Source organism: Neltuma alba, unplaced genomic scaffold (genome assembly GCF_004799145.2).
Source record: "Neltuma alba isolate B1F8T4 unplaced genomic scaffold, ASM479914v2 tig00011219_pilon, whole genome shotgun sequence".
Taxonomy (NCBI): domain Eukaryota; kingdom Viridiplantae; phylum Streptophyta; class Magnoliopsida; order Fabales; family Fabaceae; genus Neltuma; species Neltuma alba.
This window is the reverse complement of record NW_021635942.1, coordinates 1-56,858: the sequence shown is the minus strand read 5'-3', so window position 1 is coordinate 56,858 and position 56,858 is coordinate 1. Positions and strand designations below refer to the sequence as shown.

Here is a 56,858-nt window from a genome sequence, read left to right as displayed (position 1 = left end):
ATGCCTGCTTACTCCTGGAGTCATGTTGTGTTATTTCATTAACACTGTTAACTGAAAGTAAGCAACATCTCTGACCAGAGATCCGTATTCAACATGAGTCATCAATATTTCAAGTTGTGTTATTACCCATGTTTTGTGGGTTTCCTCAAACTAACTTCCCGAATTTATGATGCAGATGGAAGCACAATGCGTAACTTATTTACTTTTTTAATCTGAAATCTAGTCCTGCTTCAGATAACTCAGCTGGTAATAAACATTCTCATAGTCCTCTAAATTAAATCCATCTTCCAGGTGCATTGACCTGAGACTCATTATAAAAGCTGTTAGCGGGAAACGAGAAAGAAGGACAAGTCAATGGCTTCAATTGCAAAATCATTCAAGGCAGGGTTGTACTTTGTTCCTAATATTGTGTCATATAAATGGTGTTTTTTCCGCTGTATTTTAATGTTTCAGTTGTTATGGATTATCATTTTGATTCTTATGTCAGTCCAAAAACACTTCGCAGTCCTTTTCCAGTGTGTTGATACAGATTAATGTTTGCTTTGGCCGTCATCCTAGCGATGGACAGAAGCAACGTGGTGTGATTCAAATGGAATACCAGTCGTGCTTGCCATGTGCAAGCTTTTCACTTGCAAAGGAAAGGGCAATCTCAACAATCATATACCTTCACATCACAGGAGGTTGGTCATTGGCGGCTCAGAGTTGTTGATAATTATAGATCTACTACTTTTTTTATAAATATTATATATCTGCTAATTACTATAATAGAGAACCGGTTAAATAATCTAAACTACTTAAAATGAAGATAAATAAATAAAAAATATACAATTTTATTTTCTTTTGGGCTATTACTATTTTCATTATTTGAAATAGAGCAGCACAGTCCATAGAAATGGCAGGTGACTGTTTGCTTTTAAGTTTGCACTATGAAATATTTCAGGAGAATTTGACAGGTCCACCAACTGTTCATCAACATGTCAACGTTCCTTCATCTTAAAGGCAGGCATTTCTGTTGTTTCGTTTCTATGGGAAGGAACTTGAACTAAATTTCTCTGTTCATGGGCCACAGAGGTTTGATGAGCTATGAGCAGCAACTACATTTTGCTTCCAGAAAGATGAAATATGGTGATTAGTAACTTTCACAAGTTCACAAAATGAATCTGTGAGTTGGTGGTGCAGAGGCCAGGGTTCCTTTGAGACGACAGATATGCGAAGACTGAATACGAGGTTGATTAATGAGAATTATACCTGAAATTTATAAAACATAATTGAGGGGTCTTCGAAGTATTTATTTTTGAGTCTTGGAGGTATAATATTGTTAAGGACCTGTAAGATTTCGTGTGGCTAATTATATTTCCTGATACTATTCTTAGAGCATAAACAGGCACAGAGAATGTTGGGGGTATGAGCAACGAACCAGTCCTCGTGGCGGTATCTCACAATGCGTATATATAACCAAGTTTGAATATTCAATTCTCTCCCACTCTCATCGTCGTTCGTTCAAAGGCTGAGACTCTCGATCCGATCTCAACGTTATCAGTTTCCGAGAAAATCCTCACTTTCTCTCCCGACACATCTATAGGTCACTCAGAAAAGAGAGATTTTGAATTTCAGAAATGGCGTCCTTCGACTCATTTGGTAACGACGGAGACGATCACCCACATCAATCGCCGCCGGTGCAACCCTTCGACGATGATGGCTATTCGGGCCTCGACCCGGGCCTCTCTTCTCAGCGTTACGAATCCACATATGCTGCTTCTGACGTCTTCAGCGAACCCCCACCTGCGAGCGAGTATGGCCCTTCCTCCGACCTCCACGGCCACCTCAGCATGGATGATGTCAACTATGGTGAGAACGTACATTCTGCAGATGCAGGCGGATTCGGGATTTCGACGCCCAACCAGGATTATGCGTCGCCGTTTGAACCGTCCGGGCTTGAGACGAATGGTCGTGGAAATGCATACGAAAATGGCAGCGATAAAATCTTCACTTCCGATGGTCCTTTACTTCCAGACCCGAGCCAAATGCAGGACGAAGGTTTTGCAAGACGCGAATGGCGACGGTGGGATTTCATGGATCTTATCATTGATCTTGTTTACTTTCTTTTTCCTTCTTCGATTTCTTGTCATGCTGGATCATGATCAGATTTTCAATGCTCACCGAATATTTCACTGCCCTATGAACCTTTAGTCATATGTTTTTGTGTCTTTTCCACAACGAAAGCCATAAATGAAAATTGTTTTATCTCGTACTCTTGTCATTCATTTTACATTTGTTAATGAATGTTTTGTTTTGTTTTTAGCGAGATCTCTTGTTACGGTTTTCCTTCCCCATCAACAGGCTTCCAATCTTACGGGTTGATAAACAGAACCTAACCGATTTATGTGGTTTTGTTGGGATGGGATAAATGGAGGTGAAAGAGCTGACACAAATGTTGGTCTGTCTGTAGATTGTAAAATCAAGAACCCTGTACTCAGGATGGTGTCTTTGACTTTAGAGACAAGACAGTTTTCATTTAGAAAATCATTTGACAATTTAGAAATTTTTGTTTGTAGCATAAACATTTTGAAGATTTAGTGATATTTTTTGCAGCGTAGTTCTTGCTCCCAATGTGTGGTCCCTTGTACTATAGGAAACTAGATGTCCAAGTGCTTATAATTAAACTTGATCTTTGTGGTAATGAAGATGGTATAATTTTCATACAAACCCTTTTTCTCTTGACATTGTATCTTATTCAAGGGATTTGCTTTTCTGACTGTACAATCTTCCTGGCTTTGGTTCCAGACAAAATGCAATACATCTTGAGGAAAAGGAGAAAAGAGAAAAAGAAATGCGGAATCAGATTATTAAAGAAGCTGAGGAATATAAGCAATCTTTCTATGAGAAGAGGAGACTCAATTGTGAGACAAACAAAGCCAACAACAGGGAAAGAGAGAAGGTAGAATTAGTAAAGTTGATTCCCGATTCCCTCTTCTGCACTGCTTGTCTTTATTCTTTCCATTTCTTCTTCTCTAAAGCATTAATTCATTGTGCATTCCCTTGCTGTTGTGCAAAATAATAACAATGAGTATCTGTGCAGTTATACTTGGCTAACCAAGAGAAATTTCACAAAGAAGCTCACAAACATTACTGGAAAGCAATAGCAGAAATCATTCCTCGTGAGGTCCCCAATATCGAGAAGAGAAGAGGTAAAAAAGAATCTGAGAGCAATAAGCCTTCCGTTGTCGTGATTCAGGGTCCAAAGCCTGGGAAACCTACTGATCTTTCAAGAATGCGCCAAATGATTTCCAAGCTTAAACAGAACCCTCCTCCTCACATGATGCCACCCAAAGAAGGCAAGGATGGTAAAGATGCAAAAGATGCCAAAGAAGGTAAGGATGATAAAGCAGTCGAAGATGGGAATGATAAAAAAGAAGCAAAGCAAGGTAAAAGCTCTACGCCAACTGCATCTGGGGCTGCTGTAGAAACTAAACCTGCTTCTCCCGCCAAAGGTGGGGCTGCTAATGGTGCCACTAATGTGCTTAAACCAGATGTTGCTGCTGTAGTTGAGGGTGAGCAAACCATCGTGGGTTCTGAACCAGAAGCTGCTCAGTGACGAAGCAACTATATTTTTGTTAGTAATTCCTGTTTTTAACAAGCACATATATATATACTTTCTAATTTTCTAAATTCCGTGCTGATGTTAATGGAGAATAAGCAGATAGCCATTTGCATATTCTTCAGGCTTTGCAGCATGGCCTGCAAAGCTTAATTCCAATCTGTGGTCGGAGATTCATAGGCTTTAGACGCAATTTTGTTTTCGCTGTCTTTTTTCTTTGACATTTATAATCAAAGCGATCTTTCTCTTCACTTTCCCTTCTCTGCGTACAGCTTTTTCTTGTTTTTTTTCCCTTCTTGAATAAATTCTTTTCCCCTTTTAATTTGACGTGGTCTTGGTGCGTCTTACTTTTTTACATCACGACCCATGAAAAATATATTATAATTTATAACCAATTGGCAATTACTAGAAACTTATTTAAGATTTTCCGATTCAAACTGTGGGTTTAGATAATTCGAAGGTTATTTATGACTATTTTCTGCTTGCAGATTTAGGTCACTTGCTTGTAAGATTACAAGATGCCCAATGATGCGATCCTACATCAAGATTTTATAACAAACTAGAGAAACTATATTTAATTAGATTAAAGGTGGTAGAGGTGGTGCTCATCGCTGGTCCAAAAAAAAGAATATATTTACTCATCAGAAATTTTTTTTCTTGAGAAAATTGTAAAATAGATCATAAAAATTACAAAGTTGTAAATTAAGACCTGTTATAACAGTTTTATAAGTTTTGATGGACAATACATTTTAAAAAAATACCTGATTTGCAATGTTACAATTTTTTTAAAATTTTTTGTGATTTTCCCTTCTTTCTTCTCTCTTTTATGATTATTTTGGCATTGTTTTAGTTGGAATATTTTTTGAGTAGAAGCCTCTGAAAAGAAGTAGAAAATTTAAGCAGAAGGTGTCAAAGTGGTTCAACTGATGGAGTTTCTTTTCCTGACGCTCCACCTTTACTGCGAAACACCGCCTTATTAATCGCGAAGAGAAGGATTTAAGGATGTAAACTATTCTCAAGCAACAAAAATGGATTCCAAGAAGGATAAGAAGCGAAAAACAAAAAAAGAATTTTGTTCCGAAGGTCTACCTCTTTTCAAAATTCCCCCCCGCAGGACCTGAATATGTGTTTCATAAAATTATAGAGAAGTTTAGTGAATCTGAGTTCAGATTCATTAATCCTAAGAAAACATACGAGTAAGCTTGCGTTTTTGGTGACTGATTCGAGAGTCACACTTTGCTTTCCGCCTTAGGAAATCAGACTCCTGAATTTTCTATTGGTGAAACTGCTTTCCTTCAAACGTCTGTCCAAATTGCCAGTTTGCTGGGGCAACATTGTAAGATGTGAGTGTTCTTCCACCAATGATGGTCACCTCAAAGGACAGAGGTTGTCGTTGAAGATCGACACTGCAATGCCAGTTTTGTCCCCAGTTCCTGGCCATGGGTATCCACCCTGTTCTTGATCCCTTCACCTTCACAGCAACTACCTCACCATCCAACCCTACGTTGGTAATTAGGACTTGGTAGAAGTGGGAATTACCTGTCATTGTAAATTTCAGGCCACCACTTCTTTGACACTTCACTCTGCACACAGCATTTACAGAACAAGTCATCCCATAAGCCCAGCAGAATTCTCAAACAATAAGAAAGTTATTGTCACAAATCTTCATTACTGAATCACCTTTCTTTGGGTTTACCTTCTATACTGAATCGGCACTATATCAGCTTTTCTCTTGGCAATCTCAGCAAATGCTGCTTCTGACATCTCAAAATGCTCCTTCGGAAAATTGCACCAGCCACCATAATCTGCTGAAAGTCCATAGTTTGGAGGGCAGAAGTCTGTAGCAGTAAGAATCACAGACGGGCTTCCTATCAAGCACCACAAGATGTGGTTTACACATCGGATTTCATAGCAAGCCCCACAGCTACTCCCTCTGTTGAACAGGATAGTGCTCAACCCCGCACTATATCTCCCATAACTAGCCTTGTGAAGGTCCCCATAACCACAGGCTCCTTCTGCAACACAAGTACCAGTACATTTTCAAAACTGGGTTTTGTTTTTACTGATGGCAAGACTAGAAAGAACAAGAAAACTAGAAGAACCTGTAATGAGCGACCCATCTTTGTCTTTGGAGTATGTTGCCGTTGCAGACTCCCATTCTCCTTCCTTGTTAGCTGAAATCTTCCATGAATGTAGTAAAAACAAGTAGAATAGTGTGGACTGAAGAGTACCCATCTGAGACACTAAGCTATGAATCTGATTATTACTTTAAACTGGAAATACTCGAACTGTCATTGGGTTCTGCTTTTGTCTTGTGTGGGGCCGAAAGTGGCCCAAATAGTGAATAAAAGCCGTGTTTTTTTCTGGCTGCAAATTATGTTGATCCTCCTGCTAAAAGATAAAGATAGAAGCTTTGACATTTTTCATCTACGAAGTGATTAGTTTCAAACTGTGGGGACATTCAGCTAGGCCGAGATATAAGGTCATTTGGTGCATATTCCGAGGCCCGAGGCACTCGCAAGACGCGAGCTCCTTCATTTTGTTTCGTACTTTTTCTTCATTTTCTCTTCTTTTTAGGCGGGAAATGGATACTCCAAAAGGAGGTTTAGGGGGGCGCAATTGTTTGGATGTGTTCGAGAGAGAAGGGTTTAGGGCTGGCAGACACAGAAAGCGGAAAGCTGAACTTTATTAATCATTCTGTTTCATACGACATGCAGGATTTTAATGACTTGATTTTCTTTTTGTTAGTGTGCTTTTTGGATTTCTTGACACTTAAGATTAGTAGCCGGCATTTTAATTAAGCTTCAAGGAACATAAAATTAATTACAGGTGGCTAAAAAACAAAAAAAAAACAAACAGTTATTCACTGTAAACTGTAAAGCAAAGAAAGAAATAGCAGAAATCAAAGCCCACAAAACGGACGAACCGGCCACCCTCCCCTGATGCATGGTTGGAGACTGGAGAGTCTTGGTGGAAGTAGAACCAAGACCATTTTGTTTCCCAAAATAATTAATAATGACTGGGTCACTCAAAAACTGTAACATTATAATAATACAAAATATTACTAGCATACATTGGTAATAAAAAATCCTAATTATAAGACCCAATTAACTAATTTAGAGATATTAAGAAATTTAGTTAAGTTAGTTATTTATAATGATTATATGTTTTTTCCCCTAAAATATCCTTGCTAATTAAGTTTGTTATCTAGAACTATTATTATTAGAAGAATTATCTTGGAAAAAAATAAATAATTATGAGAGATAAAATAGATTGAGGTCGTATATTTAGGACCAAAATAAAAATCAAACAAGATCTTATATTAAGGACCGGAAGTAGTAATCAAAATAAAAATTTAGATATATGTAAATAACAACTTAATTAAATGTAAATAACCACTTGGGTTGGGCTAAATAACACAACTTAATTTTTTAAAATAAAAATTTAATTTAATGTAAATAACGACTTAATTTAATATAAAAGACCAACTTGCCTTGTGGTAAGTAAATAAAAATTTAGGTATAAGTAAATAAAAACCTGAAAATAAAAACAAACAATTCCGTGGACGACTTTTTGTATCAGAATGAACCCTTTTTTTTTATCACCCAAAAAAAAAAAAGAATTAACCATTTTAAGTTAATTGGCAACTAATTATAATATGGTAATTGTCAATTAAATGACTCTACTAGTATCCAACAAGACTTTAATGTAACAAATCTGTCAAAGCAACCAAAAATGGCTTGGGCTCATTTGGGCAAGATATCCCAAAGATCCTGAAGCTTTTCAAATCTAGTTGGGCTTCAACGCCGAAAGCACATGTTTAGCTGTTTTCATAATCCTAATTTGTCACCAATGATAAGGATTTAGTACTTAGGGGCAGTTGTTTCAAATTTACAATTTTTCACTTACAAAAAACTCATAAAGGCGACGCACGCAGGGCAAAGAAAATTCAAAGGGAGAAAATGGCGTAGTTAGATAAGTAGTATAGGAGTTTGGATACAAATGATGCAAGTTAGTGGGTGTTTGAATTAACTTTTTAAAAGTAATTTCACGACATATGTACTGAAATAAGTGAGTGAAAAATTTTTTGTCTCGATTTGTATGACAAGACTTTTTTTAAAATACTTTTTGGATAAACCAAACTCCCCTATCTTATTTCTTCTTATTCTTTCGTCTAAGATTCCCTTCATTTCTACTTTAAAAAAAGAGAGTCCAATAATCCAATTAAAGACATTATTCAATAAAATTCACTTATTTGTCTCCATCCTTGAAGTAACTTTTATAAAATATTTAAATAAAAATATTTTTAACTTTTTTTTACTAAAATGCTATATTAACTTACATATAAATTACTTTTTTAAAAAAGTGATATTTCTTTGTCAGTAAATCTATCATAATAATAATAATAATTAAAAGCATATTTAAATTAATGGCAAGCATTTTAACAAAAAATTAAAATAATATCAAACTGATAACTTTTAATTTCAAATTATGAAAAACATTCTGGGTTTTGGATTCTTTGTTGCGCCCGAATTTATAAAATGCCAGCTTAGGTGTATCAGGGAGGAATGAATCATCATAACCACAATAAAAGTGTAACAGTAACATAAATCTTTTAATTTTATAACTGCAGTTGACTCTTTATGGTTCAAAACTGCTTTAAATCTGAACAAGAAATTTATATAATGTTAATAATACTAAAAAAATATTTGGATAAATTGCTCCAAATTCAAACATATGATTTCATCATAGTCATTGGGCTAAACTGTTACTTAAGCAAGAGAGTAAATTCTATGAGAAGTAACATGATAGTCATTATGGGTTCTAACCCCTCTTCAACATGGTAGTTAGAAAATCAGTTACTCGCACCAGTGTAGATCCGTCCCACTATATACAACGAAAAGCAAAGTCTTAACATCCCAGAAAGAACTAGAGAAACTATTATTGGAAGTTTTACAAATCCCAATCTGAAAAATTGTCTCCTGCCAATCAAAATCTCTTGCGAGCAGCACCCTTTGCGAAGATGGGATTCTCCATGAAGGTACTTTTGTTATGAACACAAGTTTAAAGGGAAAGTTCAATCCCAAAAGTCTAGTTTATTAGACTGATAAATCATACTGCACTTGTGAGGCTTCTCCTACTCTTAACAAGAATCATCCACAGTATGATTCTAAACGAGGACCCTGTTTTTCCTTGTAATATGATAACTGAGCATCTTGAGAAGCATGACACGTGTGGTCGTCACTGGTTATCAGAGTCACAGCATTCCTGTGTCCACCAGTCACCATCCTCACCAGCCTTCTTGATGACGCTTCCAAGTTTCAACTGCTCTGAACCCCACAAGCATCATATGATTACCCCATACTTCATTAAATTGCATATATGATTAGAGTCTACCGCTTGAAACACTCAATTAACACTTCCTCTCTGTTGGCTTAGTTTCGTTGTTGAGAAGCCACCAGCTTACATAATTGCAGGATTAACTGTATATGATGGTTAGCTCAGCTGATTTGAAGCTCCTTTCTCAATACTCTTTGGTTAAAAAGAAGAGATTCCAGTTTAAGGAAAGCAATTAAAGCAAAGAATGATCAGTAAGCAAGGACCCACTATGCAGAGCTTGTCCCTTCATTAACACAGATAAAGTCCATGATACATATTAAAAGCTTCAAACTTCATTAATTATATAGGACCAGTAGTACAATTGCACGCACATTCACTACCATACGGCTCTCTCTCCTCTTTGGAGAGGGCTACTTCTACTACGAAAAAGGGTAGGTACACAAGCAGCAGAAGAGTAAAAGCGAAAAAAGAAAAAGGCAAATTAATACACCATTGGAAGCTACTCACTTATATGGACTTCCGCGGCAACTTTTCTGACAAAAACAGACAGAAGAAAAGAAACACTTGTCTTTACTTATTACGAGTATTTCCTTTTAGGAATTAAGATGTTTATTGAGTGCTAATGGTGGAAGAAGTTGAGACGAGATGTGTAAGTGGCTCTTGGAGTCCAGTTGCCAGGGATAACATCTCTGGCAGAAAGTGCTTTCCCAGTGGATGTGCTTACTTTCACAGAGAAGGGTCCCCTCAATGGTCCTCCAATAATGTTCCAATTTGCGCCCCAGAGATGATTCATCTGAAGCCACTCACTTGACCCTGCCTGTCCATACCAATATCGCAAATCAGTCTCATTATTTAATTTGTAACCAGCAAAACTGGGTTTTAGTCACGAGTGTATAAGACCATTATCCAGGACCTACCAAACAGAAATTATATGCGCACTGGCCCCATGATCACATGCTTTGACTTCATTAGATATGCAGGGAAAAACGGGGTGTGTTATTTCAAAAAGAGAATTTTTTACTTACTGCTTATAATGAGAAGACAAATAGACATGCTTTTTAGCAATATTAATTTACCCGTAATATATTTACTATCTTCTGTATTTGCCGAACTTTAATTTTTAAAATCTTTGAAAATATGGAATGAAAGTGGTGGGCAGTGGCATGTGATGAAAGGATACAAGTCCGCGATAGTTGGAATTGTTTAATGGCAACATGCATTATAAGATAACTAGGCATGCCCCTGTAGCCTTTTTAGTGGATAGAATAATATACGAGTGACCGTAATGCTTTAGTGCACGTTCAGGCAAGTTTCTTTGAGTCAAATATGCAAACACTTTCTAACAGTTTTGTGAAGATGGAATATTCTATCTGTTTCTGCGCTATAGTTTAAGAGATCAAATGTACATTCTGGCTAACATAATACTCCCCCCACAAAAAGAATGTTATCACTTTCTTATTTGTCATGTTAGAAATTTTCTAAGCCCAAGTTTAGGCTGTAACGGCATCTGATTCTCTCTGAGACACCTGAAGTTCTTTTCTTTATTCTGAATGATTTTGGATTTTAAAAGGAAATGCGAACTAATTACCGAAACTTAATTGTAAAAGTGACGAAGATTATGAAGATGCTCACTTCTTGAATATGCATAGAGCCAATGTCTCCGTCTCCATCCTCAAACTCTACCAACAGTGATAGCCAAAAAGGTGTGGATCCTTCATTAACATGGAAAGCAATGTTTCTACCAGGATATTTACATGGTGTCCTGAAATTAAAAAAGAAAAAGAAAAAGAATCCATTAATATCTACAGTACCAAAAAAAAGTTGAGTTAAACTTTATTATTCCCTATAAAAGAAGGCAGGCTTCACATAAAAAGCCCAGAAAATGTACCCAATACTACAGGATTTTCCAGTTACTATGAGAAAACTTACGTAATAAATGTGTTGATAGGATTTTCCAGTGATGAATTACTGATTGGCCAAACTAGTTAGGTTATTTTCATTAGTACGTGCATATAAAAATAACGAACTCGATCAAGTGATACAGAGAGCATTAAAATAAGAGTTGAGAACTGAAACAGCAGACTTTAGATTACCGAATATGACGTAAAATACAAAGAACAAACACCAAACTTTTGGCCAACAGATAAAAGAAACAGGCAATGATACATACCTTCGGTAAACGACTGGGATTTGACCACGGTCTCTAAGCTGGGAGTTCTCGCCGGCAAGAGCCATGCGGCCAAATGCTGCGCCACTGAGGTCGAAGTGGGTCCGGTCGGAGGGGCAGCCTGGGCACTCGTCGGTGATTATCACCGTCACGGCTCGCTTCGAGCATATGCTCTTGTCCAAGCATTTCACCTTGTAGCAGGCTCCGCACCCCTCTCCGTTCATGTACAGCACGGGACCCACTGCCCCAACTCGTGCCTTCATCGGCTTCACGTCGACCAACGACCCGTATCCACATGCCCCACCTTCACATCCACACATTCAAGTGCAACCCGCTGAGTCAACTCACAGCCTTACTTAAAAATAATCTTCAACTTATATATATATATATATATATATATAGTTCGGAATGAAGGTACTTACCGTTACTTCCGTCTCCTTCGGGGTCACCGTACCAGGTGGCCGTCCCGGGGTGCCAATGCCGGTCTAAAACCGGGTGCTGAAGCTGCCCCTGAGCGTTTACCAGCAAAACATGAATCAACAATGAGATGAAGATCACGTCGGAGCTACGGTGGCGCTGCATTGTGCAATGGGGCGGAATGGGGAGGCGCGCCACCACAGTTTCAGAGCTCTGGTCAGCGCAGAACCCAATAAAGAAGAAGAAGAAGGACAGCTGGGGGGATTGCCGACAGTTTGATGGCGGCAGAGAGGCTTGCTGTTTTAGACCGTTAAGGGGTCTTCGGGGGATCTTATAATATGACGCTGGGTCAGGCGGAAACTTTTTATCACTTCTCAATCCCTTGGTTTGGGAATTATTTGCAGAAAATGCCCCTGAGTTGGGTCCCATCGGTAGTTAAGGCGTTAATTTCGCATGTGCGCGAGTGTGTGTTACTGTTCTGTACGTCGGAGGTAGAAGGGTGTGTTTGTCATTTCAGGCTAAGGAGAATCTGTCCTGCCGTTATTCTCGTTTTTTAATGAAACGGTCGAATCCGCGGAATGAAATAGAAACGCTCTAGAGAACGACGTCGATTCACACTCCTCGGCAAGAAAACGTAGTTCATTATGTCGACTTATTTCCTTCCATATTTTTTTTCATCAACTTTCCACCATCAATATTAATTATTAAATATATAATAAGCCGTCCCAATCCTATTCATAGATATTAAATCAAATAATTGATTATTCAAACGTCATTTAATGTATGAAATAATGTTTATGTTTTTTTTATATAAAAATAATATCTAACCTCTAATTTTGTATATTAATTTCTTGGTTCCAATCATTAATGATTAATTTATAAATTTTTCTTCTTTTGATTGTCTTGCTTTGCATTTGTTCAAAAGGGCAAATTTGCCAAAACCACGAAAGCTTTCCTACATTTCGACAAATACATGTGCTTTTTTCATTAATCAATTTTGGTTCAATAATTGACAATATGACAAAAACACATGGGGGCATTTTTTATTTTTCTGACATATAAATAAGGGGCACCAAAGAAAGCATCTAGTGAGTTGATTTGCACGTCTATAATTGAGAAAATTACGGACGAGTTTCTGAATTATTGGGTATAGTGTCCTTATCTATCACGCAAGCACTTTCATAGTTTTATTGTATTTATGCATAATGGTGGGCTATCCCCTGTTATAGAAACAAATTCAAATTTGCATTACAGCAGCTTTACATATTATTATTATGTTATATGGAAAAGGTAAGTGCCATTATGCAAACCAGACTAACATAAATAAAGTAAAACGAGCAGAGTCAAATACTCAAATTTTTGTGTTTCTTCTAATGTATGATCCGTTAGTTTCTCATTCAATATTCTTCAGAAGGTGATATGTAGAGAAGGATGTGAGAAGACAGAGATAGATAGGTGAATGATGTAATTCATACTGTACGTTTGGTTATACAGAAAGGGAAAGCATTTGGTTAAAACTTAAAACAATGGAACAAGGTAGTTACATTTCCTCCTTTGGTTAAAACAAAGTGACGGAATTTTCTCTTCCTTTCCTTTCTATTCATCTCTTTCGAATTGAGAAAATTTGGGGAAATAATTAAAATCTCTTCACTTCCCTCACTTTCGCTTCTATCCCAACAACACCTCCCCTCATCTTTCCTACAATAGAATCTCTTTCATCCCCTTGAACCAAACACTATATTTCCTCCTCTTCAAAATATAACCTAAACTTTGTTAGAGAGGTTTGGTTTTTATAAGATAACATTCACTTTTGTCTAAGTATTAAATGAGTTTTTTACAATTTTATCCCCATACATTCTCTTCCCTCTTTGATTCATTTATTGCATCTTTTACTTATTTTCTTCACTAATAAGGGTATATCTGAGAAAAAAAATACATGGTTTATATATTTATTGTTTCAAACTGATTTTAACTAGTTTTTTGATAAACATAAATGGATAAAGTTTAACTTATATTTTGAATCGAAAGGAGTACTAAAGAATTATTGAGATCAGACTTGTGAGCCCTCCAGTGTAATTTTCCCTTGCATTTGTTTATTATTCTGTTATATCATATATGTAATCAATAACACTGTAAAAATTTTGGATCTTGGTCGTTATATTTCAATGCCGGGGATGAACTGTTCAGAAATATGCAGTCTTAGCCTGCCAGAAGAGAGGGGAGGGTACGTTTGTGATAGATCCAAGGCCGACAGGTGTGGAAGCTAGGTTTGACTATCTAGGTAGCCAAGTAATTATTGATTGTTATCATGGAAAGTGTAAAACAAGTACTACTACTTGCTACTACAAATTTCTTAGACACGGTTTTCTGTAACTTTTAAAGAAATGATCTTCGTTTTGATTTTCCCTGCATGCTTCCAGAAAAACGAACGAGACAAATAAGTCGCCGGCAGACGACCTTTCGCTGAACTAGACCCAGCAATTCGTTTTCTAATTCATAATTAATTTCAAATTAGCAGGAACGTAATGTCTTTTATATTGAATATACAATTTTTATACGTTATCATTACATAACATTCCCACCGACTCACACTTTCTATTATTAATTAACTCACCCGCTTGATGATGATATATATTCTCGGGTTCCTTGATTACCGGAGAAGTAGTTGCTATGCAAATCTGGTGGAAGAAGCACACAGCTTTTGAAAACGAAGCATCAAAGTAAGTGAAACTAAGAAACTCAATGGAGGAAAAAAGATTTTGTTTGACGAGAACATGTGCTTTTGAGACAGGCATATGAATTATGAATAGTCTTTCTCGCTTTTGTATGATTTTGCCGCTTAACTGTCTATGGTAGACAAAATGAAAGTTTTCACACACGTATGCACTTCTTGAGCCTTGAGGTGCACATAGTTTAATGTGATCTTAATATTTTATTCTAATACTCTGTGAGTCAGAAGGGCATGCCGAAGCAGTATTACTTTAATGCTGCTAAAAAAGTGGTCTGGATCATATGTTTAATAAAGTATGGTTGAAGTGGTAGTTAAAGCAGCTTTTTCAAGGCATGTGACTGCGAAGTGTGAATCCATTCGGCAGACAGGATTAGATATGTTCCAAAAACGACGAATAAGACATAACCGGGAAGCCATTTCAAGATGGATCTAATTATTAAAATTTCGAAATAGATAAAACTGCGTTAATTGTAAATGCCCATCTAAGATAAGTCATTGGTAGGTGCTCTCATGTGGAATCAAATCGATTATCCAATTTCTTGTAATCCCAAAGTGTTAGTTGATATAACGATATTTATGTTGCTTGGTATTTTTGCTCAAACTTGAGTCTGTCTTGCTTTTGGTAAAGCGAAGTTGAAAAGAAAAGGCCAGCTTGTACAAGCTTCCCTTGTTATCTCCCTTCTCCATCACTATGGAAGCTTTCAATTGACTTTACGGGTTGTCCAGACCACATTCTGTGTTTTCGATTCATTCTCCACTTGAGTTGGCTAGCCTCACAGGTGCCCAGAGGCATGATACCAATCACATTTCTTTTAAAAAGCAAAACGAATGAAATATCTGTAAGGTGATCGACTAGCTCAAGTATTCACGTGGGTGATTCAAGCAGATATCATACTCTTCAATCTTTGGTCATAATGGGAACATGAATTGCCACCAAGTAATTCAAAGAATATTTATTCACGTGTTGATCTGACATCCAGCTATGAGCTATATTGCTTTCAACAGAAGGTGCAGGGAGATATTAAGAGGTTCGGGACTTTATTCACTACAAGACACTGATCAATACAATGCAATAAAGAGCATGTTATATGAGTATGGTGTAAGAGATTCCTTATAAGGTGAGATAGTTTGGTTTTCCCCAATCGATTCAATAGCTGTTCCATTTCCAGCTGATGGTCTGAAAGAGACTTGTTTTGCCTTTCTGTAACAAACTCCAAATGCTGGGCTGATGGGCTCCAACTAAACAAGATTATGACAATTTAAGGAAGAAGGAAACAGTCAAATAAGGGAATCACAGTAGGCACCAAATGGCTTAATGTGCCAACAAAAAACTAGAATTAAACTTGAGTAAACCTACGTATAATATTTATTTTTTAGTGTTGGACAATCATGGAAATATGCTTCATCAACAAGATATATAGGTTACCGCAAATAATATGGAAACCCACAGTAGCAAATGCCTTAGGGTCTGTTTGGTTTGAGGGGAGGGAGGGGAGGGAGGGGAGGGGAGGTTTTATCCTCACCTTGTTTGGTTTGATTAAAAAGGAGGGGAGGGGAGGGTATTTAATGATCCCTTGTTTGGTTCAAGGAGGGGAGGGGAGGGATAGTAATAATCAATTTACCATTTTACCCTTACATATTAGTTTATGTTTTTTATTGATATATTATATAAATTAATTTACATCTTAATTTAAATTATATAATTTAATAAAAATTCAGTCTTATCATGTTAATATGTGTATTAAAAAATTGGTATAGTAATTTTTTATTCTAATTAATATAATAATATATTTAAAATAATCAAATTAACAAATTTTATATGCTCTAAGAAAAATGAAATTTTATTTTCTTTAGGCTATCTTTTTTTCCAGCTTTAAAATATATTTAATAAATAATATATTTATAAAAAACAATTAATTTTATATATTATAATTTTTTATTTAAATAATTTTTTATTTTTAAATAATTTTTATAATATATTTTTAATTATAATAATGTATTTATTTTTTATTTTTTACTTAGGATAATATATTTTTTATTTGAAATAAATATTATAATAATATATTTTATGGGTAGGAGTGGAATATTAAAAAAACCATAAGGGCATAATGGTCCAAAATTTTGGCTCCCCTCCAAAAACCCCCAATTTGGAGGGGAGCCAAAATGGGGGAGGGGAGGGGACATTTTAGCTCCCCTCCCCTCCAAAATTTTTAACCAAATGAGGGGAGGGGCTCATTTTCCCTCCCCTCCCCTCCCCTCCACTCCAACCAAACACACCCTTAGACGCATATTGGCCCCAGGGTGTTCTACTTTCTCAAGTTATTCGTACAGTATTTGAACTCAATGCACACCATAACAACAACAACAACAATCATCCTCGTCTTCCTATATTAGTTAGGACATAAGCAGCAGAAGTTTACAATTTTTATATTGGTTATATTGTTACATCTTACAAATAAGTTTCTAGGCACTTAAGAGATTGAGTTTTTCACGTATTAAGTAGCATCTTCAAGATGCGGTCAGATATGAAATCATTTTCCAAACTTCTAGTAATTTATCTATTGATCCAGACTCAAAGACAAGTGGCGCCAAGTTAAATCTAATATAAACAAATCTAAAATGAAGTTGCTGAACCTTGAACAAATCAATCCTGGTCAATCAAGAAACTAAATCAATTATACCTTTTTACTAATCTTTACATTCTTCTCATCATCTTTTCGATCCATATCCAGGATCAACAACAACATAAGGAGGTGGATAAGCAGGATTATTCAGGAGTGGAGCTCTTTCTGGAGCATATTCATCATCACTGTCATAACACTGATGAGGTCCGAGAGCTTTGAGTATCATTGCCAGTAATAAGGAAAGCCCCTGCATGCAGAAGACGCAGGCAGCTATCTATTGTTAGATTGAATTAAAAAAAATCATTCTCAAGTTTTAAAGTTGATCATAAACAAAGGTAACCAAGTACAAAATGAAATATACTAGAGCTGATCATGTACAGCACTGACAATCATACAGATAACAGAAATGAGAGACACAATGTTAATTTCCATTTCTTTTGGCAATTAATTGTATGCAGTCACACACTTCAATTTCTTAATCATGAATCTATGTATCCAAGTAACTAGAATCCAAGCAGAACAAACCAAGCACAATAAAAGATAGCATAACTTCTATGAGGAACAATAGAGCAGTGGGGCTTCAACTTTCTAAATTTATATCAAAGACATGCAAATTCATCTCTATCTTAAATGACAAAATAGTAAAAAACTTTAAACCACCAATTTTAAGCTTCTGCTAGTTGAATGAGCATATATTATACAGTAAACAAGTTGACTACATAGTTAGAAATTCTGCAATAAAGACTCACCAAGTGTCACAATCTAAAGGGCAGGAGAGTAAGCAAGAGTGCAAGACAAGGACAGAGATATTTACCTGTACAATAACAATTGACAGGCCTACCCATTTGCACATTTCAAAGTTTGACTTGAGAAAATTCTTGAACCGATCGAAATTTCCCACCGGATCCTTTGGAAAGTCCTGATTTCAATTTTGAAGCCAAAAAGATCATAACACATGAGGCCAATAAAAAAGAAAAAGAAGAGATCATAACATGGCATAAATCAAACTAATACAAACATTGAATAAAAACCCATATAAAACTACTGAAACAACAAAACACGCTATCAAGAAATGCTTGTCATGACAAACCTTCTCCCAGTCCCGGTTTAGAAGTACATCAACAGTAACTGCAGCCTCTAGCATGAGGAGTATGAGGATAAACAACATATACTGTTATGAGTTAAGAAGAACAGGAAAATAACAACATCATGTGCTCATTCTATGAGTAAAAAATTAGCCAGATTACTGATGAAATATATGTCTTCTAGTAATTGAACAAAGTATTGCTTAGTAATTTTCTTCTTTACTCAAAAGTTCCCCAGGTATTTGCTACCAAGTTTTTTTATTAAAAAAACATAAAATAGAAAAACTGTTTTTTGAAGCAATCAATCCTATGGGGGTGAGCTTAAAACAATATACACGTCTTACATATTTATTGGAGAAGCAAATAGTGTAGGTATAAAAAAACACCACTTATGTTCTGTCCAATACATATATAAACTCAGCATCAGCTGCTCTAAATTTTCAAGTATCCAAGGTGTCAAATGTTGGAAACCATCATAAGCTATGAAGGTGATATCAACAGAAAAGTTTATATTTGACAGGGAAAAGTGAAGGAACAAATATAAGTTGACAAGAAAGAGTAAGATCCTGAAAACTTTATTGTGGAGGAAAAGCCCAAGCTCTAAAGTGATTCTTAAAGTAGGGATGAGTGAAAGTAGCAGTCATATCCTTGACTAATAATTTCACGAAAAGGATACCAAGTAAAGGCAACATCCATTGGCAGTTTCAGCAGCGACATGACCACTGCAAGTGATCACACAGAAAGCAACTCCAAGGCCCAGGAACGTGTAAATGAACCTGATTGAAAAGAATATTTCATTCTTGATGAGTCAATATGAACTAGAAATCTAAGATCCATATCCTACCCAGTCCCAGCACTCCTATTCAATCAGTTAAACGTATTACTAAACTCAGCAAAATTATTAGTGCTCTTTCCTCCAGCTACCCCCGGGAAGTGAATAACAAAGCGAACATGGGATTCAAGTTATTCAATAATTGCTTGAACACGCGAAATGTTAAGGAAAGTAATTTATGTGAATTAATTAAATCAGACAAATTTTCTGTCCAAAACAACATCAAGATCCAAACACGGAAATTTGTTTTCTTCTGCCCCCGGTTATCTATCATTTGATCAAACGGTGATAATACCAGAAGAAGGCCTTAATTCTCCTCTTTACTCCGCTAGAAGCGCCTTGAACAAGAAGAAAAAGAGACGACGAAAAAGACAAAATTCCTACCAGGGAGCAGGGTAATCAGAATCTCCACCAAACGGAAGCTCGCCTGTCTCCCTCTGCCAATACCTAATCATCCATACAGCATATAGAATCATGGCTAACCCAGCCATTCCAATGACCGAGTTCACCAGCTTCAATATCGATTGAATGCAGCTCCTCACCATATTCGCCATTTTGTTCCCGAAATTCAATTCGTCAGAATCAGAAAAGAACCTCAACTTCCCCGTATGAAAAATAAAATTTACAATGAACAATCAACGAAACCCCTGATCAAATTTAGGGCTCCGTTGCTTAACACAGAAGGCGAAAGAGGTTTTGGCGGTTTGCAATTATCTCAACGAATTTATGGTCCCGAAATTTAGTAATTATGACGTCATGCTCCAAAGTTTGCTTGAGATTAAACAAGCATCCACTTAGTTTTGGCACGCCGAGGGAACAACAAGGTTGCTGTGGTGTAGTGGTTATCACGTTAGTCTTACACACTAAAGGTCCCCAGTTCGATCCTGGGCAGCAACAATTAGTTTGTTTTTCGAAAAAAATTTTCGCCAAACACACTAAAAACGCCGGCCAAAAAAAGAGAAAGTGTTATAGTGGGTTTGTTTTTCTGGTTTAAACGGACTTGTGCCAAATCTAATTTGTCAATTCTCGTATTGCTTCGAAGTTCTTCCCAAAGCACATTTGAGATTAAAAATTGCTAATTTGCTATCCAAACAGACTCAGTCGAAGAAATAGTTCCCCGGGGGGGGGGACACAGAAGTATGCTTTTCATATGTCCAACGAATGTTAAACATGGGTATGAAAATTTCTTCTTCAATATTGACTAAAATCCTCAAAAATTCAGCATTCAGAAAATTACAACAGAGCTAGTAAAAAGTAAAAACTACAATAGAAAGTGCTTAATTAGCCAGTGCGTTAATTGGCGTCGTCCAAATCCAAGTACATTCTATAAGCATTTCGATCAGAGGAGTAGTACCCTTCGATCAAAGCGTCGACCTGGAAGCCTCGCTTCTTGTAAAGTGTCAAGGCTGGGTCCTCGTGGGATCAACATGAAGCAATATGCGAGCGACTTTCCTTGTTCTGCATTTCTCTATTGCTGCCTTTAGCAGAATCTCCCCATGGCCTTGCCTCCTCCATTGCTCCTTCACTAGTAAAACCACAATATGGTAATACCCAGGTCAGGAAATTGTGCCGGTGAGGCCAGATGAATATCTATATTTACATATAATATACAAAATCCAATAAAGCACGATGACTTGCTATGTAAAGTTTCGACATTTTTTAGTTGTGTATTTTCATCAAACGCCTTATGGTCGTGAACCAGGCTGAAACAACAATGCAAAACCCAACATGAAAAGTAGAAAACTCGATATAGGAAGAGGAAGTTGAAACCTGCCAGCTTTGTGATAGAGGCGTACAAGGAAGAAGGCCACGAATACATGACATAGCCTATAATTTCTCCATCCACGTCAAGGTAAAGCAATCCAGAGTTCTTCTTTCTCAGTTCTTGGTCAAAGAACGTAGCAAGTGATTCATGTTTGGGAAATATTTTTCTCTCCAATTTCACAATCTCCGCACTATCTTATCCCAGTCGCCGGAGTTACTATGAAGCTCTACAATGGCACTTGGCGCCATGAATGGTTCACCTAGATGACCGTTCGTTAGTGAGTTTTCAGTTCACTTTCTACAAAACGAGCATTTTAAGCCCTCTCCACCGCGTATTATATATGCAATGGATGGATGTACAATAAGTAAAATGAATTAGATTAATTGTGTGTAATATATTAATAAAGATAAAATATAATTACCCCACCACTATCCGAGTATCTGACCTCTCCCAGAGTCTCTCTGCTTGGTTGCCTTTGACATGAGTCTCCCCCCGGACATGAGAAAGAATCCCGTGTCACCAAGTTTCAAGAGATTCAGATTCCCCCTCTACCATGTAACGAAGGGTGAGCCATCAAGGTTTGAGAATCTGCCATGGTTTTCGTCATCCGCAGGGAAGTTCTGCGTTTGAAATGCTGGACATGAAAACGTAGGAGGAGGCTGAAGACTGCGGCTCTTGGCTTCTCTGTGGAAGTCACGAGCTCTGGTGGCCCGCCTGAGGAGGAGCGATTGGAAGAGGAAAAAGAAAGGTTCTTCGATTACTGCGGTATGGATCCTGCTGATTATCCTTTTCCTTCCTTTCCGTTGGATACTGGACGGATGGATTCGGCGTGGGTCCCATGGATTGTGTATCCTTCCTAATCCTTTCCTTTCGCTGCAATTTAAGTATAACAAGTACAGAATCCTTCAGTTATTTGTTCTTATTTATCCCCGCTGCCCTTTTTAGTGGGGAGGTTGTCTATCGTTGAACGAAGGTAAGATGTCATCGATGCGATGGCCACTTCTATATTCTTCACCGCCGTCTTCACGGAGCACTAAATTCGTCAGACACTTTACTAAACCGCTTCACTGCTCTCTGTTCTCCACTAATCAGCTCACTTGTTCCTTACAACCCAGATGCGGTGCCACTCTCAGCTATCGCCCTTCTTTCAAGATCTCCTGCAAAAGAAGTAAAGCCACTCAAGAGGACGGGCTTCCTCAGGTAAATAGGAAAAATAAAGTCTAGCTTCTTATTTTGTCTGATTCTTCACTTGCTGCTACTCTCATTTGAATGTGATTAATAAGCTCTACGCACCAAAGTTGGTGTATTTTGGTGTTGTTTAGCATTCTCATGTGCAGAATTATCAAAATATGTCGGCTTATTCGTTATTCCATATTGTAATAGGGATTCTCGGTATTGCCAGGGGACAGTCCATGGGAGGGTGGGATCCTTTGGAGCACTTTTGCTTTCTACGTGTTCAGCGTGCATGTTCCTTTGAGTTTTGGAGGGTTACCTGCGATTGCCTGGATAATGGGGAAGAATCGTCTTAGTCCACAAACTGAGGTGAGTTTTTTTGTCTGTTGCTTTCCTAGTTACTGATCAGGAATTATCTCCCTAACTTTTATTGAGAAAGAAGAAATGAATGAAAAATGAGTTGCTTTTAAGTTTTTCTATATGTCATCTATTTGCGTCTCTTGTTAGTGTTCATACCCACTGTTCTCCTCTTGTTTGGATTGCTACATTCATTTCATGATTTGACAGTGAATTTGTCATTTGTTTGTGCTGGTAAGAGTTTGGATTCACACTTATCACATGGATAGGGCCATAACCAGCTATGCGACTGAGTTTGCTCGGCTCAATTTCATATAGCATGTTGAAGGTGACTTCATTTTTAAACACAATGACGGTCATCAGTATAGTGTACACTTGTTTAAGTATTCACTGCAACTTCTGTTCATTGTCTGATGCAAAATGCTAGAGATGGTCTTCAACCTTTATATATTTAGCTTCGGATTCTGAACTTTAATTTTGATATCAAATTTCTGAATATATTTCGAACACATATTCTAACGACTCCTTCGAAATTCACCGATGCAGATCCTAGGAATTCTTTTTATTCAAATCCTCGAGCTTAATGGAGCATTATTTTTACTGAAGTACATGGCTAAGCCGCAATATAAGCTTCCAAATTTCTTCAAAAGTAGCGGATTAGTTGACAGGAATTGGGTTTTGGCATCAGCAGTGGGATTCGGAGTTCTTGTGCTTCTGCTTTATCTACTATCACTCATTGAAAGCAAGTTATTTGGCCCCACGGTTAGTCGTGTTTGTCTTTTGCTTTGCATTTTACTTCTGCAGAGTCAATTATGAATCATCTTCCACATTTGTTAACAATCCTCCTCTCATTGCTATGGTACTACCTCCGGTCCTATTTATAAGAGTTAGTTGATTGATTTGAGAAGATTAAGGAAGTAAGTTGAGTTAGTTATTTGTCCTAAATAAGTGTTGTATTTCCTAAAATATCCTTACTAATCAAGCGTATTAGCTAGAATTACTATTGTTAGAATGACTACTTTGAAAAAATATATATAAATATAAGAGACAAAGTGGATTGAGATCTTATATTTAGGATCAAAATAAAAGTCAAATAAGATCTTATATTAAGGACCAGAGGTAGTATCTGCGAATGTTAGAGTTGAACTCTGTTCATAAATATCCATAGTCTTCTATTTCTATGTGGCATCTAACACGCTAGTAAGGGGAAAACTTGTTAAATTATGTATCTGCTTTGTAAGTATATGGATATAAGTAAGATCTTGTATCAAACTGACATGTTCCATTTGATAATGGAAAGAGTGCTTTTGAAAAAAATAACCAGAAATTAATTATTGATTAGCATATTGCTTAGTTGTGAAAGACTGAAAGCCTTGTCTTCTGAATCTTAAACAATTGCCCAGTTGGCAGTTCTTGAAGATTCTCATGCATTCCTGTAATGTTAAATAGTTCACTTCAAATTGTGTCATTGAATTTTAAAATGAAAATAACAACATTCTGACTAAACACACTGAAAATTATCATTTCCTCCTGCTACACTTGTTTATTGAAAATGCCAGCGAAGCTGAGGACTTAGTGATAGCCAGCCATTAAGACAGATTCGAAGTCCGTATAGTGAATGAAATTTGTGGAGACCTAAATATGTTTCGTAGGAATTATCGTTTGAAGTTATGAGAAATTTGTTGTTAGTGCAGCCTGTGAGCAGCCCCGTATTGAAGGAGATCCTCTTAAGCAGTGATGTCTCGAGAGTAGCCAGCGTCATGTTTTACTGTATTGTCTGTCCCCTTCTGGAGGAAATTGTTTACAGAGGGTTTATGCTAACATCACTTTCCCCCACCATGGGATGGCTAAAAGCAGTTGCTCTGAGTTCAGCCATTTTCGGTGCAATTCACTTCTCTGTTGGGAGCTTTCTGCATTTGTTCACTGTTGGCTGTGTCCTTGGCTGCTCCTATTGCTGGACTGGGAATTTGAAGTCTCCCTTTCTCATACATTCCTTGTACAATGCTTTAACTTTGATGATATCCTATTTGTATTAAACACAGATTTCTTTTTCTATTTTTTTTTTCAAATTCAAAATGATAAATAAAGAATGCTGTATGGACTTCACGTGATTGTTTACTTTGTTTATGTTCATCTTTCCACCTAACTTTGGTTACTTTTCTGAACTAACCATTGTTCTATAATGTTTGTATTTGAACTAACACCCTCCTTTCAATCCACGTTAAGTTTAAAGATTATAATAATCGTCATCACGACAATTGAAGCAAAGTACCTCAATCTCATTACTGTAATTCTCCTGTGCAAGACTATTAATTTTTTTCAGACCATGTGCTGCTTTTTAAACTCACATTTCATCCTGGACTGTTTATAAGACGGGCTTCTCTAATTTAAGATGAATTTAAAAAAGAAAATAAATGATTATCAAGTAAAATCAACAAAATATACGCAATATTCTTTTATAGAAATTATAACTTTATTTTTATCAATACCTTTTACTAAGATTTAAAAAGTTCTAAATTAGTATTCTGAGGAAAATATGATTTTTTTATAACAAGTGTGAATTTTGTAAAATAAATTCTCCTATTTAAGAGTAAGATTATTATGAACACCCAAACGCCCTGGTGGGGAGGGGAGTTAACCTGGTTACGCAATCCCAATGAAGGTGGGGGGTGAGAATTGAGGACAAATCCAATAAACTTTTGAGCATCTTACGTTCAAAATTCGAATCTTGATGTCTTGTCCGTCTCTCCGGTCAACTAATAAGATATTTCTCCATCATCACCGTCCGTTATAATTACTTTATTTCTTAATTCAATGCAATGGCAGGTAGATAATTGATATTATCATAATATTCCTCGCTTCTAATGTAATCTCAAATTTCGGTTAAGATTAGTTGTCTTTCTCGATTCCCATTTTCCTTCTTCCCTCTAAATTTCCCCCCCTTTCTCTCGTTCTCTCTCCCTCGAAACCCCTTTCGATTTCAAATTCTCTGCTGGAAATGGAGATGGCAATGGAGGATTCGCTCTCGCATGAGGTTCTCTCTATGGATCTTCAGGCGTTCCCCGGAGATGGAAGAGCCCGGCGATTACCCAATAATTTAATACCGTGTACGATCCGAATATGTGCTTTGGCAGTGGCCTGCTAAGGTTCTATCTCCAAGGTTTCTGTGTTTATTTTTCCCATAGGTATTTCGTTGTTCGCTGTTCCTGCCTACTCCTGATTCCGACTGTTGGATAATTCCTTCACTAGTTCTCGGTTTATTCGTTTCTGAATTGATACTGTTCGTCTGATTATGTTTGTGTAAACTTGGATATTAGTAACTACCGTGTCGACAGGAAGTGTGCTTTTGCAGAATTTAGAATTTCTTTAATTATATCGTGGAACTTGGATTCCCTAGGGTTTAGAACCCGGCATACAATTTCACTTGTCTGTAACAGTAATCTCGAAATTACTTTAGGCTTGAGTGAAATTGTTGCTGGATTTGCATCTTCTTCAGTGTGCCTTGGGTCTTGAGGTTTGAATGTGAACTTTTGGTCGGGAAGTTTGAATGGCTGGAAAGTTGGAATTAGGGTTTCCAAAGGCTAGTGCTTGTAGTCTAAGGGAGCAACTCGCTAGGAAGATATTACATACTGTGAGATCCCAAGGGCATCCTTATGTTGACCTACGTGAAAATGGGAAAAAATTCATATATTTCTGCACCCTTTGTCTTGCTCCCTGTTACAGTGATACTGCACTGTTTGATCACTTGAAAGGTAATCTTCACATGGAGAGGCTATCTACTGCTAAAGTTACCCTTCTAGGACCTAATCCGTGGCCTTTTAATGATGGCATTGTCTTCTTTGACACCTCAATTAAAAATGATGACGACTTGCCAAATACGAATTCTAAGCAAAAGAGACTGTTGGAATATACTAACAACGACAACAATCTTGCTATTGTGAAGTTTGGTGAAAATCTGAATTCCTGTGATGACAATCATGCTGAGGTTGATGAAGTTAATTGTGGCATAAAGTACTTAGAGTCAGGTGCAGTTCATTCAGATCTTCAACTAAGTTCAACCAATGATGCAGTGAATGAGGATTGCACTCTTGTGATTCCTCATGCACTGATTGGCGACAAAACTTCTGACTTACAAGCTAGAGAGGTTGGTTTGGCCAAGATTGCTGCAAGGTTCTTTGAGAAGGATGGTGGTTTGAATGGGATTAGAAGAATATGGTGTGAATGGTTAGGAAAAGATACTGATGGTCATCTAGTTGGTTCTGTGGTTCCAGAGCACAATTTTGCTATAATTATTTTCTCTTACCATTCTGATTTGGGTCGGAATGGATCACTAGAAGAGTTAAAGTCCTTGTTACCATCTACTTCTATGACAGAACCAGAGAATGAGAGCAGCAGCAGTCAAAAGAGAAAGAAATCATTTTCTGATCCTGAGGATATTAGTGATTCTTTGAGCAATCAGTATGATTCATCAGTGGAAGACTCTTCAGCTTCTAACAGTGCCACCTCAAGATTGGCCCTGGGTCAAATTGACAATCAACTTCTCCAAACCAGGTTCATTTCAAGCAAGGCTTTAAGGAAAGAATTGAGACGGCAGCAGCGATTAGCGGCAGAGAAAATGTGTGATATCTGTAAACAAAAAATGCTTCCTGGTAAAGATGTAGCAACACTTTTTAATTCGAAGACCAGGAGACTAGCTTGCAGTAGTCGGAATAGCACTGGGGTAAGACATTTTGCTAATCTGTCATTCATGTTTCTGATATCAAGCTTGATTGAAAGTTTGGTATTCAAACATTATCTCTCTAAATTTGGAAAAGGAATTTCATTTCACGATTATTACTTGCAGGCGTTTCACTTGTTTCATGCATCCTGCCTTGTACACTGGATACTGATGTGTGAATTTGACATGATCACCAGTCGTGTTGCCTTTCCAAAAGTCAGAAGAAAAACCAAGAGAAAGATGGGAGCAAATGTTAATCAAAATGGAAAAGACTATGATATGAAAGCTGCTAGAGGGAAAATAAATTCTGTGTTCTGTCCAGAGTGCCAGGGTACAGGTATCATCATTGAGGGGGATCAAGTGGAGCATGCACCTTTTTCTTTGTCTGAGGTTTGCTCATTTTACGACTCCCTCCTCTCTTCACCCTCCATTTATATCTTAGTTTTCTTCTGTTTCTTTGAAGCATTTGGATTTTTTTTTTGGGCCTCAGCCCTTTCGTTTATTTTTATGGGAGACCAGTTAGCATCGAGGCAAATGTTCATTTGGAATTTATGATGCACTGTATCTTTTTGGTGTTTTGGCAGATGTTCAAATTAAAAATAAAGGCATGTGATGCACGTAGAGAATGGATAAAAAGTCCTGAACTTTTGCAGAATTGCTCGACTGGATTTCACTTTCCTGCACAATCTGAGGAAATAGGCCAGGTGCTCAAAATATGTGCTTATAGTTTCATAAAGATGAAAATCAATATTGCATTATTAACATAATCTATTATGATCGATTTGCTTATATAGGAAAAAGTGAAGCCCATAAAATTGCTGCACTTCTATCGTGCTGATGAGAGAAGTTAGACACAGAAACACGATAGCCGTGGAATCTTAGCAATCGGCATTTTCAAATCTATCCCACATGATCCATGACCCATAATATGTTGTACATCTTTGCACATAGTGTATTTCTTAAAAACTATGATTAGCTCTTTGGATAGATGTAGCCATTTAGGTAGGTGGATGGGTTGGAGGCTCACCTTACCTGACGAGACAATGTGTATACCTGTTGGCTTGTTGCTAACGAGAATGCATGTATCATTGTGTATGTTGCTGACTTCCATGTACATGGTAAAGCAAAGGGCAAAATATCATTGACCTTGCAGTGTACTGGAGTCTTATTATAATTAGTACTTTCTGTGACTTTCTGGCCAGTCATTATTGGATACTTGGGCAATATGTGCCCCTGCAGCAGAAAGTTTGGATTATTACCGGGTCGTTGAGATACGTCGCCCTCTATTCCATGTCAAATTGATTCGCTCGATTTTTTTTTCCCCGTAGTGGATGCAGGTAAATGTCGGCAGTATCTATTCGGTTTCGATAAAATGTTTGTGCCAGTAGCATCATATCAAAAGTCCAGCGAGGAAGGATGTGATATGGAGAAACTAATATTGGATGCCCTGGCAGATTTTTTTTTTTTTTTTTTTATGTTGAATCAGAATGGGATTTAATTTCTATTTAGCACATCCATGATGAGCAATACAGAAATCTGGAAAGCAAAATCAAAGTATAATTAAAATACGAGTGTGTTGATAGAAGCTCGGATGCCACTGATGGAATATTCTAAGAAGGTTCCAAACCGGCGAGCTGCAGTTTCACAACCGCATTAACTGGATTGTTTTCATCCAGATGCGTAATTTGATAATACCATCCATATTTCTCCCATTATTTTAAACAGGAGAGTGCACCTCGATTGATTGCCATCTACGAATTTGATTGTAGCCTATGCTCTGGATTTGGAAACAACAATACAAGATTTGAAGACATACCAAGAAATAAAATTTTGATCTCGCGGGATGTTCCTGTGATCAAATGCCCGCCCTTACAAACGTAAGCACAGAAGCAGAATAATGATTTTGCCGGCGGTTTGACGAAATCCCAGTTGTAGCCGGCCCAGCCAGGAGTATTCATGCTTCGTCAACTCTGACTTTGACGATCACCACTTTATATAAAAACCATCTGGCCTCTGAACTTTTGTAAACCCAGAAAGATGCAAGAAACAAGTTCCAGATTCAGAAGCTTCCCATGGCTCGCGATGATCATTGTTCTAATTCTGATTCTGCAGGTTTCAGTTTCCCAAGGAAGGCCTCTTTCCAAGGCGGAGACACTAACCACCCTAACCGCCAAGCTTCCCAAAGGCTCTGTGCCTCCAACTGGACCCAGTCCCGACATCAATTGATCCCTTCCCTCTCGTCTTTGACTGATCTTTTAGATATGCATGAACATTAACATTGGTGAAAGTTGGTCATTCAAGAGTGTCTCACAGATTTAGGTGGAATCATTATTGACATTTTGTGCGATTGGATTTTTATCCAGGATGATTTCTCTACATTGGACTTTTATGCAGGATCATTTCTCTACATGTTGTTATTTTTTTTATTTGTTCATTTGTTTGTTTTATTGCCGTATGTGAAGAGATTAATGTTAAGAATGACGTTCTTTCTTTTTCATTCTAAAGACTCTTAGAATGCCTCCACTTACCCAAGCAACCATAGATGACAGCATGGACCCAAGAACTGTTGTTTCAAACACGTGAAGAAACCAGAGACACTGTTCGCTCTTCGACGGTTTTTGCAGTTTCGCTTCACATAATACAAGTCAACTCGATATGATTTTGCTATAAAAAGAAATACTTCCGTCCCACGATTAAATTAAGAAAGTTAGATAGTTGGTATTATAAGAAATGACACTTTTTTCTATAATCATCTTAATCATCTATTTGATTATAGTTATCATAGGTATATTGATAAATATGAGAATTCTTATTTCAAAACATGTCTATATTACAAGTATATAGATTTTATTAAATCACTAATATAGTATCGGATGTTATAATTTTTATTCACATCAAAATGATTTAAAAAGTCCCTCTATGTCCATCTCATCTTATATGGTTACAAATTTTATCATATACTGAGGTTAAAAAATATACTTTTCTAATCTTATTTATAAGAGAAAATCTTAAAATAATACCTCTTAAATTTTAAATTTTCAAATTAAAAATTAGTATAAAAATGTGTTGTCATTTCCTTTTTAAATATAGTCAGTTGCTATTAAAATATAGTAAACAAAACTAATTTAAGATTTTAAAATGCAATTTTTTTTAGATTTTTCCTATTTATAATGCAATGGGTTTTTTTTTTCCTATTTATAGATCATATGATAAATTTTTTATTTCAAAGTATAATGATACCTTTCATTTATTGTTTACAGAAATAAAATATTAAAATATAGAGTATATATATTAAATAAAAACATTTTAACAAAAAATAAAATTAAAAAATTAATTAAACTTTAAGTTAAAATTAATAAAATTTAAGTTCTTAGTTCTCATAAAATGGTAATCGAGGATTTTGCCCCAATTCCAAGTCGCCTCGCCCAAGTGCGTGTTGCTGGTTTGCTTTGTCCCCCTTAAACCCCTGTAAAACCTAGAAGATACTGAAAGAGCAAAGCATGATGCTGCTCATTCGCTCCCCATGGAATCTATGCCGCGACTCACGGGTTTTAGGGTCTCTTTTTATCTCGACCCGACCTGTGATTCGTTTTTCCCCTCATATTGACTCTCTGTACCTTCGCATTTCGAGGTCTGGAGACCCCAATATCTCCATGGCCTGTTTGCTCGACCAATGGGTTGAAGAAGGCAGACCGGTCAAGCGATCGGAACTCCACAAGATAATCAAGCAGCTCCGAAAGTATCGTCGCTTCTCTCATGCCCTTCAGGTAATACTTTTCCATTGGGAGGCCTCGAAACTAGTATAGAGATTAAGTATTAAATGCCCATTTTAATTTAGTAAGATTCTGGCAAATTGCTGATTTCTGAAGAGTAAAGAAAAATAAAATTGGAAGGGGACTATGTGCAATGTAATATTAAGAAAATATTGATTCAAATCAAGCGGTTGCCTGGCGCTGATCACTTGCTCTAGAAAAAATATTGCCATTTGGTAACAAGACTATGCTGGTAAATGTAATGCGCTAATCCAAAAGTATTGTGTCTGTAAATGCAATACCCTGATGGTGTGCATTTATGTCACCAATTCTAAGTTTTGATCTTCAAAGCTTCCTTATTTTGGATAGAAGGCAATTTTCTGCTCAAGCTTGACACTTTAAAACTACAAATTAAGGAATAATCTTTTTCGTCTCAGGTGTCGGAATGGATGAGCAATGAGATGAACAACCAATTACCCACTGCAGATATTGCTATACAGCTTGACTTGAAATCAAAAGTCCATGGGCTAGATGAAGCAGAGAGATATTTTTCCAGCATTCCAGAAACTTCAAAAGTCTCCAAGGTCTACTGTGCTCTTCTGAACTGCTATGCAGAGCATGGATATGTAGAGAAAGCAGAGGCAATCATGCAGAAAATTCAACAGTGCAGTTCGATTAGTGTACTGACTTATAATGTCATGTTAAGCCTTTATTGTCGGTTGGGTAAATACGAGGAATTGGAAACTTTGATGGAAGAAATGAAAGAGAAGCGCATCTGTGACAGATATAGTTACAGCATTCGGTTGAATGCATATGCGAAAACCTTAGACATTGAGGGCATGGAGAAGTTTCTGTTGCAAATGGAAGCTAATGGAGCAGCAGTGGACTGGCATACATATGCCCTTCCTGCAAAGGCTTATATAAAAGCTGGGCTTTCTGAAAAGGCCTTACAAATGCTGAAGAGATCGGAGCATCTCATCAATGAAAGCTCAAGGACAAGGAGGATTGCCTATGAAACTCTTCTTAATATGTATGCTGCCATCGGCAACAAACAAGAGGTTTATCGTGTTTGTAGTATGTGTAAGAACTTGGGGCGTTCACGTAATTCTGTTTACGTCTCTATGATAGGCTCATTATTGAAGTTGGATGACATTGATGGTGCTGAGAGAATTCTGGAGGAATGGGAATCTGATAATACTTGTTCTGATATGAGGATTCCTAATATGCTTATCGGTGCTTATTGTAAGAAAGGTCTTTTGGATAAGGCTGAAGCATTGATAAGTAGGTATTTGAAGCTTGGGATGAAACCAGAGGGAACAACATGGGCTCATTTTGCCATTTTGCCAATGCATATAAGGAACAGAATGATATGGAAAAAGCTCTGGAAATGGTGAAGAAAGCAATAATGGCAGATCGACCTGTATCAAGGCTTAACCCGTTTACTTTGTCTGCTTGCATTAAGCACTTGAAAGAGAAGGGCGATTCAGAATATGCTGGTGACCTTATAAATTTATGTAGACAAAGAGGCATTATAACCGTGGGTACCTATGATAGATTATTTGATTACATTCAAAATGACAACCCAGATGCTATCATGGAACAACATTTTCTGTTAGATAGAAAATATCAACCTCCAGATGATGAGAGAGAAGACACCTAAGTTCTCGAGCACAAGGCTTCTATTGCCTGTTGGTGTGCTATAATATATTAGAAGCAGCTGATGCATGTCGTTTTATGAATTTTGCTCGATCCGTTGTTCCCTTGCTTGCAAGTTACAAATTGAGGGTTCTGATAAAGCGTGCCTTTGTCCTCTGACCAAGTGGAAGTACGGAGAAAACTGAAGATTGAAATGCTTCCTGCTAGCTATGGCCATGGTTCTTGTGAAGGCTTCAGAATGAGACATAAACAAGGGTTAACAAGGGTTCTCTTTCAACTCCTGAAGACTATGATTGGCCGCTACGAGAGAAAGCCAGGCATCAATCTAAATAGTGGCAAGTGATACATTCTTAGGTTGCATTAGTCTCTTAAGACATTTAAAAAATGATTTTATGGGGAAGAAATTAAATAACTTAGTAATAGTTAATTTCAATATGGCCGTTTGGGTGTTGGCTGAAAAAAAAATAATATTGCCGTGCGGGGTGAGTGAGAATAAACTCAAATATTAAGTTTAAAATCCAATAGAAACCATGGTAACAAAACTCGATAAAAATAAATTTATTGAACTTCAGTTCCTTCAATTTAATTCCATCCTCTAAAATTTATTTTATATTCTTAGATCTCAAATGAATTTCAATTTCAAAAAAATAAACTGTAAAGGATATTTGTTGGATTAATGTGTAAATTTGTTCTGAAATTTTCACTTAGGAGTGTTAGATACTTGAAAAAATTTTGAATACAAATTTGTTTCAAATAGTTAAAATCATAATAATTTTGCCTCCTCTTATTAAACAGTTAATATTACTATTTTAACACTTAATATTAATTTTTTAATAGTAAGAAATAAAATTGTCATGATTTTAAATTTTTAAATAAATCTGTAACTAAAAATATTTCCGAATGTCTAGCACTTTTGAAAAAAAAAAATTAATACAAATTTACATCTCAACTCTGCAAAAGCCACGAAACATTATCTGCGGATCATTCAATCTTCTTGGTCTTTGCCATGCCCCATGTGATTCTTATCCGCACTAGCAGGTCCCCCGTCGCCATCAACTACACTTAACAACGTAATTTTGTCCACACACAGGTTTCCTTTGATATCCTTAACTTTCTACCTGACTCATCTGGGACCTACTTTCTGTTTTTCCAATTCCATCATGTTCTCAAAAGAAAACGAACATGTTTCTGTAGCTTAGCAATCGAGCCAAAACACAGTCCAAGAAATAAGCCCAGAAAGTCCACAGCACCAAGAAAATCAGGCGAAGCAACCAATAGTATGGCAGAATCCAAGTCTCTGTTTGTGGGGGTCTTCGCAAGCCTCGACCCCCACACATAATTATACCTAATCATGCAAGTTGGATAAGAATAACTTTAATCTTCGTTCTCTTCATTGTTTTATAGCTAAAAGAAATTGAGGTGTAAATATTCAGATCCCATACAAGGATACACAAATAGTTCACTTTTTTATATTAAAACATAGAACTTCCCACAAGTATAATATATTTCAGCGTTCACATGCAACTCTCAAATATGATACAAAAGGCTGGATCCGATTGATGCGTGTTTATATAAATATATATATTCTTTACAGAGACGTATGCATTACACTAGGAGAAATAAAATAGCTGTCAGAATAAGAGAAGACACAAAACTAAAGAACAAAGCAGGAAAAAGCAGATTCTATTCAGTTGCTTATCAGCTTGCATCAAATGCCTTCTGATCCTTGGATTACTGTTCACTGCCAGATTATATGTATCAGGGTAAGCGTATACGTTTGTCACCTGGTTCCCAAACACTCTCGCATATACCATCTCACCAAACACACCAATTCTTGAATCAAATGCGTTTCTTAGTGCGCCATCCATGCCAAGCATTCCTGAGTTGGAACTGCTTGAAATTGAGTTGAACTGTTGAGGATGATAATAAGGATAATGACCATGATAGAATTGGGAAGACGGTTGTGGAACTGCACTAGTACTAGCATTAAATGGTCTTCGAGGATCAACCAGAGACAAAGGTCCATGTGGTCTTTGTGGGATCATACTCCCCACATGGTGGGACTTGCCTTTGGAAGGTTTTGTGGTCTGGCCTCTGCCATAGAGTGGAACCAGCGAGGATTGGGAAACTTCTGTTTTGCATACCGGACACTGTGGACTCTGTTCTTCGCCATTTTCTTGGTTGGAGAGATTGTGAAAATGAAGCCATTTGTAAATGCATGGCCAGCAGTAGAGATGACCACAAAGAGTGACCACTGGATCTTGCACACAGTCAAAGCAGATATTGCAATCAAAGCCATCAGAGTCATTTCCATCAGAGTCTGCAATGGAATCTGTACCAGATTCCCATTTTTCTGAATAAGAGTTATCTTCACCAAAGGAATCGGTGTGGGGCAAAGCCTCCTCAAAATACTGATCTAGGGCAGCCATTTTCGGATTTACAATGTGATATTTTGGATGTCTAAATCTGAAAAGCACAAGTATATACAACGTAAGAATCATGAGTGTCTCTGATAACAGAATAACCGAACATTCATAATTATAGTGTCAGCTAAAATGCTTAAAAATTAATCAACAAATTTCGAACCAAGATATAGCATTTAGTTTCTTTCTAGCGGGGAAAGATGGCTTAACAAAGACACGTAAGCTGGTGTATACACCATTGACGGAGCATATGAGTTTTAAGAGTTGAACTATAGAATTGACAAAGGTGAATAAACAGAGGTCCAAACCTTTGCTCATTTTCAATCATTATAGAATGGGCCATTCACAATTGGCCATTTTGAGTACAACTTTCCACAAAATTAGTGCTCAATATTTAAAAAAAAGAAAAAGAAATAAAGCTAATGTGAGGAAACCTAAATGTTTGAATTGTAATATTACAGCACCGCTGACCTACATAAAAATTAAGCTGCACGGATGACAACTAAAGAAATTAATAGGGCTTCACTGTTCCTCGACAAGTGAAGAGTTGGCAAACATGATCTAACCATACTGATGCTAAAGTTGTTTGAAGACAAGCACTATGAGCTTCAAATTAAACCACCAGTCAATTCAAATCTCAAGGTCGCCTAACTAAAATTTTGCCGTTTCATGCAATAAATAACGCCAGTGTATGCAGGATCCAATTCATTGAGTAGAGTCTATTATTTGTTTTTGTCCACAATTATAAGAACAAGAAATATTACAGACATTAAATATGTTGGTTACATAGTCAAGATTTACATTTATTTGATTGCCATTACAAGGGATGGAGGACCCACCTCAAACTTACTGCCTAACCAAACCACCCAAATAGTTTCAAGGATGAAGCTGCAATGAGAAAATCTACCTAATAAAGTTCAGTTTACAAACCCCAGAGGTAAGTATGTTGTATGAGAAACAATTATGAGCGGAAGAGAAGTTTTATAAACAGAGAGGAACTAGACAAATGTATATACCAACTCGCTCTAAGAAAAGAAACCAGTCATGTCAAAAGAAATCAATGGCCACAATCTCATCAATATTAGGATTCGTCCTCATCATGCATTAGCAAGAGAATAAGGCATTCACCGAACTAGTTTTCATTAAAGGCTCATAAGTTCCAATTGGGACCATTAACTTCCTAGATATCTTCTAGGAAAGAATATGTATAGCTCAATCTTCAATCAACTAACGTGACTTCTCTTCAAGATAGTGTAATCCTAGAATTAGAATCCAGTGTATTGAAAATTTAAGCTCACAACAAACTCAAAGGACGCTGTTGAATCTAAACCGTCTGGAAAGAACTCGAAAATTAAGCACAACAAAACTTTCAAATTCTTCCACGAATTAAAAAGACGTATTTTATCAATCTACCTTCAGGATTAACTAAGTCTTCATTAATTATCAATATCCAGTTATTCATCACCTGCATAATCTTTCTCATATCGCCAGAATGAAAACTTTCGCCAACAAATGAATTTGAGTAGAGAAAAATTGATATGATCGACATATTCAGGATCTCCTATGCTTTACCTCCAAAAATAACTTCTAAATATCATTTTTACAGAAAATAGGGGTGGGGAAAATCAGAAGCCTGCATATTAAAGGAGAAGGGCCGGGCCGGTTTGAATTTCCATAGTATTGAAAATGAACCCGATAGAACCCAGAATATAGTTACTATTCCCTGAACAGAATCAAATTGGTAGAGAGATTTTCAAACTCCAAGAACAAGTATCTGACCATACCCTGGAAAGGAAGGAAGGAAAAAGCATCAATCTTAGGCAACTGGTCCAGAAAAATTTTGCCATATAAACGCGACCAAACTTATTAGCTCGGCAAGCTTTAGACTTTAATGGGAAACAGGGGGGAAACTGGATCAGAATGCAGTGGATTGTTTCTTTCCATTAAAGACTAAGCTTTCTACGAAAATAACGAGAGAAGAACAATTTCTTGATTCAAAATTTCGACATCCATATGAACCCAAAAGGATGAGCAAACAAGGGAGGCATAGAAGAAAAAGTTACAATCAAATTACACTTCTGACTTTGTATCTCAATGACAGAGGCAGAGAAAGGATTCTGAATACTTACAGACTGATTGGGAAGGAGTTTAGTCGAAGGCTGCAAGCTCTGAAATCAAAAGAAAGGCAGAAGCTTCGAAGACTGACCCGCAGGAATGAGGGAGAAAGAGAAGATGAAGAGTGAACCAGGCAAACGGAAGAATAAAATAAGAATTAAAGGAGACGGCCAGAATGGGCAACCTACTCAACTACACGGTTTAATTTTGAATATTATGCATTTGTGTGCTTTAATAATTTTATTATTTGCGCATGGCTTATAACATCAAGTTTGGATCTTTAACGGAGTGGCAGGTGTGGTTATGGGCAGAATAGGATACTGTGGCCTGTGAAGCCAATTCAGAGGGACTGAGAGAGAAAGGGACACAAGGCCATATGGGAGCCTCCTTTATTTACATGGCATGTATCAGGTGAGTTTAGTTTTAAATTTTTTGTGACATGATTTTGGGAAATCTGATAAAATCATAAGTTGGCCAAACAATTATAATATAATTATGTCGATTTATTGAATAAAATATATACAAAGAAAAGGAAGACCCAAGCTCCTTTTTTTTTAATTTTTCCTTCATATGGCCAAGATCCTTTCTAACTTCTGTTTTAAGGGATGAAGTTAGGATACATCACTGATCACTGTTTGAAGTTGTTTTATGATATATCAAAAATATAGAGTGACAACTGACAAGATTATAATTTGTTCCTCCATTTTTTAAGGTAAATAAATTGTTTAATTATAATAAATAAGACATAATATCTCTAAAATACTCATATATAATATTAATTTATATATTAATTTATAAGTTAAATAAATTAGCTTTAAAATAATATATATATGAAAATAAAAAACTAACATCTTGTATTTAAAATCAAAATGCATTAGTTTTGTTTATTTTATCCACATCACATCCATCCTAAAAGGGGTTCTTATTTTCTTTCTTCTTTTTCTTTTTTTTTTGGCCAACGGAAGTTTTTCACTTTCCTACATCAACACAGTATTGTAAAATATTAATTGAACATAAATCCTCTTTCAACTATATGAAAATTTTAACTGAAGTCAGTTTTTAAAATGTATGTATTATAAAAATACTAATTGAGCATAAATCTACAAATAATAATTTAATATTACCTCTAGTTTTTAATATAAAATTTCGTTTGACTTTTATTTTTGTCCTAAATATAATATTTCAATCAACTTTATCTTTTATGTTTATCCATTTTTTTAAAGTAGTCCTTGTAATAATAGTAGTTATAACTAATAAACTTGATTAGCAAAGGTATTTTATGAAAGACAACACCTATTTATTAAAAATAACTAACTCAACTTATTTTTTTAATGTACTCAAATTAGTCAATCAACTCTTATATTTAGAACTGGAGGTAGTAATTTAGAATCCAAACTCATTATGACAAGGTCGAGAATGAAAAAGAGATGAAGCAAGTCAACTAAAAGCTACACATCTAATTTTTAATATAAAAAGTACTTAATTATTTTGAGAAGGTTAAAAAACTAAATAAACTATTTAATTTTAAAAAAAATTGATATGATTTTCCTAAATTGCCTATAAGTAACATAAATTATATATCAATTTATAGGCTAAATAATTTAGCATTAAAAAAATTAATAAATAAAATAAATTAAGATTATTTTATACTTAGAATCAAAACTAAATTTATTACTAACTGTGGAAGAAATATTAACAGAAATATTAATTACTTGCTAAACCTTGACGCGGAAGCTCTTTGCGGGGAATGCGCAAAACGTGGCTCCCAGACTCCCACCCCCATAAACGCAGCCGTACCTTCTAGAAATCAGAGATAATCGGTGGAAATGAATAAATAAATAGCTTAAAATAAACGTCACCGGATGACCAGTCCGTTGGTCATTTGAATGAGATCTCACGGGAAAAAAAAAAATTGAAAATTTGAAATTGAAATTCTTTTTTTTTGCCAACATGGAATTCTTGGATCATTTAAAAATACTACATTAGGTTCTTAACATAAACCTCTTGTAACTCATATGACAAGATTAATGAAACTAAATAAATTATTTATAATACTTATATTTATTATTTTTTCATATATCAATACATATAAATATTTTAAAGAGATCGTGTAATATATGTTATAACTAAATAATTTATTTAACATTCTTAATCCATCTAAATTAACTAATTAGATTGATATCAAAAAATTAATTAATTATACCTTATATTAAAGAGTGAAAATATTAATATCCAATAAGTGACGGAATTAAATTTCTGAGTCAATCTCTCAAGTTCCAGGTAGATGCCGTCAGACATTCACATTTTGCCGATGATCATACTACCGGTACGCTGTTAATTATTTAGTTTACATAGCCTGTCTAATCACACACCCACATATATATAGACATACTGAGATGAATATTGTGCGTGAATGAAAAGGCATAAGCCGTCTTTTCTTCTTCTTTTCAAGTGTATGAGAAACCTTTTTAAAGTCTATATTTGCATTTCGGTCCAAAAAAAAGAGTCTTTATTTGCATTTCCAATATAATAAATTCTAATGTCATATTAATTTTTATTTTATTACTCCTCCGGTCCTTATTATAAGACCCAATTTGACTTTTTATTTGGTCCTAATTATAAGACCCAATCCATTTTGTCTCTTATATTTATGCATTTTTTTCCAAGATAATCCTTCTAATAATGATAGTTTTAGCCAATATACTTAATTAGCAAGGATATTTTAGGAATAACAACACTTATTTATTATAAATAACCAACTTAACTTACTTCCTTAATTTCCTCAAATAAGTCAATTGGGTCTTATAATTAGGACCGGAGGAGTATTATTTTTATTAAATATGAATATATATATATGTGTGTGTGTGTGTGTGAAAAATATTTAATACTCATTGAAATTATGAGAGGGTCCTATAAAAAAGATCAATTTTTTTTTCTAAAAAAGGTTTTATAAAAAGGACAAGAAGAAGTGCTTATGTAAACAGAATAAATTTTTTGTCATAATTATAAGAGTCTTTTTTTTGTTATTAGTTGTCCTTTTTAGCCCTTATTAAATATCAATGGGTTAATACAAATTTTGGTCTTTCAAGTTTATTTTTATTTTGATATTCCTCAAATTTTAAATTTTAAATTTTAGTTCCTCAAATTTTTTTCTTTTTAAGTATCATTCTCCTTAATCCAATATAAACTTGGTTTATTTTGTTCTTTGAAAGATCAAAACCTGTGATTTGTAACTTGAAATATTAAGATCAAGAGTAAAGATTATATTAAATTTTTATTTAATTTCTACAGTATGTATGGTTAATAAAGGCAAAGTTAAAGAATAATAAATTTGAAAACAAAGTTAATGAATTTAATTTTTTTCCCTATTTTTAATAAAACAGGTTAAATTTAATAAACGGGTACGCAGGAATCATAAATTTACATGGACGTACCACCTTTCGTGCATTTAATACGCTGGCGTGGCCCCATATTCTGAACGTCGCATTCAATCTGACTTACGTTTCGTTTTCGTACAAAGTGAATATTTAATACATGTACTATATAATACAAAGTTTATGACACGTTAGACTGTATTTTTATTTTAAATATAAGATATATTTTATAATAAATATTTTATTACAAAATATTATTTTCAGTTTTTAATATAAGAGTTAATTGGTTAATTTAAGTGAATTAAGAAAATTTATTCAGTTAGTAATATGTAATAATTAGATATTGTCTTACGTAAAATACTTTTGCTAATAATATATTAGTTAAAGCTACTATTTGATTAAACTTTTAATATATACAACTGCTACAAAGATTATTTTAAAACAAATAGATAAATATAAAAAATAAAATAAATTATAATCTTATGTTTAAAATCAAATTAAAAGATAAACTAGTTTTTATATTAAATATCTTACATTTAGTAAGCATTGGAGGAGTGCCATATGTGCGATAGAAACGTGATGATATATTCCCAAAATTCGTTCAATACTTCAAGGAAAAAAAATGTATACGCTCTTTCGCTTTAACATCAACATGACACAGGCACAAAATAATGAATCAATTTTATCTCAATGTAATAAAAGTTCCATTACTTTTTTTGTTTTAAGCCACATTCATAACTAATTATTGATTTAGGATCAAAATAAAATCAAATTTTAAGTAATAAAAATAATACTCCTCTCATCCTATTTATAATGTAGAGATAAAGTTTTTCTTAGTTTTATTTATAAATTACCTCATTAAATTTTTTATATCAATATACTCTTTTATTTTTCATTTATTATAAATGATTATGTTTTTGAAAAGCGTATATATTAAATACAGCTGAAATTAAAAAGTTGTTAAATTTTAAAAAAGATTTAATGCAATGTAAGGTTTCTCTTAATATGTGCAAACTATGTTAGAAGTGTCCTATTTATAAGGTAGAAGAAAAATTTTCTTGATTCTATATACAAGTCGCCTTATTAAACTTTTGACATTAATGTAATATTTTGTCATTTATTTATTATAGTATAGATAGTTACTAGTATTATTTTAAAATGTATATATATTAATAAACAGGAATAAATTTTAAAAACTGTTATATTTTAAGAGAAAATCAATGCAGTTTAAATTTTTTGTTGCTGTGGCTCAAACATACAGAAGACATGAGCAAGGTGGCTTCAACATTTAACAAAACGACCGCTTCCGATTTCATCATTAATTGAGAAGCATGGGAAGCAGGGCATAAAGTGGTCATTGTTAAGTTATTAAGCAAAGTCAATAATCATTAATTACAATTAATCACTTTCTTTCTTACGTGTTCTTTTTCCTCCGCACGAAAGTCTCTGATCTGGTAGATAATGATGTTCCCTCTGATTTCAAAACATTGGGCCATGTGGATTAACGGACTTCACCAAATTTGGTATATAGAAGTTTAAAACACTTGTATATGTTGGCAATCAAAAAATTATTTTGCGTTCCCCTGTCTGTTTTTTAAGCATGCATTTATCCTTATCATCGTCATGATTAAAAAAAAACTGCTGTACTAGTAGGCTTTTATGTATAATTAATTCCATTATTTCACGTCAAAATTACCTTTTTCCATTCCTAATTAATAGCACAGCACGTATTTTGTTTATATAAAAATGTCAAGTGTTATGATTTCGACCGAGAAAATATCGAGTTTGAGAAATTAATTTTCTTCACTTGTATAAAGTATATTATCTCCTGTCTTAAATATAAGAGTTAGTTGATTAATTTGAGTAGATTAAGGAAAGAAGTCAAATTAGTTATTTATACTGAATAAGTATTGTTTTTTCTAAAATATCTTTGTTAATCAAGTGTATTGGCTAAAGCTACTATTATTAAAAGGACTGTCTTGGAAAAAATGTATAAATATGAGAGACAAAATGGATTGGAGTCTTATATTTAAGACCAAAATAAAAGTCAAATAAGGTTTTACATAAAGAACCATAGGTAGTATAATCTTGTCAGGTGAAATGAACAGAGCGAGACTTACAAACAATAAACATAAATGTCTCATATATGTAGGCCATAAAATGTCCAAACCCCACTTGCAGTTTAATAATAATGATAATAACAATCATCCATATCAATAAATATATGATCTAGTAAAATCTCATTCATATCTATCCGAGACAATTCTGTTCAGTACACCGGACAAATTTTCTTGCAAAAATTTGAACATTAATTTACCGTGTTGTAGGAGAGTAACTCTTGCTAGATCCAACTCTCCATTGGCATATGTCATCCAGTTTCAATGTTCTGAATTTCTTGAGTAGTAAATATTACAAGACGTGGCTTTGACATCAGCAATTTATTTGCTTGCCCTACCGGCTTTATATTCTGTGTGGTTGAGTTGAAACTTGAAGAGATGGAAATTAAATAATGGAGTTGTACAACAAGCTAACCATCGCAAAACGATTTCCATGAGTTTGATGTTTCGCATTTACGATAAATTCAGAAAAACAGGTCATAAATGAATATTACTAGTAATACAAATAATATCAATTGTATAGCCAGTTGTATTATTTACGCTATTCTCTATTGACATAATAAAGGTCAAATTTCATGTTATTCTCTATTGATAGAAAAGCCAGACGACTAACGTTGAGGGCAGCCACGAAACAGAAACGGAAGCACAAGGCATATGACCCCATCTAAAATGCTCATATTATAGAATTACATAGCTTTAATTAACAGCTAAAACAAAAGTAAAATTAGTATATTCCAATTATTTTTAATTATTTTTTTAAATTCCACATACTAGTTAAAGTGATTATTTTTTTTATTTAGAATGAGAAGGAGCAGCTAGGTTCCATGCATTTTGTTCACCAATGTATTTATATTCAGATTTTAATGCAGCTATTAATTATCAAGAAGTGTACATATTGTACCACTCCCATATTTATTACAAGTCACATGCAGTGAGATTTTTTGGTCCTAAATTTAAGTGGGGCTAAAGTATACCTAGTCCTCTAATTTTATATAAGATTTTAATTTAATTTCTTAATTTTAAGAAATATATTTTTTAGTCTTTTAAACTTAAATTATTAAAAAAATGATAATATTAATATCTTTAAATTCTTGTTGTTCTGCACCAGCCATTGCCTATCGTGATGAGTTTGGCATAAGACGACCAGGGCAGCAAATAATTATAAATTAATGTGGCCGTCGCTTTAAAGACAGGCAGTGTGAACTGTGAAAAGAATAAAGATGCACTTAGAAAATTGAGGAAAAAGCATTCCTCCACAATCCCAAAAAAAAAAAAAAAAAAAGATACAGCCTTTAAAAGATTTGAAGTCTATTAATAGGCTTGGTTGCTTTAGTGACGGACTGTATTTTTAAATTGATTTGAAGACCTACTTTTTAAATAAATTTCTAAATATACATTATTCTCTTGTGAGCTTCAAATCTGGAAATAATTATTATTCATTTTATAAACTTTAATTTGATATTTGTCTTAATATCTAATGTGTTTTTGACAAATTTTGGCCTCAATTATTTATTTTCTCTCCTTATCATAATATTTTTTATTACATTTTTTACATATTTTCTTTCATCATTTTTCTCATTTATGATAAGAATATATTTGAAAACAAAAGTATATTTCTAACCTATTTATTCTTTTAACTAATTTTAATTTTTTGTTATTTTTGAATTAATTATTTAAAATTTATAATAAATACTGAAAGGAGAACTTTTTAACTAGCATCATGTTAGAATGGGGAAAAAAGTTTAAATTGTTTAACTCATTAAATTAGTCTTAAATTTGAATAAGTTTCAAATATTTACATCTAATTAGCATTGTTGATTTTAAAAAGACATACATAAATCATATTTACCCTACCATGCTTGGTAATAGCACAAGGAAACTAAACCAGGCAAAATAATGATGATGACCAGGCAAAATAATGAGGATGAGGCCATACGAGTTTATTATTTTATAATTATTTGTAAGCTAGTGATATAAACAATATTTCGCTGCTTTTTTTTTTTCTTCAATTTCAATCCCATTGTTTATTTAAAAATTATAATATTTTAATTCAAGCATCTAAAATGTCAAAATCTTAAAAGAGGAAGTGATACTTGATATAATCAAATGATAAAAATGTCCTTGTATCAAAAAGTTTATTGATAAGTTGTAAACTAATAATTATAAGTGTTAAATAGCAAATGATAAAAAATATATTAACAATGACAAGTTATTTATTAATAAGTTATAAATTGACAATGACAAATTTGATATATTTTTTAAAATATGATATAAAGATATTTTAATCATTTGATTACATTTACATAATACTATATTAAGCACTATTTTCTCCTATAAAATTTTAATTTCTCACGTACTTGAATTGAAATATTTTACTTTTTAATTTTTAATTTTTTTATGTCATTTTATCTTGTTTATTTCATTTCACTCCATAAACCAATTGAGGCGTCTATTGTTTTTTCTCGGTTATTGATTATTATTATTATTATTATTATTATTATTATTGGTCATACTCCATTATTGATTATCATGAGGATTTGAATTATGATATTGTTTTTTTTTAATTAACATGGTGTTTTTCCCCGCCGGTGGGTACACGTGGGCCCTGACGTCACGCAGAGGCATTAATTTTTGGGAAAATGACAATAAAATACCACTTGAATTCTAAAAGGACAAATAAGGGACCTGAATAAGCAAAATGACAAATAAGGCACTTGGTACCAATCTGGAATTCATATTTTCGGCCAAAAGACCAAAACGCCCTGATGAATGCGGGAAGACTGAAAGCTGAAAGTGAGAGAAAGGAGAGAGGAAGACCGACGCAGTGAGAGAAAGGAGAAAGGAAGACCGACGCTGATGAAATGCGGGAAGAAGGAAAGAAGAATGTTGGAAATGCTATTATCTTACTCCTTCGCATCACCATTCTGTAGAGATTGTTGATTTTGGTTGTGGGAAAGAGGATTTGTAGTGAGAGAGGGAGTGAACCGAAGCGGAAATCAGCAAGCAATTACGTAACGTAACTGCTGTGATATGCTTGCTGGTTTTTGGTAAATCCCATTACGTGAATGGTAAATTTCACTATACATGTAGTTAATTATGAATTTTACAAAATACATATTGTGATTTATAACTTTTGTAGTGAAAGTGACTACTTTGTTAATGGGTTTTGCAACCTGTTTTCAGGAGATAAACAACTTGTTTGTAAAAACTAATAAAAGTGACAACTTTTGTAGTCACGTTGAATTAACTGGTTGCAAAAGCCATTTAAGAAGTGGTCATTTTCACTATAAAAGTTGTAAATATCACTGTGTATTTTGTAAAATTCAGCGTCAAATTTTATTGATTTTTAGAAACAAGTTGCTCATCCCCTGAAAAGAGGTTGCAAAACTCATTTAAGAAGTGGTCATTTTCACTATAAAAGTTGTAAATATCACTGTGTGTTTTGTAAAATTCAGCATCAAATTTTATTAATTTTTAGAAACAAGTTGCTCATCTCCTGAAAAGAGGTTGCAAAACTCATTTAAGAAGTGGTAATTTTCACTACAAAAGTTGTAAATATCACTGTGTATTTTGTAAAATTCAGCATGGAATTTTATTGGTTTTTAGAAACAAGTTGCTCATCCCCTGAAAAGAGGTTGCAAAACTCATTTAAGAAGTGGTAATTTTCACTACAAAAGTTGTAAATATCACTCTATGTTTTGTAAAATTCAGCATGGAATTTTATTGGTTTTTAGAAACAAGTTGCCAATTCCTTGAAAAGAGGTTGCAAAACTCATTTAAGAAGTGGTAATTTTCACTACGAAAGTTGTAAATCTCACTATGTGTTTTGTCAAATTTAGTAGGAAATTTTATTAGTTTTTAGAAACAAGCTGCCCATCCCTGAAAACAAGTTACAAAACCCATTGAATAAGTGGTCATTTTTACTACGGAAGTTGTAAATCCCACTATACGTTTTGTCAAATTTAGCGTGAAATTTTATTAGTTTTTACAAACAAGTTGTTTATCTCCTGAAAACAGGTTGCAAAACCCATTAACAAAGTAGTCACTTTCACTACAAAAGTTATAAATCACAATATGTATTTTGTAAAATTCATAATTAACTACATGTATAGTGAAATTTACCATTCACGTAATGGGATTTATCAAAAACCAGCAAGCATATCACAGCAGTTACGTTACGTAATTGCTTGCTGATTTCCGCTTCGGTTCACTCCCTCTCTCACTACAAATCCTCTTTCCCACAACCAAAATCAACAATCTCTACAGAATGGTGATGCGAAGGAGTAAGATAATAGCATTTCCAACATTCTTCTTTCCTTCTTCCCGCATTTCATCAGCGTCGGTCTTCCTCTCTCCTTTCTCTCACTGCGTCGGTCTTCCTCTCTCCTTTCTCTCACTTTCAGCTTTCGGTCTTCCCGCATTCATCAGGGCGTTTTGGTCTTTTGGCCGAAAATATTAATTCCAGATTGGTTCCCAGTGACCTCCTTGTCATTTTGCTTATTCAGGTCCCTTATTTGTCCTTTTAGAATTCAAGTGGTATTTTATTGTCATTTTCCCTTAATTTTTTTAGGGGGAAAAAACACTTTTTTGGCTTACAAAAATTTTAGTTACAAATATTGATTCTCTGAAAATATAAATCTGGAAGTTATTTTAAAATTATGAGGAACCCTTTCTTTAACAAATAACAGATGATAAGAAATGTACTAACCATGATAAATTATTTATTAATAAGTTATAAATTAGTAATGACAAAATTAATATATATTTTTTTATATCAAAAGAAAATTAATATATATTTTTAAAAAATATGATATAAAAATATTTTAGTCATTTGATTACATTTACATAATACTATACTAAGCACTACTTTCTCTTATAAAGTTTTGATTTCTCACGTGCTTAGATTAAAATATTATAATTTTCAATTTTTTATGTCATTTTATCTTGTTTATTTCAGTTCACTCCATAAACCAATGGAGGCGTCTATTGTTTTTGTCTCGGTTATTGATTATTACTATCACTATTATTATTGGTCATACTCCATTATTGATTATCATGAGGATTTGAATTATGATATGTTTTTTTTTTTTTTAAATTAACATGGTGTTTCCCCCGCCGGTGGGTACACGTGGGCCCTGACGTCACACAGAGGCATTAATTTTTTTAGGGGGAAAAAAAACACTTTTTTGGCTTCAGGTACACTTTAATTTATTAGTTACAACTTACAAATGTCTGCTCAGAAAATTTTTTAGTTACAAATATTGATTCTCTGAAAATATAAATCTGGAAGTTATTTTAAAATTATGAGGAACCCTTTCTTTAACAAATAACAAGTAAAAATGAAAGAAAATGGTAGGCAGTAGAAAAATGTTTCAAATACCACGTGGCGGTAGATTTTAATACAAAACCACAATTTTTATCTATTATACTACCTCCGGTCCTTAATATAAGATCCTGTTTGACTTTATTTTGATCTTAAATATAAAACTCCAATCCACTTTGTTTATCATATTTATATATTTTTTCCAAAGTAGTCATTCTAGTAATGATAGTTCTAGTCAATACACTTGATCAGTAAGAATATTTTAGGAAAGACAACACCTATTTAGGACAAATAACTAACTCAACTTACTTTCTTAATTTTCTCAAATTAGTTAACTGGCTCTTATAATTAGAAACGGAAGTAGTATTTACCTTGTGAATGGAGACAACTGGGGGAAGCGATCATGAGCAAGAGAAAAGAGACAAAACAAAACAAAAAGGAAAAGATGTTAGGGGAAATGACAAATAAAGACCCTCAAATATGCAAAATGACGGATAGGTCACCTGAATAAATGAAATTACTCACAATGACCGGGTCTCAAATTGCCATTATGAAATCATGATCAAATTACCAAAATACCCCTCTTTATTTTTTTTTTAAAAGAAAGCCAATGCCTCTCCGGAATCCGACGGCCGGACGCCGGAGCCCCACCACCCCGACTGCCAGCCACCGGAGCTCCAATGCCAGCGGCCGGTTTCGGCCACTGCCGGTGGCCTTCCTTTGTTTTTTTTTTTGCAACTGTTTTTTTTAAATAGGGGGGAAGCGAGGTTGGGGGGATTTGATCCCCCAACCTAATGCTTCCCAAAATTAGGAATGCCCATTGAGCCAACAAATTTTTGTTAACATTATAATGCAAAAAAAAAAAAATAAGTTAACTCATTTACTTTTATTCCAGATGATAACAACAATACATTTAGAAATAACAAGTTCTGATTATAAAATAACAAGTTTTGAATTAAAATTTAACAACACATTTTATTTCAAGTGATAACAATAATACATTTAGAAATAACAAGCTCTGATTATAAAATAACAAGTCTGGAATTAAAATTTAACAGCACCTTTTTTTATAACAATTAATTATTTATACTTTTGAAAAATAAATTATTTATAACTTATAAAAAGTATTTGTAATCTATTTAATTTGCTAAAAAAATAATTTTTATCTCCAATTTATAATCAGAACTTAAAGTATAATTTATTATAGATTAAAAATACTTTTTTATTGTTCAAATTTATAAATAAAATTTAGGGAAAATAGCAACACACTTTTTTATTTTTTTTTTAAATTTTAATCTATATATCTATACAACTCATTATAAATCAAACTACTTCTTATAAATTATAAATAGTACAATTTATTGTAGATTAAAAATACTTTTTGGTTGCTTAAATTATAAATGAAATTTATCTCTAATTTATAATTAAAAATACGATTTTATTCTTTAATATAAAAACTATTTTTAATATTTAAAGAATGAAATACTAAATTATACTATAATATTTAAATACTTAATAATAAATTTTAATATTTAAAGAATGAAATAATATAAAAATTTATACTATAATTTATAGATTAAAAATACTTAATTAAAAATACTTTATAATTTATAAGAAGTAGTTTGATTTATAATGAGTTGTATAGATATATAGATTAAAAAGTATTTTTTAGAAAAATAAATATTAAAAATATTTTTTATAAGTTATAAATAATTTATTTCCAAAATCATAATATAAATAATTTTCTAAAAAAACGTGTTATTAAATTTTAATTCCAAACTTATTATTTTATAATTAGAACTTGTTATTTCCAAATGTATTATTGTTATCACCTGAAACAAAGTGTGTTGTTACAAAAAAACGTGTTGTTAGATTTTAATCCCAGACTTGTTATTTTATAATCAGAACTTGTTATTTTCAAATGTATTGTTGTTATCACCTGCAACAAAATTTGTTGTTATAAAAAAAACATATTGTTAAATTTTCATTCTAGACGTGTTATTTTACAATCAAAACTTATTATTTCCAAATGTATTGTTGTTATCACCTGGAACAAGAGTAAATGAGTTAACTTATATTTTTTTTTTTGCATTATAATGTTGACAAAAAATTGTTGGCTCAATAGTCATTCCTAATTTTGGGAAGTATTAGGTTGGGGGATCAAATCCCCCCAACCTCACTTCCCCCCTATTTAAAAAAAAACAAAGAAGGCTGTCAGCAGTGGCCGGAACCGGCCGTCGGCATCGGAGCTCCGGCGACTAGCAACCGGGGTGGTGGGGGCTCTGGCGTCCGGCCGTTAGATTTCGGAGAGGCAGTGGCTTTCTTTTAAAAAAAAAAATAAAGAGGGGTATTTTGGTAATTTGGTCATGATTTCATAATGGCAATTTGAGACCCGGTCCTTGTGTTGTGAGTAATTTCATTTATTCAGGTGACCTATCCGTCATTTTGCATATTGGAGGGTCTTTATTTGTCATTTCCTCAAGATGTTATGCAGACAATTAATTTATGACAACACAATTATGGCCGATTTTACAATATTTAATTGATAAGCTTATCCATCGGAGGCAACTGGGGCTTAAGCTATGATATTATGAAGATACATTGTTTATTTAGTGGACATATCCTTATATAAATATACATAAAACAATTAAAATAATCACCAGATCTTATCTTGTAATCCAAAAATTAGAAAGGTAGGCAAGTGGCCCCCAAAAATTAAACACTTTCTTTGGTTCCTTTCTTCTCCCTCACTAATTCTAACCAAGTAAGCTTCTCTCTTGAACATTCTCATCCTTAATATTCCTAATTATCATACAAATAATTAATTGGTCATAAACATTACTAACAAATACATGCATCTTGAAAGCGTCACATCTAAAATGAATGTTGATGATATGTGCGTGTCCAACATTACAAACACTCACAAATTTCAGAATCCAAAAGCTTTTGAATAAATATATAACATAATATAGAATACGAAGGATGCATATTTTTACTTTGTGTCCAAATAAAAGAATAATATTACCTCATATTTTTAATATAAGATTTATTTAACTAATTTAAATAAATTAAGAAAAACAGCTGAATTAGTTACTTGTTAAAAATATGTTGATTTTTCTAAAATAATCTTTTAAATAATTTGGATTGAGACTATTCCTTGATATACACTTTCTTAACATATGTAATTGGTAGAGTTAATTGGATAAATAGAGTTAAGATGAAGTTTAACTTTGTACTGACTCTTATATTAATTACTCGAGGTAATATTTGGCACCACCTGTTTTTTTTTTTTTTTTGACGGCCCATATATGTACACACATATATAAAAAGAAGAGGCGTCTCTCTGACAGGAAAGATTTCCTTGGTCGGCAGGATTTAGGAGCAAAACAAAAAATCGGGGATAAAATTCCATATGATGACAAGGCAATGATTCGACTCTGTAGTTTCATATATATATATATATATATATATATACTCCTCCGGTCCTTATTATAAGACCCCATTTGACTTTTTATTTGGTCCTAATTATAAGACCCTAATCCATTTTGTCTATTATATTTATGCATTTTTTTCCAAGATAATCCTTCTAATAATGATAGTTTTAGCCAATATACTTAATTAGCAAGGATATTTTAGGAATGACAACACTTATTTATTATAAATAACCAACTTAACTTACTTCCTTAATCTCCTCAAATAAGTCAATTGGGTCTTATAATTAGGACCGGAGGAGTATTAAGGATTGGGGTTACTATTAAGGAAAATGATTATGTTGTTTTAGAAAAAAACACATTATATTTCTTTTAATTAACTTTTTTAATATAATCAAATTAATTAAATATAACCTGTATATTTAGTCAAGCTTCCTAATGAGAGGAGTTAAACAGATGGCTGGGTAATGTGAGCGGGCCATGTGATTATTAGCAGCAATAATATTCAAACTTGACGGCCTAGGAAAAGTCCGACACACTGGAGATCGTAATTAATAATTAAAAGTCAACGCTCGGTCCGTGTAATTTCTGTCATTCTTTACAGTAACACCCAACAATGAGCATAAATATGGCTTTGCCAGGAGCATCTGGGAAATACCAACCAAGGCAATGTCGTATTGGCGGTCATCATGTCGTTCATTGTAATTAAGAGACCACGGCATGCTTTATGCCATTCAAATTATATATATTGGCAGCTCATTGAGAAGCAAGCATGCCAATCTATTTCAGCTTAGAAGGGTTGGCGGAGTGATAGGCACTGCCTGCCACAGCTAAGCCATTAACTGAATTGTCATTCTCATGAGAGAATATGTGCCATTATTGTTTGCCTCTCGCTCTCTTCTCTTATCGATTCTTTTAAAAAAAAAAAAAAAAAAGAGTCAGCTTCTTATAGTCAACAACAAAGTTGGTTATACCTGTCGCTCCTTTTGCAATTTTCTTTTCCTCCCTTTTCTTTCTTCCGCCTAATTGCGACAAAACTTAGATCAAAATCTTACTTCCCATCATCATCTATGAATGACATGCCTGATTCTTGATATTCCATATAATTAATACATATGGAAAAAAATATGTACTCTCTCCCATTTGTAATATAATATAAGAGCTAGTTTGAAGATAAATTTAATTATAAATATAAAACTTCAATTCACTTTTTTCCCACCCCTTATATTCATCATTTTTTGTGAACTAATTTATCTAATTGAAATTGATATATTATCTAATGCTCTATAGGGGAATTTTAAGGAGATTACGTCTGTAATTGTTGTCTACATCCCTTCATGCCGGGAGCTCAAGTTGGTGGGTACTCTTCTTCATTTGGTGAAATGGCAGTTTTTCCACAAAACTATTTGGGTCATTACCGAATAAGCCCAGCTAGAGACCACAAATTGGGCCATGTGGCCCAAAATGTGCTGACAAAACCAAATGCTTAGAAAAAAAACAAGAACCAGTAATGTGCTGGCTTTATTTCTTTCATGATGCTATCCGCTTCTGGCAGAGCCACCAGGGCCTTCCTATTCGTCAAATGCCCAGCAGCTCCAAAATCTTCACTTGGGAGCAGAACCCACTTTGACCTACGACGAGGAAAATCGCGTATCGCTTTCTCTTTTGATTCTGCTGCTCCCTTTCGCATGGGAGATCCTAGTGAAGGGGACATTACGTTGCAGGAATGGCAGGGATGGGGCACCACTTCCCCTCTACCCACCATGGTTATGGAGATCGTTGAGGATTTGAAGGCCTTAGAGAAAGAAGTTGACGCCAACATGAGCTTTGGTGGTGTTGGTGGGAAGCTTCAGGTATTGCAATTAAAGCATTGCGATTATCCATTTCTCTTTGATCTTCTCGCATTGGACTCTATCAGATCCTCTTCACGTTTATTTTCCACCGAAACTATAAAAATTGTTTGGAACGGGACATTGCAGTAAAAGGAAATATCAACTCTGTTTTCAAGAATGCCTCCCTTTTGCAGATAACTTCTCACTTTTGGAAGCTCTGTTGTAATTCAGGGAAATCTCGGAATTCAAGAAGATAAGAAACATCGAGTAAAATATCAGGCATTAGGTGATTCAGAAAAAAAGCTTCAATTTTACGCAGCTCGACAAATAGCATGTCGCTTGCTTGGAAGCAGAGGTTATCTTTGTCAGAAGGTTTAAATGTAGCGGTGGTTAGAACATGATATTGATGAGTGATGATGCATCAAGCGTCATCCTTCTCTTCTTTAAAATTTCACTTACTGGATATTTTATTAATTGACACAGTGCTGGCTTCCTATGGAGGATTGTATGTGTTCTAAAGTCACATCTCGTTCTCTGGGGCCTGGAGTAAGATTTTGGTTGTATATGCATCCAAAGGTTTAGCTATACCTGGTCATTTTCTTACAGTTCTCTTTTTATGTTTTGTCATTTTACTTATATTTACGTTTTTGTTGTCATTTGCAGGATTTCCTACGACAAAACAACACTGGAAAGATATTGTGGCAAGTCTTTGGTGTTGAAGCAGCAACTTTATGCCTTTTTGGTATCCCTGAACATGAAGAAATCATGTGGGACTCATTTAAATTGGCAGGTCTCTCAATTTAAAGTAATCAACATTGCTTATGGTAGCTGTTTATGATATAGTCAAATGATACGTTGAACTAATATTTTACTCGTACACAATTTCGTGTCTAATATCTCTTGTGGTAGTCTTTCCAAAGTTGGTTATTATATTCATTTGGATACAAGTAGGCGATTATTTTGTTGTTCTGCCTTGTCATGTTGGGTCAACATGTTCTGTGTTTTATAGCATCCAAATCTGGTGATTTATGTTAAATTGCTTTGGCGCTAACTTTGTTATAAATTCAGGAAAAGGCAATGTTTGGTGCCTCTATCCCAACAAGAGTGCAGTAGTAAAATCAGTTCAGGGTGCATTTGGTCAGGAACTAATTGGAAATTATGGAATCACACTAGCAAAGGTTATATTTTTTTTTTGCCCTAATATTATGCTCCTTACTGTACCTTCTTCTGTTAACCTGCAAGCTAGAGCGTTGATTATCTCTGACGTTGAGGGGTGTGTTGGAATGCAGCATGAAGCAGTTTAATCTATTTCAACCTGGTCAAATTCATTTTTGTATTTGATATATTGAATGTCAAGTCGTCAACCCACCTTTTGTAATTCCGTTTAGCCTACCAGGTTGAATATCATTTTAGTATCACGTTCTTGCAAATGAGAAAATATAAATTTTGATCTCTCTCATTGCTTGAAACTCCTCCTAGCATCCTAGCTGCACCCTCCTTATCAGATTTTATGCTAAAATATAAAAATTACCTTTGGATTGTACTTGGATCTACCACTAGAAGATTTTCTAGAAAGACGTGAAGAATTTAAAGAATATTCATAATTTAAGAATAGCGTTACACTCCCTGAAGGCCTGAAAAAACTAAAAGTCCAAATAAGGTGGATGACTGGCATTACAGTGACAACTGAGTTGGATGGTTATTTGAAGGGAATACATTACAGTTGCATAGGATTGTAAGAATTCAAAATCGATTTCTAGTTAATGGGAACGACAATTCTTCTTGTTGCTGATAATATAGTGCATGTACCTAATGAATTTATTTTTGCGTTAAAACAGACAAAAGAAGATAAGACTCTGAATTTTATTTTAATTGATGGCACATGGAGCAATTCAGCAGCAATGTTCAGGCGTCTTCAGGTAAATTTTGCAATAATTTTGTTTTGTTTACAAGGTTTTCATGATTGAATCCTCGTTGAATAGGATCATTATCTTTCTCCTCTTTGTTAGGTGCTAAGATATCATAAAATCCCATTCTACTGCAGGTTCTAATATTTTTAAATGACTAGTGAAACAGAATAACCATGTCTTTTATGCTATCCATGCACAACAATATCCTATGGGAAGGAACATTTCAAACATGTATTGAATCCAAGATTATTCTTACAGACTGCATTCTAGACCATGCCTGTTAAAATCTGGCTTGGATTGTACATTTTGCTTATCACATGTTACTTTTGTTTTGTTCAAGTTGATCTTGGCAAAATTCGCTCAGGAAGCTTTCTTACTTTCCTGACTGTTGTCTTCGTGGCTCTTTAAAGTTCATATATGAGTTGTCGATTGTTAAGAAAGCGAAAGAAAATTTAACAAGAGTTCAACTATTGGTTATGGATTTGAATAGAGAAGCTACCTTAGACCTCTAGTTATAATCTGTTAATTATGCTTTTGAGGAGAAAAGTGAGCATTTATGCCTGACAATCTTTTAAAGCCAGTACATTAAAAATATCACCTTATAGATGATTCTGTGTAATACTTGATCTTATTTGGGTCATGCATCTTTAGGATGAGAGTGCCCATGTGTTATGTGACATTTAAAACATAACCCTAAATTTCTCTGAAGTTTTGAGTTTCTTCGATTTCAATGAAACTGATGCCGCCTGCTGAGAAATCTCTCTGGGATGTAGACACGTTGGGGAGTGTAATATTCTTTAGGAACTGTGGAAAGGATGGAGTGTAGTATTCACACTCTGTTGATGACACCTCCATGGGAGCTGGCCGTGTAATAGATGTGCTATTTGAATGAATTTGTTCAAGTTGGAACACTTTTTACCAAATAGAGCTCTTTTGATGCTGAAACTTAAGTGTTGTGAAATTTTATTCTCATCAGGACCAAGCAAACTCTATATGGGGAGATGAAGACCTTCCTTGTATATCATTGACTCCGGGTGCTTCTGCCATGCATAAACTTAGGTGAGAAAGTGAAAATACTTGTACCTTTGCTGTGTGAACTCTTGGCATCTTCTTCTTCCCTGTGTTGCTCTCCTATCGTGGTTATAATCTCTTTACTTTGTGATCCATGACCATTTACGGTATTCCTACTCAATTTCAGGCCCCAACCATCCTGGGACCGTACCTGCACAGCAGCGGCCGCTGCTGGCCTTCTCTCTGAGCTTCAACTTCTTCCACAGTTTAGCTCTATTGGATTGGATAAGCAAGCTGAAGCAGTGGAAGATACTTTAACAGTCCTATTAGAAGCCCTTACAACACGACGCCTTCGCATGGGCAGGTCCATAACCCGGAAAGTAAGACATACCAGCAACATTAGATAAAAGATCTAACCAAGTTTCCTCTACCAACTTGGGCAGCATGCCCTCTTGCAATTTTGGATATGAGTAAATTGTTAACCATGTACATGTAGATGTAGGAACAAGTGAGGGACATGTTGGAAGTGGTGGCTAATGTTATGTATGACAGGAACCTTAAAAAGTTTTCCATATCTAAATCTGATGTTGGTTTTAAAGCCTTCGATTTCAGTTCACAGAACCTCCTCCTAAATCTTCCTTACTTTTGCCATTTCCGTATAGAACTATATTACGGGGATGTGATATTAATCGTGACCTGCAAAAATCACTTTCAGCGTGGATCCGCTTCAATTTTTGCAGCGTTCCGCCTCATCTGCTTTCGGTTGCATGGGAAATACAAGTTTAATAAAGCTTTTCAGGATCCGGATGCTTTGGATTACAAGTGAAGCTTCAATCGTAGCTTTTTACGAGATACTGAATGATGGGATTGTGTGCGTGTACCGAATACCCAAGAGTTCATAATGCGGGTTACTATAATTAGCTACTCATAAAAGAAACTAAATTGATCCCCAGTTATCTTTTCTAATTTTCATGTCGATAATTTTTGAGAAACTTGAATATATATTTTTAGTGATATAAATTGTAACAATTATAAATTGTGCAATTCATATGTTGATATATTAATGAGGTACAAAGTGTGCAGATGACTAATAATAAGTATTTATAAT

General features: G+C 34.6%; 9 protein-coding genes, 1 non-coding gene and 1 pseudogene across 17 annotated transcripts; 6 read left to right on the top strand and 5 right to left on the bottom strand.

Moving 5' to 3' along the window:
- The first annotated feature begins 938 nt into the window (after nucleotides 1–938).
- Nucleotides 939–3,854, top strand: LOC114762574 (clathrin light chain 1-like). Its single transcript, XM_028952080.1, has 4 exons — nucleotides 939–1,227; nucleotides 1,385–2,062; nucleotides 2,785–2,938; nucleotides 3,080–3,854. Exons 2-4 carry the CDS (start codon nucleotides 1,617–1,619, stop codon nucleotides 3,593–3,595), a joined length of 1,116 nt encoding a protein of 371 aa, XP_028807913.1. The 5' UTR covers nucleotides 939–1,227; nucleotides 1,385–1,616; the 3' UTR covers nucleotides 3,596–3,854.
- Nucleotides 3,502–5,839, bottom strand: LOC114762577 (expansin-A20-like). 2 transcript variants are annotated; one of them, XR_003742264.1, is made up of 4 exons: nucleotides 5,701–5,833; nucleotides 5,295–5,613; nucleotides 4,793–5,181; nucleotides 3,502–3,584 (listed from the first exon to the last, which is right to left on the bottom strand). XR_003742264.1 is itself a non-coding variant. In XM_028952084.1 (3 exons), the coding sequence occupies exons 1-3, from the start codon at nucleotides 5,831–5,833 to the stop codon at nucleotides 4,872–4,874; spliced, it is 762 nt and encodes a 253-aa protein (XP_028807917.1). In that variant the 5' UTR covers nucleotides 5,834–5,839; the 3' UTR covers nucleotides 4,596–4,871. The 2 variants fall into 2 exon arrangements, 1 of the variants encoding a protein (XP_028807917.1); XM_028952084.1 differs by lacking the exon at nucleotides 3,502–3,584 and having other exon boundaries at nucleotides 4,596–5,181; nucleotides 5,701–5,839.
- A 3,409-nt stretch (nucleotides 5,840–9,248) lies between these two features.
- On the bottom strand, nucleotides 9,249–11,792 carry LOC114762576 (expansin-B3). Its single transcript, XM_028952083.1, has 4 exons — nucleotides 11,528–11,792; nucleotides 11,109–11,409; nucleotides 10,571–10,700; nucleotides 9,249–9,755 (listed from the first exon to the last, which is right to left on the bottom strand). The coding sequence occupies exons 1-4, from the start codon at nucleotides 11,685–11,687 to the stop codon at nucleotides 9,558–9,560; spliced, it is 789 nt and encodes a 262-aa protein (XP_028807916.1). The 5' UTR covers nucleotides 11,688–11,792; the 3' UTR covers nucleotides 9,249–9,557.
- Nucleotides 11,793–15,330: 3,538 nt separating this feature from the next.
- LOC114762578 (tetraspanin-19-like) lies at nucleotides 15,331–19,480 on the bottom strand. The gene is made up of 6 exons (XM_028952085.1): nucleotides 19,179–19,480; nucleotides 18,639–18,738; nucleotides 17,968–18,048; nucleotides 17,692–17,796; nucleotides 16,935–17,124; nucleotides 15,331–15,492 (listed from the first exon to the last, which is right to left on the bottom strand). The coding sequence occupies exons 1-5, from the start codon at nucleotides 19,346–19,348 to the stop codon at nucleotides 16,963–16,965; spliced, it is 618 nt and encodes a 205-aa protein (XP_028807918.1). The 5' UTR covers nucleotides 19,349–19,480; the 3' UTR covers nucleotides 15,331–15,492; nucleotides 16,935–16,962.
- Nucleotides 19,481–19,618: 138 nt separating this feature from the next.
- On the top strand, nucleotides 19,619–19,691 carry TRNAV-UAC (transfer RNA valine (anticodon UAC)). Its single transcript has one exon. It is a non-coding gene; the product is annotated as a tRNA-Val (tRNA).
- A 274-nt stretch (nucleotides 19,692–19,965) lies between these two features.
- On the bottom strand, nucleotides 19,966–21,299 carry LOC114762580 (putative [ribosomal protein S18]-alanine N-acetyltransferase; annotated as a pseudogene).
- On the top strand, nucleotides 21,297–24,235 carry LOC114762575 (uncharacterized). Of its 2 annotated transcripts, XM_028952082.1 has the most exons (5): nucleotides 21,297–21,406; nucleotides 21,675–21,759; nucleotides 21,943–22,101; nucleotides 22,636–22,851; nucleotides 23,784–24,235. In XM_028952082.1, the coding sequence occupies exons 1-5, from the start codon at nucleotides 21,327–21,329 to the stop codon at nucleotides 24,123–24,125; spliced, it is 882 nt and encodes a 293-aa protein (XP_028807915.1). In that variant the 5' UTR covers nucleotides 21,297–21,326; the 3' UTR covers nucleotides 24,126–24,235. The 2 variants fall into 2 exon arrangements, with proteins under 2 accessions (XP_028807915.1, XP_028807914.1); XM_028952081.1 differs by having other exon boundaries at nucleotides 21,312–21,759.
- Nucleotides 24,236–24,841: 606 nt separating this feature from the next.
- Nucleotides 24,842–28,051, top strand: LOC114762573 (uncharacterized). The gene is made up of 4 exons (XM_028952079.1): nucleotides 24,842–26,809; nucleotides 26,933–27,196; nucleotides 27,391–27,510; nucleotides 27,601–28,051. Exons 1-4 carry the CDS (start codon nucleotides 25,637–25,639, stop codon nucleotides 27,655–27,657), a joined length of 1,614 nt encoding a protein of 537 aa, XP_028807912.1. The 5' UTR covers nucleotides 24,842–25,636; the 3' UTR covers nucleotides 27,658–28,051.
- A 2,255-nt stretch (nucleotides 28,052–30,306) lies between these two features.
- LOC114762569 (pentatricopeptide repeat-containing protein At2g20710, mitochondrial-like) lies at nucleotides 30,307–31,952 on the top strand. Its single transcript, XM_028952075.1, has 2 exons — nucleotides 30,307–30,573; nucleotides 30,996–31,952. The coding sequence occupies exons 1-2, from the start codon at nucleotides 30,307–30,309 to the stop codon at nucleotides 31,950–31,952; spliced, it is 1,224 nt and encodes a 407-aa protein (XP_028807908.1).
- A 1,707-nt stretch (nucleotides 31,953–33,659) lies between these two features.
- Nucleotides 33,660–36,932, bottom strand: LOC114762561 (E3 ubiquitin-protein ligase RMA1H1-like). Of its 3 annotated transcripts, XM_028952062.1 has the most exons (3): nucleotides 36,767–36,932; nucleotides 35,477–35,544; nucleotides 33,660–34,680 (listed from the first exon to the last, which is right to left on the bottom strand). In XM_028952062.1, exon 3 carries the CDS (start codon nucleotides 34,641–34,643, stop codon nucleotides 33,846–33,848), a length of 798 nt encoding a protein of 265 aa, XP_028807895.1. In that variant the 5' UTR covers nucleotides 34,644–34,680; nucleotides 35,477–35,544; nucleotides 36,767–36,932; the 3' UTR covers nucleotides 33,660–33,845. The 3 variants fall into 3 exon arrangements, with proteins under 3 accessions (XP_028807895.1, XP_028807896.1, XP_028807894.1); XM_028952063.1 differs by lacking the exon at nucleotides 35,477–35,544 and having other exon boundaries at nucleotides 33,660–34,674; nucleotides 36,763–36,932; XM_028952061.1 differs by lacking the exon at nucleotides 35,477–35,544.
- A 5,740-nt stretch (nucleotides 36,933–42,672) lies between these two features.
- LOC114762562 (uncharacterized) lies at nucleotides 42,673–56,366 on the top strand. 4 transcript variants are annotated; one of them, XM_028952068.1, is made up of 10 exons: nucleotides 42,673–42,680; nucleotides 43,352–43,355; nucleotides 52,776–52,850; nucleotides 53,061–53,201; nucleotides 53,313–53,405; nucleotides 53,493–53,619; nucleotides 53,898–54,007; nucleotides 54,668–54,748; nucleotides 55,716–55,798; nucleotides 55,938–56,366. In XM_028952068.1, the coding sequence occupies exons 3-10, from the start codon at nucleotides 52,818–52,820 to the stop codon at nucleotides 56,155–56,157; spliced, it is 888 nt and encodes a 295-aa protein (XP_028807901.1). In that variant the 5' UTR covers nucleotides 42,673–42,680; nucleotides 43,352–43,355; nucleotides 52,776–52,817; the 3' UTR covers nucleotides 56,158–56,366. The 4 variants fall into 4 exon arrangements, with proteins under 4 accessions (XP_028807901.1, XP_028807899.1, XP_028807897.1 ...); XM_028952066.1 differs by lacking the exons at nucleotides 42,673–42,680; nucleotides 43,352–43,355 and having other exon boundaries at nucleotides 52,515–52,850; nucleotides 53,313–53,375; XM_028952064.1 differs by lacking the exons at nucleotides 42,673–42,680; nucleotides 43,352–43,355 and having other exon boundaries at nucleotides 52,515–52,850.
- Nucleotides 56,367–56,858: the final 492 nt, after the last annotated feature.

Excerpts from the sequence above, each read along its gene's own strand:
- LOC114762574 (XM_028952080.1), top strand. The coding sequence starts at position 1,617 with ATGGCGTCCTTCGACTCATTTGGTAACGACGGAGACGATCACCCACAT. Across the intron at positions 2,063-2,784 it reads GCAAGACGCGAATGGCGACG|ACAAAATGCAATACATCTTG; the intron begins GTGGGATTTCAT and ends CTTTGGTTCCAG. Across the intron at positions 2,939-3,079 it reads ACAACAGGGAAAGAGAGAAG|TTATACTTGGCTAACCAAGA; the intron begins GTAGAATTAGTA and ends GTATCTGTGCAG.
- LOC114762577 (XM_028952084.1), bottom strand. The coding sequence starts at position 5,833 with ATGGGTACTCTTCAGTCCACACTATTCTACTTGTTTTTACTACATTCA. Across the intron at positions 5,614-5,700 it reads AGATGGGTCGCTCATTACAG|AAGGAGCCTGTGGTTATGGG; the intron begins GTTCTTCTAGTT and ends CTTGTGTTGCAG. Across the intron at positions 5,182-5,294 it reads GTGCCGATTCAGTATAGAAG|AGTGAAGTGTCAAAGAAGTG; the intron begins GTAAACCCAAAG and ends TGCTGTGTGCAG.
- LOC114762576 (XM_028952083.1), bottom strand. The coding sequence starts at position 11,687 with ATGCAGCGCCACCGTAGCTCCGACGTGATCTTCATCTCATTGTTGATT. Across the intron at positions 11,410-11,527 it reads CGAAGGAGACGGAAGTAACG|GTGGGGCATGTGGATACGGG; the intron begins GTAAGTACCTTC and ends GTGGATGTGAAG. Across the intron at positions 9,756-10,570 it reads GCTCTATGCATATTCAAGAA|GCAGGGTCAAGTGAGTGGCT; the intron begins GTGAGCATCTTC and ends TGGTATGGACAG.
- LOC114762578 (XM_028952085.1), bottom strand. The coding sequence starts at position 19,348 with ATGGCGAATATGGTGAGGAGCTGCATTCAATCGATATTGAAGCTGGTG. Across the intron at positions 18,739-19,178 it reads TCTGATTACCCTGCTCCCTG|GTTCATTTACACGTTCCTGG; the intron begins GTAGGAATTTTG and ends CTTTTCAATCAG. Across the intron at positions 18,049-18,638 it reads ATGGATGTTGCCTTTACTTG|TATATGTTGTTTATCCTCAT; the intron begins GTATCCTTTTCG and ends AACTCATAACAG.
- LOC114762575 (XM_028952081.1), top strand. The coding sequence starts at position 21,538 with ATGTCATCGATGCGATGGCCACTTCTATATTCTTCACCGCCGTCTTCA. Across the intron at positions 21,760-21,942 it reads AAGAGGACGGGCTTCCTCAG|GGATTCTCGGTATTGCCAGG; the intron begins GTAAATAGGAAA and ends ATATTGTAATAG. Across the intron at positions 22,852-23,783 it reads GCAAGTTATTTGGCCCCACG|CCTGTGAGCAGCCCCGTATT; the intron begins GTTAGTCGTGTT and ends TTGTTAGTGCAG.
- LOC114762573 (XM_028952079.1), top strand. The coding sequence starts at position 25,637 with ATGGCTGGAAAGTTGGAATTAGGGTTTCCAAAGGCTAGTGCTTGTAGT. Across the intron at positions 27,197-27,390 it reads CACCTTTTTCTTTGTCTGAG|ATGTTCAAATTAAAAATAAA; the intron begins GTTTGCTCATTT and ends GTGTTTTGGCAG. Across the intron at positions 27,511-27,600 it reads AATCTGAGGAAATAGGCCAG|GAAAAAGTGAAGCCCATAAA; the intron begins GTGCTCAAAATA and ends TTGCTTATATAG.
- LOC114762569 (XM_028952075.1), top strand. The coding sequence starts at position 30,307 with ATGATGCTGCTCATTCGCTCCCCATGGAATCTATGCCGCGACTCACGG. Across the intron at positions 30,574-30,995 it reads GCTTCTCTCATGCCCTTCAG|GTGTCGGAATGGATGAGCAA; the intron begins GTAATACTTTTC and ends TTTTCGTCTCAG.
- LOC114762561 (XM_028952063.1), bottom strand. The coding sequence starts at position 34,643 with ATGGCTGCCCTAGATCAGTATTTTGAGGAGGCTTTGCCCCACACCGAT.
- LOC114762562 (XM_028952064.1), top strand. The coding sequence starts at position 52,530 with ATGATGCTATCCGCTTCTGGCAGAGCCACCAGGGCCTTCCTATTCGTC. Across the intron at positions 53,202-53,312 it reads GAGGTTATCTTTGTCAGAAG|TGCTGGCTTCCTATGGAGGA; the intron begins GTTTAAATGTAG and ends TAATTGACACAG. Across the intron at positions 54,008-54,667 it reads ATGGAATCACACTAGCAAAG|ACAAAAGAAGATAAGACTCT; the intron begins GTTATATTTTTT and ends GCGTTAAAACAG.